Source organism: Dipteris shenzhenensis, chromosome 31 (genome assembly GCF_047967505.1).
Source record: "Dipteris shenzhenensis isolate YYH24624 ecotype China chromosome 31, Dip_SZ_1.0, whole genome shotgun sequence".
Taxonomy (NCBI): Eukaryota; Viridiplantae; Streptophyta; class Polypodiopsida; order Gleicheniales; family Dipteridaceae; genus Dipteris; species Dipteris shenzhenensis.
Window position 1 is genome coordinate 24,094,269 of NC_141626.1, and position 72,089 is coordinate 24,166,357.

The window sequence follows — 72,089 nt, forward strand, 5'->3', positions numbered from 1 at the left end:
TGAAAAAGTATTGTTGGAAATGGCTGAGAAAATACAAGAAGAAGAGCAAGGTTAAGAATGACAGGAAGAAGGAGAAGAAGCATGTTGAGCTTCAAGGCATGGATGCCAGGGTTTCCACTGATAGTAGCAGTGATGAAGGCATTCTTTTGTCTATGTCTGACACCTCCTTCTTGGCCACTGATGTACCCATTCTCGGTGATTGGATGTTAGATCCATGTGCTTCATGTCATATGACCCCTCAGGACCTAACTGCTAGATTGAAAAACTTCCATGATGGTACACCGGCAAGACACACACCAACTAGTTTATGCAAAACTTAAATCAAACTTCATAAGATGCGAAACCCTCACTGAAAAACCACATTACCATTCCACATCAGGTCACAAATATGGGACATCCACCTTGTTATGCCTAGTGGCTCTATTCTTGTTCTACAGAGGGTTAGACATATACCAGGACTTGCTACGAGCAAGATCAGTACTGGACAGTTGGTTGAGGCAGGTTATCATGTCTCTTTGGGTGATCATGCATGGAAGATTGCTAGAGGCAATCTGGTTATGGCTAGGGGATCACGGGTTGGATTCTCTTATGTATTGCATGTATCAGGTGTCCAAGATAAGATGCTTATGATTAGTAAGCAGCCATTAGTTAGTTTATGGTATGCCAGACTTGGACATATGTCTACTGCAGGTATGGAAGCCCTTACAACATTGAGATACATTCCTGTTATGGATGTCTCTCAAATTTTATGTCATGATTGTGATGATGATCAGCAGTCAAGATCCTCTTTTGTGAGGAAGATAGTCAGTGAGAGGTATGTTGAGCCATTGCAGTTGGTTCAATGCCTACCGTTTCACTGGGTGGTGCCTCTTACTTTGTGACATTTATTGACTCTACTACAAAGTACATATGGGTATATCCGATTCGGCAAAAGCATGATGTATATGATACATTTCAACGCTTCTTGGGTAATGCTGAAAATCAGTCAGGAAAGAAGCTATTGAGCTTGATGACTAATGGTGATGCAGAGTTTACCTCTTCTAGATTTCAGCATCTATGTGATACACTTGGTATCAAGAGGGTGTTGACCACTCATCTTTCTGCTCATGATGCCTTGGCAGAAGGCATAAATCGGATTCTATTGGACAGGATTAGTAGCATGCTACAATATGCAGGTCTTACCGAATGCTATTGGGCTGAGGCATGTAAGACAGTTGCATACTTGCTTAACAGGTCACCCAGGAGATCTCTGAATGGTAGAGTGCCATTTGACTTCTTGACAAGCAGGGCACCATGTTATGAGCATTTACGTGTGTTTGGCTGCGAGGCTTATGCTCATGGTTCCCGATCAAGGAGGTGTATCTTCCTTGGATATAGTGAGTCCAGTAGGGACTACAGGTTATGGGATTCTTCAACTAGGGAGTTGATACGTAGCCATAATGTCTATTTCAGAGAGGATGCTATGTTTAGACAGCCTAGGACTGTGGATAGCAAGAGAGTGGTGTTCCAGGAGGGTGTAAGTGCACTAATACCTCCAAATTCTTTGCAGGGGTAGCCCATATCCCTTGGAGTGGGAGGTTTTTCCCACGATGAGCAAGTTATAAAGTTGGGACAGCCACGATTACTTCCTGATTTTGGTCAGAGATGGTCAGATGTCTTGAGTATTCCACAGGTTTATACTCCTATGGAGATTGTTGATGCATCTTCTATGGACAGTTATAGTTTGCTCCCAGGATGCGAAGTGCCTCTTGTAGATGAGGATGAGGCTATGCATGGTGAGGAGGATACCTTGACTAATGATGCCCGGTATGATCCATTGGCTAGTTATGCCAAGATAGATCTGGTTTCTGTAGTTATTGACTCAGGTCATATTGCGCATGGGCAGGAATCATTGATATGTTTTCTGCATAAGTGCCTCCAAGGCCAGAAGCAATCCCCTCGAGCTTGGCTTCATAGGTTTGATACCGTTATGAGAGCTCAGGATGTGATACACATGCCTCATCAGTTATCACCGTTTGAGCGGCTAGCGGAGATGGTGTTGCCGTGGGCTTGACGGGTCATAGGGCTAGCCTTAGGCCTGGCCCAGGTGGTGTCGTCCATGTAGTTGCAAGTGTCGGCATTGGGATAGAAGTACTCATGCTTGTGTTCATTGGTGCAACTGGTATAAAAGGAAAGGGATGGACTCCCAGAGGTGGTGGGTCCTAGAGCATGGTGACATTGGTTCCATGCGGTGGGAGGTAGGGTGGAAACAATGGTGCCCCAAAGTTGACGAAGGTTGGTGGGGACAAGGCTGTTAGAGGGTCATAAGGCATTCCACCTTGGAAGTTCCTAGTATCCCCTAGACTCGAGCCCTGTCGGCGGAGTTCCCTCATCCATTTTCTCCCACTGGGGGGTTTGGCGTAAGCAGAGGAACCTGGATTGGTGAAAGTAGTTTCTATCTCGGTCTGTGGCTCGAGAACTATATGTTGCTGGCCTTCCCTTCCTGTAGACATGCCGGCAAAGGGGTTCTCCATGTCCGCTGACTCTATTCTTCCTAAGCAGCCAAACATGTTAGAGAACGTACCTCTAAGCCTGGATGCAACCGAAGGTGCAGGAGAGTTGGGAGAGGCTACACTCGTGAAGGGGGCTTCCGATGCCCTTGAACCCATGGGGTCTTGCATCACTCCTTCAAGACTCTGTGTTTTGTCTAAACTAGATGGAGTTTTTGGACGGGGTCCTACAAATGAGTGGAGGCTCGAAAGCGAGCTTCCGAACCCCCAACTAGGACGAAGGGTGGGCTGAGCGTAGCTCGAAGCGCTTTCTTCTGGCACTGGACTTTTTGGCAAAATCCTTCTGGACCTCAAGTGCATGTGGGGTTCCTCTGGCTGTGGGGACACCCAAGCTGAATTGAGGTTCTGGAATTTTCTGTTAATTCCTTAGCTACCCCAGAGGTATTGCACCGGTCGATGGAATAACTCTACAACACTAGTCGGTGGGCTATCGGTATAGCAACAAGCAGTGAAATATGGCTTTGGCGACGAGCAGTGGCGTAACCTTTCTGCGAGATGATTGGTGAAATAAGGAAATAGCACCGGTCGGTGTGATGGATGTATTGCGACGATTGGTGGGAAATTAATTGCCATGTTGTCGGTGCGATCGATCGAAAGGGATATCCCCATCCCACGGGCGTAGGGATACAGTATGACACCGGTCGACACGATAATGACTCGACAGGATAGTATAGCAACGATGGTGGGGTAAGTGAACAACACCGGATGGCGGGATTGCACAGCAATGGGTGGTGTGATGGAGTAACACGACGGCGGAGGGGAACGATTATGACTATGGATGAAGGGGTGGGTTCATGGCATCGGTGGCAGGATAGTAAAATAGCAATGGTCGACAGGGAACCACTACAGCACCGGTCAACGACTTGTCAAATCGGTGCGGAAGTAACTCTAACACGCATTAACTCAAGGCGACGGGGTAAAACCATAGTCAAAGGTTAGGTCAGCAAGGAAGCGTTACGGCACCAGGTCAATGTAGATCAACCAGCGGGATCCGACTAACACGTCGATCGACGAGGAAACTGCTCGGTGTGATGCACTACGGTGTCGACTCGACGGGATTCGACTAACGTGCCAGTCGACGGGGAAACTGCTTGGTGCGATACACTATGGTGCCAACTCAACGGGATAGTCACACAGAGTTTCGTTGACTGAGATTTGGTGATTTATGAGAATTTTGTAGTTTCTATTCCTGATTTTTTATGATGGGGGGGTGATACACTACCTATTCTACCTACTCCATGAAAAAAAATTAGAAAACAAACACTTTTTGAAAGTCAAAATGCAAAAACTCAAAAAAGGAAAGGTCTAGAACATGAAACTACTTCAAAACTTGACAAAAATCCTTAGTTTTGTTGATTTTGGAGGTGATTAGACCACACACACACCTTAGCAATCAAGACTACTAAGTTCCTATCAACTTGAAACACCAAAAAGCATCCAAAACAAGCTTCCCATGCTCACAAATGGCATTCCTACATGAAAAAATAGATTTCCGTCCTCTCTCTCTCTCTCTCTCTCTCTCTCTCTCTCTCTCTCTCTCTCCACCTCTCTTCTCTCCTCCAACTCCACTAACAAGCTCCACGGTAAGCTTGAAAACTTGTGCAATGGGAATATAATGAAGGGAGACAAGTGCAAATGCAAAAGCATACCTTTTCTCCTTGGCAGCGGTGCCAAAAATGTGGTGGGTCTCAATAGTGACTCACGTGTCCAATGGAGCTTCCACTCCCAACTACTCCTTGTGGGAGCGATGCATAGCATGAGCCGTCCGCAAGTGTCACTCAAGCGGCCTCCGAATTGTTGCAATATGTGGTTTCACAAGAGGAAGAGGGAAGAGGGAGAGGGGACAGGAAGAGGAGGGAGAAGGGAGGAGGAGGAAGGGAAGAAGGAGAATGGAGTGAAGGGGGATAGAGTGACAACCACAAAGGCACTACAATGGAAAAAAGAGAACACCCAAAACACTCTCTTGGAAGAGAAGAGGGAGCTTGTATTCAAACTTGTGCAAACAACAATGAAGACCAAAGTCAAACATTTGGCCTTTTATACAAGTCACCTTTTGAAGGGAGGGCCAACCCTTTTCCTTTTTAGCACTTTCCCTCACTTTACAACCATGGGCTCTTGGGCTCGTAGGGCACCAAGGCATATTGCTATTCTTACCAACTCTCCCTACTAGCAGAAAAAGCACTTGTGTTAACCATATTAATGCGCTTTGCGCTTGGGACAAACCTGGTATTAGGAGGTGGTCCTAACTGGTTCCCAGGTAGCGCTTGTGTTAACCTCACCACTCTCAGGCTTGGGTGATTTGGGACTCAAACTCCCTATGCACCCTCACATCTTCACGTGTTTGGGGTTCAAACCTCATGAACGCGGCTCAAAACCTGGAGTGACAAGGGTAGGCTTCCATGAGTTGGGGATCAAACTCCATGAGTTCGAGTTGTATTCCTTTCATGGCTATTTTCATTGGCGTCACTATTTCCTATAGATGTGGAGCTGAGAAGTGCAAGGCGCATGCACTCTTCGTGGCCCAAAAGTGTGCACCTCCTTGTTCCTGCACCTCCTTGTTCCGAGCAGGGGCAGCTGGAACATACAGCCTGTGCACGTTGCCTTGAATCTTTGGATCCTTGGACTTTGGAGCGGGCTTTGGGTATTTGGGGATCAAACTTGCTGAGTTTGAGCTATACTCCTTCCATGTGCACATTGCTTGATCATTGAACTTGGTGTATTTGGGTATCAAACTCCCTTGAGCTTGTCCTATTCAAGTAGATCATTCGGCTTGGCCACCTTTACTCATTGATTACCCTACATTTGGCTATTGTACTCTTTGGATGTTAACAGTTTAGATCCCTTGTAATCTTCTGGCAACATTGTTTGAGATCCTTTAAGGTAAATAGAGCGGGAAAAAATGGATAGATACAAATTGAACTCCAAATTATGGTAAAATTTACCATCAGTAAGCTTTTGATGTCATTACTAATCGAAACAAATGCTTGCTTGTGCTGATTTTCATAACTCTTGAAAGGCTAAAATCCAAGCTTTAGTTTCATTCAAAAGGAAGGACATTTAAAGGCTATAAATCCAAGATTTAATGTCATTTAAAGGAGGTACATGGAGATGGGAAGTCTCTTAGTAGTACTAAGATTGAAGAGAGGAAGGCTTTGGGTCCATCTTTGGCTTGGAAACACACTATTGGAAGTGGATTCTTTGAGTTGAAAGTTAGTGATTGCTTGGTATGTTTTTATTACATGATTTTTTTTTGTCTTCCTCATTTTTGGTCTAAAAAGCCCCTCTAACTAGAGATTTTATATAGTTTTGGGTTTTGAGCAGGAGTTATGATATCAATGGATTTGTGATTGAAAACTATCCCTTAAATGAAATGTATGTTAGCCATCACAAGTGCCCATTTCTCACAATGCTAGTCCTAGCACTTGAAGTATCAATACTTTGCAGCTCAAATGATTGAAATGGATTTACAAAAGCTTCTTAGTTTATGTCATTTTCAATCATCATTATCTTTCATTGTATGTTCTTTCTTGTAATTTTTGCAAACTTGCGTGCTTGCCTTGTATGTTGTCATTGTTTTGATTCTTTGCTCTTGAGTCCTAATTTATCTTTCTTATTGTTGATCTTTCCCTACTTTACAATGTGCATTTGGAGAACTACACTCTTCCCCGAGGTGTTCACTATCTAAAATCCCTAGCTATAGATTTTTATAACTTATAACCACCCCTTCTATAGATTTTGAGAAGATAAAAATGGCCATTTTTATGGAAGTTTTCACTTTTTGAATTAAACCCCTTTTCTTTGACGTCTATAACCCCCTAAGAAAATAAAGCCCCTACTATTGAATGCACATGCTATCTTATGTATTTCCTAGCGCTCATGAGGTGCTCTTCTACTAGGCCTAGTTCTATTCTTATGTAATTTGGGAGCTCATTTCCTTGGCACCTCTAGCTTTGCACACACATTTTCTTACAAGAGGGAGAGAAGGCTCATGGAAGAGGCTTAAGGAGACTAGAGCTACAGCAACATGAGGCCTAATGGTGGAAGAGATGATGAACAATGTCCATGTTTATGTGCCCTTGTTGTTGTTGTGTTGTTGTTCTTCGACTCCTCCTTTTACTTTAAACTAATTCTCCCTCATGCATTCACCAAGGTAAACTACCAATTCTATGACCACATCAATTTTATATGTAATCAACTCTCGATCCTTATGATAAAGATATGAAATCTTCTAGCATAGTCTACTACTGATTGTTGCTTAATCATGTATAGTTTTGGCAATAGTTGTACTTTTGTCTTCTTTACTTCCAAAAAGTGTTTTAAGAAGGCATCTTTCAAAACATCCCATTTAGTGAATTGCGTAGTTCCATACTACCCAAACCAATTCATGAATGGACCTTTTAGGCGACAAGGAACAAGTTGCTCCAAGATTTGTCATCCATCACATTGTTGCCTGTGCAAATGAATTCAAACTCTAGAATATAACTATTTGGCTCCTCATGCCTCTTTGCCCTTGAATTGGGGCAAGGCAACCTTTTAGTGCAAATCCTTGGACATCACAAAAAATGAGGCAAGTGAATCTAGTTTTGGATTGTAGTTCTCATGTAGTAGACCTTCCAAATCATTCAAATAGTAGAGCTTTTGATAACAAAAATACTCCCATTTAGATAAACTTGGAACGTTATGTTCTTCAAGCTCTTCACATCCATGCTCTTCATCCGATGCTGCAAGAGTGGTAAGACATACCCCTCATTTGCAAACTCATCCACACCAAGACCTTCATATGGTGCAATGACTCTTCCCTAGAGCAAGGTCACCAAAAAAGTGTGGGGCATAAAACACTCTCCGTAGATTCTAGTTGAAGAATACTTGGGCCTTGAAATGATATTGGTCACATTAATGTTTTGGTAAGAAACTATTTCATCAGTGAATTCCTTTGACTGGCTGGATGGATAGATGTTGAGGAATAATTTTTTAGACCATCTTATCCTTTCATACTTAGATATGCTTGGCAACTTGTTCTCTCAAAAGGGATACCCTTTATGTATACAACTTTATACTTATTATATGGGATACCCTTGATGTATACAACTTATAATATGCATGGCCTTATCATTATGTCTTTTAGTTTAAAAAGTAAAGAATGCAATTACATCAAGGAGAGGAGGTCTTGAATAGGTGAAGGTGTGAATTTTATTAGTCTTATAAGTCATTGTGTGCGGGATTTGTAGCTTGTTCATAGCAAATAGGATGCAACAATTACAACCCTTTCATAAAATAGCTACTCAATGTCCTTGGGTCCTACCTAGTGGATATGTGAATTTAAGTTAGTTATTACATTTAGTAGTGAATTGTAGAGCTTTAGTTTGCTACTACCTTGGCTTGATATGCAAAAATGGTTTGGAAAATAGATGGAGTGAAATTTTTTAGAAAACACAGTGTGGAAACTTCTTGAGTGGCTTTTTCTAGCAAAGAATCGAACGCACTACCTGTAAAACTCAAAACATCCATCAAAGATAATTTACTTATTTGAAGAAAGGCAAATACATTATAGTTCACTCTTGTTAGCTTGAGGCTTGCTATTTCACAATCACAACAAGCTTTAAAATCATAGATTGTATTTGCAACTACTTGACCAAGGTATTGTTGATTCATCCATAGCATAAATGCCACTTGAGGTAGTGTAGCCATAACATGGATGTGTATATGGGTATATTAGAGAACTGGGGGGGGGGGTGGAGAAAGTATTAGGCCATTAAGTTTATATCAAGTTTTTAAAGCATTGGGCCATTAAGTTTATATCAAGTCATTGTTTCATGTGTCATGCTACACAAATGGGATACAACTAGAAGGTAGAATTCTGGATTGATTTTTATGGATTGGAGGCATGCATGCGTGTTTATTTCTTCCCTTGCTTCTTGACCTAGGTTAACTCGACTTGGCCCATCATTACGGGGCAGGCATCTGCATGAGATGCTTGAGATGGTATGAGCAAAATCCACGCTATTACGCATGGTGATGGAATGGGTGGCGATCATGGGGTCTTGCATTTTTATTAAATACCTACAAAGCTAAGCGAGCCATGGATGAAGACCCCATCAAGGAACCCATTCTATCCCATTTGGATGCTTATGTCTTCCAAAAGGCCAATAAGCATAATGCGTGTAGTCCAAAGACACAATCTTTTGCATGACAAATGAGCATGACAAATGGTTTAAGAACCAAACATGACCCCATCTTAAGTAGATATTCCATGTTCTTTAATGAGGCTGAGGTGTATTCTATGAGATGTGAAGGGTACAAGCAGTCCATTGAGCTTTGTTATTGTATCCATGACTCTAACACAAAACTTTGTATGCATGTACTAGCATCAACAACTAGTTGACCTATCGGAGACAAATCATGTGTGAGCATAAACAACATGCTAGTGGCGGCTATATAAGGAACTAGTTGGCTCCAAAATTTTATCAGATTGATGAACTTTGTGTTTGGCATGATGTTGCTCTAATATGGTGTTGCACTATAATGACTTTGTCTACTAGAGTGCTAGAGTGTGCATGTAAAAGTGAATTTAATCACGCTTGGAATGCACACAATGCACTTTAGAGGCCCATTTTTGGGTGCAAAGTTAGGGTGGGTTTAGACGAGGTGATAGCCACAACTTCCAAATTGCAAGAAAGATCAATGGCCGTTAGGTGTGTTGTTCACACACCTGGCCATCATACTCTATATAACATGTTGCATGCCATCCTCTTACTTGACCTCTACACTTTGCCCAAGTTTTATTGCAAAATTGTGCTTCTGTAGGCACTTAATTGATCCAATCTAGGACGTCAACCCTTCGCATAGTATTTTTGAAAGATGGCTGCCCCATTTAGGGGCTAGAATGGCTTGTGATCTGGCATCAATTGCTCAATGAAAAGAGTTGGTGGTGTGTGGTTATTGTTGCCCATCCCCTCGAGGAGAGGCTATCTTGGCCCTCCTTGCTATGCGTCATTGTTCATTGCTAAGATCATTTTAGTGATGTGACATGCCACAATGTTGCAGAGTTGAGGGTTTGCATTGGGGTGGTGATGGAAATCCCCTTGTAGGCACTGTGCAAGAAACAACCTTGTGTAAGGAGTGAATCTCATGATGTGAGTAGGGTGAAGGATGGAAGGGTGGTGTAATGTGAGCACCAACATACTATATAGCATGATCCCCTATGTGGCAGCTAGCATTGGTACATCGTAGAAGTAAATGCTCTCTTTCAGCTTGGCCTAGAATCTCGAAGACTTGGAAGGTGGCTTTTTTAGATGTGTTAGTGCATCAAGGCTGAGCCAGGGTAGCTTCTTTGGCTTGGAGTTGCTTAGGGCAACCGTGGGGATGGTCATTGTCATTGCTAGTAGTGCTCTATTGGTACTACTCGTTGGTGCGGGGAGGCTCTCTAAGGGCTTGTTTCTTGCAAGGGAGAAATGTGGGAATTCATGCATGTTGGAAAAATGGGATGGTGGTGCATTTCAAAAAATGGTGGAGCTTTGTTGGCCACCTGGGTGTTGCGTTATGTGATTATGATACCCAACCAATCGTGGCGTTGGTAGTTAGGTGTTTGTCTCCTTGCTTGTGTCATATTTGCATTTTAGTCTTCACATTTGCTCGCTCTTGAGTCAGCCTCCATGCTGTGTGTGGCTTGAATGCTCTTGAAACAGTTCGTGCCACATGTGTGCAAATGTGCAATGCATGTCCTTATATGTGGAAATGTTTCCTAAATGGGTCATCCATTTGATTGGAAGCCTTCAAAGCATAGAGAGAGAGAGAGAGAGAGAGAGAGAGAGAGAGAGAGAGAGAGAGACTAGTGTTACAAATATGCCAGCCCTCCTAGCATGTAGGAGCATCCCTTGCCAATCTCTGCCTGTGTTGTAAAACGTCTAGCCCATTGGTGGAGTCACCGTTGCTTGCAAATCTGGCGTTGTACCAATCATAGGTTAGAAGGAGGGCGAGTCGTGATTTGCCTAGGTGGAGAGGAGAAATCTTCGTCTCGAGTGGGGACACTGTAAATGGGATCTATTTCCTTTGAGCTCACATACCTAGAAAGAAAAAAGTGCACCATATAGCTGTGGGAACAAATCAGGCTCTGGCACAATTGCATTAATTAGTGCATCCTCCCCTTAACATATTGTTATTAGTTTGATTAACCATATACACCTCCCTTAATCGTCTCCTCTGTCGCCGCCCTCTCCCTCCCCGCCCTGCCTCTCTGCTCAAAAAGTAGTTTCAGGCTTTCCCTTTGTCTCTCCCGCCCTTCTCTCTCTCAAGGTTGAAGAAGCACGCTTGCTTGATGTGCCTCAGCTCCCTTGATTGACCTTCCTGTCCTTCTCCTTCTCCCTCCCCCGCCTCTCCTACTTCCTCTCCACCCGCACCTCTCCCTCTTCCTTGGCTCCTCCCCTCACCCCTCCCCTCTCCCTCTCCCTCCACTCAGCCCTCCCCTCTCCCTCCCCCTCTCTATTCAGTCCTCCCCCCTCTCTGCCCCCCCCCCCCCCCCCCTCTGCCTCTCTATTCAGTCCTCACTCTCCCGCCGCCCCCTTCCCCCTCAAAGTTCTCGATGCTTCTCCACGCTTATTCGATTGCGGGGCGCATCAACGCTTCTTGGGCTGCATAATTGCTCAGGTTAATGGGGGGCAGGGGGGTCATAGGGGGCTATCTATAATTAAGGCCGTTGGCAAAACAAGGGGAATTTGCCTGGTTTGCCATATATATATAAAGCGGGGTAGGGGAGGGCGGTTTGGGGGGGGAGGGGGGTGATAATGTTAAGCGGATGGGATTAAGGAAAGTTAATGATGAGGCTTGGGGAGGGGGGGGGGGGTTCTTCAAGGCGTGTGAGATGGGGCTAAGAGACTGTTGTTGATTGTTGTCTCCCCCATTTGGTTACGGGGGAAGAGCAACCCTGCAACTCAGGGGACCTTCCCCTTCTTCTTCTTCTTCTTCTTCTTCGTCTTCTTCCGCCATAGCCAGACCTCCGAACACCATCGCCATAGCCATAGCTTCGAACTCCATCTCCATAGCTTCCTTCCCCCCCCCCCGCATTGCCTCCCCCTTCCCATTTCCTTCCTGCATTTCCCTCATCTCCATCGCCCGCCCTGGCTCCCCTCCTCCTCCCCTGCCATGGCCCGTGCCCCTAGCTCCTCCAAGTTCGTCTCCGTTAACCTCAACAAATCCTACGGTCAGCCCCCCCCCTCCCTCCCTCCCTCCCCCTCCCCTTCCCCCTCTTCCGCTTACCGATCGCGCTTGCCCAGCACCAACAGTAGCCATGGCGCAGGTATGGTCCTGCTTTCCCGCCCCTCCCGCCCCCCCCCGCCCTCTTCTGCATCTTCTTCTTCCTCCTCCTCCTCCTCCGCTGTTGCCGCCTCCAAACTCTCCAAGCTTGCAGTCCCTCGCCCTGTAAATCTGCCATCTTTGCGTAAGGAGCATGCAGGCAACGATCCCTCCGTGGCTCTTGTCGGAAGCTCCGGATCGTCTGGTTGGAGCAAGCAGCAAATATCTCCTCTTCCGATCGATGATCAGCTTACCCCGGCATCTGTCGTGGATTCGGCCACTGGTCAGGGAAGATCCCCGGCACTCACCGCAGAATCGACATGGGGTGCTCCTGTATCTCAAGGTAGGGGGTTTCCTGTCCTCGATGCTGCCAATCAGGATGTAGATGGGCGACCACCGCCATATCAGGCACCTTCTGGGAGACCGGCCGTGTATACTCCTCCCGGTGCTCGCAATGCCAGAGCAAATGGTAGTCCGCTTCCGACACATATCCCATCTCCGTCAGGCGAGAAAGCCGTTGTGCTAAGAGGAGAAGACTTCCCTTCCCTACAGGCCTCCATCCCTTCCCCTTCTGTGAATCCTCAGCAACGACAAAAAGACTTGCAACAGAAACAACGAGAGAAGCAGTACGAGTTGAAAGAGCAGCAAAAGAAGCTGCATCAACTATCTCAGCAGCAGCATTCACAGCCGACTAGAGAAGATGTCACATCAATTCAAGATCACTCAAGCCCACAGCTCCAGCCTGCGCAACTTATGCGGCCTCAAGTGAACTTTAGACAGCCCTCAAACCTTTCCAAGGAGGACGTACCGTCTCCGGATCATCACGACACTGTTGTGCACTCAAAAGATAGATTTGGCAGGGTTGGCGGCTCATCGTACGGACCTTCTCCGCTGATAAGGTTGAGCCACACATCAAACTGGGCGGACGATGAGAGAGAGACCTTGCAGAATACTAGTCCTCGGGGTATTGCTCATTCAGATTGGGTCGAATCTGGGAGATCTCGAAATGGCTTTCGTGCCATGGATGATTGGGTCGAGCAGAGTGCTGACGGTGGCTTTGGACGACCTATATCTAGAAATGGGTCTTTGTCAGGTTTAGGCAGGGACGGGCAGGAATTACAGGGGAACTATCCTGTTAGAAATGGTGGGCTTAGATTTGAAGGTGGATATGGTAAAGATGGGGACTTTAGGAATGGCTTAAACAAAGATATACATAGTGAAAGGCTTGTTTTGGATCCCAGAGATGATATGGGCAAATGGGATGGGGGTTTTGGAAGGGGTGATTCTTTCAAGCGAGTTCGGGGTCCATCTGTGAAAGATTCTGATTTCAACAGGGATGCAATTTTCAGAAACTCCAATAGGCCATCTAGCTTCAACAGAGATGGTTTTATAAACAGGGACAATGGACCTGAGAGAGACATGAATGGCCGACTTTCCCGAGATGTAGGCAATGGTAGAGATACCGGTTACAAAGGAGATGTCCATGGCTGGGATATGAATAGTCGAAATGGTCACCCTCGAGATGCAGGACCGCGGCGTGAGGGCGGGTTTGGGAAAGATGCCTTTTTTGGCAAGCGAGGCGCTGTTGGAAGCAATGTGGATGGAGGTCGTGGCTGGCAAGGGGATAGGACTGGAAGGAGCAATGGATATAAATTCAGTGGACCTGCTGCCTATGGTGATAGTAACCATGGCAGTGCTAGAGGTAGACAAGAGGTACATGGGTTGGATCATGGAAGGGACAAGAGATCAAATGTTTCCTACGGGCAGCTCCATGTTGACGATCCCTTTTTGGGAGGTTTAATGGATCCCAGGCCCAATTCGGTTTTGGGATTAGAACCTCTGGTGGGTGCTTTTGCTGCTGAATTTAAGACTTCAAGAAAAAAAAAGGAAGATGCATCCAATTTTCGGGATCTAGCAAGGGAGTCTTTTGAAGCCGAGTTGGAGAGGGTTCAGAAGCTGCAGGAACAGGAGCGTCAGAGAATGATCGAGGAACAGGAAAAGGCCATTGAGCTTGCGAGGAAGGAGCAGGAAGAGCAGGAAAGGCTTGCGAGGGAGGAGGAGGAGTTGCGTCTCAGACTTGAGGAAGAGGCAAGAGAGGCTGCTGCTAGAGCACAGAGAGAGGCAGAAGAGGCAGCCAGGAAAATAGAAGAAGCACGCAGGGCCAGGGAGGATGAAAAGCAGAGGGCATTTTTGGAAGAAGAACGAAGAAAAGAAGCTGCGAGGAGGAAGCTTCTGGAACTTGAGGAGCGAATGGCAAAGCGACAAGCTGAGAAAAGACGAGAGGAAGCATTGCAGGAGGAGGATAGAGGTTATTCAACGAGGCCACCGAAAGAAGAGGAGGTTCAGTTCAGAGAGAACTCCAGAAGGATTGAAGAAAGGGACTTGGAAGACCAGGAGAGGTCCCTACCAAGCTTTAGTAAGGCCGAGCAAGATGATGATGAGCGTGCTCCTTTCAGGGCTGTTCAGCCCCTTCAGTCCCCTCCCTCAGAAAATGGGCTTGTTGAAGGGCCATTTTCCCAGGGGAGGCTTTCAGGCACTAGTTTGCGGTCAGCAGATATGAAGGGAGGGTATGCTGGCTCGGTGGAAAGAACGAAGACCACACAGGTATGGAAAAGGGAGACCCTTGACAACGGGCATGCCCTGCCTTTAGCACCAATGAAGTCATCTCCTCGGGATGGCCTTTTTCCCCATCGGCAGCGTGAGCAGCAGCAAAGAGGCCTCTCATCGAGGGATTCTAGCCAAGGAACATCAAGGAGCTCCCCTTCTTCATATCCACAAGGCAGGTTGCATTCTGACCCCTCCGTGAAAAATGATCGTGCTTCAAGAGTTCAGGAGCACCGGTGGACATCAGATGAGGATATGGGGGTTTCTTATAGGTATTCCTCTGTTGATGGTGATTCTGGATATGTAGACAATGCCAATGAAAGAGATTTAGACGATTGGTGGGGTAGGGAGGATCGCCGCAAATTACGAGAAGCACAGCGGTTGACATCACCTCCACTATCATCCTACCTTCATGGTGCTGAGGCTCCTGACTACCCATCATTTGGCCGTCTCCGGCAATCTTTACCAAAGCAACCTCGGGTACCTCCACCTCCCGGGCGGACAACCTTAAATAGGCAGGTTTCTAAATCTGAGGATGCACAGTCGATAACTGCTTCCCTCAGTGATGGGTTTGGAATTGCAAGCAAGGAAAGTGAAAATTTTCGTGAGAAAGCACATGCTGATGATGGACAGCTGGACGAAGTGGATAAAGTAGATGCGTTCCAGAATGATGTACAGCTCTCAAAGCTGCCAGAGGCTGCTACACCTGACAAGATTGTTGTGCAATTGAGTGCCACGTCACAAGTCTTGGATGGGTTAGTTGAGGAGGTCTCAAGTTGTCAAATCCAAGGCCATGATGAGGATGCATTTGAGGAGGTGGTGTCAGAGCCTTCTGATTCTGAAATGGAGAACTCAACTGTGCCTGCAGAAAGACTAGAAGAGTTTGAAACTGATGTGCAATCAGCAAAGGCAGAAGAACTTATAGATGATGAGGAAGACTGGATTGTACAAGCAGGAGAATATGACATGGGTGAAGAAAAGGGTATGGGTGATTGTGGTCAGATATTGGATCAAGGAGTGCAGGAGAAATTGGAGGATTCTGTGCCTGGGAGATCAGAGGTGACTATTTCTCAAGAGGATGGTGGAGATCATACAAGTAAAGACGAGGGAGGAGAATCGGAAGAAGTCACCACAGAAAAGCAGACGCTTAGGGAGGGCCAGAAAGATGTCAGAGAGAAGATTGATTCGCATTTGGAGGATGCACCTGAATCCATACATGAAGTTGGCCAAGGAGCCGAAATTGCAGCTTCACAGAAAGCAGAACAGGAGCCCGTTGTTGAGCCTGCCCTTCAACAACCTCCATTTATGTCTGTAAGTGTGTCAGAATCTGTGGAAGTGAGGCAGCCAGAAGATTTCAATTCTATACAGTCTTTAGTACAGCAGTTTCAGCAACCTTTCTCCTTCATGGCAGTACCACTTCCACAATCAAGCACTCCACAATCAAGCACTGCAAACACTGTTATGCCACGTCCATCTATGTTAGCTCCCATGCACGGTCTACAAAGCCAGCAGGAGATGCCCTTTCACCTGCAGTTGGGTCTACTTCCTGGTGCACCTCTGATGCCTAACGCAATCCAAATTGGCTCAATACAGATGCCACTTCATCTGCACCCTCAAATGCCTCAACTTGCTCATTTACCACAGCCTCCTATGTTCCAGTTTGGGCAGATTTGTCCGTCAGCTCCATTAAGCCAGCCTTTATCCATTGTGCAACCAGCCATGCAGATACAGCATTCAATGGGGCAGCCTTTGATATCTCATCACCATACGCAACACACTGAGGCTTCTAGTGAAGTAGACATGTCAAATGGTTTGGCAAAAAATGACCAGCTTTTCAAAGCAGGAGATGAAGATGCTGGTCTTACATTGCCAGATCACAATTCTTCTTTGGATGGATATGGCCTCTTTGAGCATGCCCCCTTGGAAAGTGGGATGGGTTCTGTACTTAAATTAGAGAGAAAAGATGAAGCTCCTCTTGTAGGTCGAAAAGGAAAAGAATTTGATGTGCCAGTCCCATCATCAAAGGAGCAAAATTCAACACTTACCTTTTCTATTGTTCAGACTGGTCATGAAGCTGTGCCAGGAAAAGTCAATACTCCAACAAATGTAACAGATCTGGAAAAAATGCGGGGTGATCAGAGTTTTCCGGCTAGGTCCAGTGGAATGACACCTGGTGGGAGGAAGAGGAGTAATGGTATTTTTAGCTATGGTGTCATGGGACAAAGTCGAGGAAGGTTTTATGGGGCAAAGCAAAAAGGCTTTGAAGCTCCTCACTCTGCAGCGGAAAGGACTTGGTCAGAACTGGGAGCTGGAGGGGGGATGCGGAACAGGATGTTTCGGAGGAATTTTCGGCGAGCTGAATATAAAGTAAGGGATACTTTGTCATCTTTGGATAGGGAATCTGGTGCAACTTCCAATCAAGGAAAGCTTCGAGAAACATCTCAAGCTTCAGGTTTTGAGGTGTCTAATGGGCTTGGGAAGAGGGAAAGTGGGATGAACAGAGATAGTCAGAGAGAGGCAGTGACCTCTGTGTACAACAGGGCTCTCTATAGGGAGGCTGGACAGAATGTTGGAGCTACTGAGAGTTCACGTTCCTTTCAGGGTGGAGCAAAAGGTGAGCGCTTGAATAGTCAAAAAGTGCCTGTGAAGAGTGGGTCGATGAGCGATCCTCGTTCCAAAGGGATCCTCAAAAAATATAGATCGGATAGTGCTGGGGATGCACCTTTGCAGTCGGGGGTGGTTCGTGTCTTTGAGCAGCCTGGAATAGAACCACCAAATGATGAAGATGACTTCATTGAGGTCAGGTCAAAGCGTCAAGTGCTCCGAGAACAGCGGGAACAGCGAGAAAAAGAGAATAAGGCAAAATCAAAGGACTTTAAGGTACGCTTCTTGCCTTTTCCTTTTGGTTTGAAGTCTCAGTATTGCTTTGGGCAGAAGGGAGTTGGCCGTGGAGTAGGTTTTGTTTTTGTATTCGGTCATCCAGGTGATTTTGTTGACATGAGCATCTAACAACTATGATTCACCAACTGCAAGGCGAAAGAGCAGGCTGCAAGGAAGCAGCAGAGATTGTCTGCCAAGGCTGGGCAACCCAGTGAGGTTCCAGGGATCATTTCAGGTAAGAATGGTTCGGAAAGGCTTTCTGGGCCCAGTGCTGAGACCGACCGCAAGGAGATGAGGCTTGCTATGCAAGGCCTTCCCGGTACTACTCTGCCACAGTCCTCTGCCACCACCTCTTCAGCTCTTGTCCTCCCACCAATCGGCACACCAGCTAATGCCTTGTCAGATGGGACATTCGAAAAGGTTTACAAGTCCTCAAAGTGAGTGGTCTTGTCCCCTTTGATTTTGATGCATGCCCTTGATGAAAAGATCACAATTTGAGTAAGACAATTGCTATTTGGGAGTCTAGATAATTTTATTGTTTTTTTTTTTTCTGTGTTTGTAAAGGCCTGGGCAGGCTATTTCAACTTTAGGTGTTACCCATAAAGAATCTGCTAAAGGTGCTGGTTTCACACAAGACAATCACTACAGTGCTCCAGATAGCATGGCAAATACAATAACAGCTTGGGGTGGGCAAGGGTCTTCCCATAAAGTAAGAACAACTTTGAAGTACAAAGTTTTATTTGTAGTCCCGATCATTGATCTTGTTATTAGCAGCTCTTTTCAATGACTACATTATTCAATGACCGCTCACAATTTTGCTCTATGCTGTAAGCAGGTTGTTAGCTTGACACAGATTCAGCTTGAAGAAGCCATGAAACCTATTCGATTTGAAGGGCCACTTGCACAGAAGGTACCTCTTTCCGAGAGGGTTAGTATGGTTTTGGAACCAGGGATAGCACAAGAAAAAACACCCGCTCCGCTCAAAGCTGCTGTTTCAGTTTCAGGGCCGATAAGTTCACTTTTGGCTGGAGAAAAAATCCAGTTTGGTGCGTCTCATTTTTTTCCCCACTTTTGTGTGTGTGTGTGTTTTAAATGATCAGTCTGTGTATGCGACCTCTCTCTCTCTCTCTCTATACATACATACGTACATACATATATTTATTTATTTACATTTATGTACGTACGTACATACATATATGCATGTTGTGTATGCGACCTCTCTCTCTCTATACATACATACGTACGTACATACATACATACATATATTTATTTATTTATTTATACGTATGTACGTATGTACATACATACATACATATGCATGCATGCATGCATACATATGTATGTATGTATACATACATACATATGTATGTATGTATACATACATACACACATACATATATGTATGTATGTATGTATACATACATACATACACACATACATACATATATGTATGTGTGTGTATGTATACATACATACATATGTATGTATGTATACATACATACATACACACACATACATACATACATACATGTATGCATGTATATGTGTATGTATGTATATTTGTATTTTCTGGGTGTCTTTTAAATAATCGGTCTGTGTATGGGACCTTCTGGTGTGTTGTTAAAAACTGTTTCTTTGTGAGATGAGATTTCTAGAATTTGCGCATATGATTTGCAGGCGCTGTCACGTCCCCGACTTTCATCTCTTCCAGCGGTTGTTCTCTATCGCCCTCTCTTCTTGCAGGACTAGATTCAGTGGGATCCAGATCAGACGTATCTCACAATTCTAGTCTTCAAAATGATGTGAGACACTCATCAGCTGGGAATGGGGTGGTCACTTTTGCACCCAGAGGCAAACGTGCAAGAGAAGGAGATGACATACATGGAGAGGTTGTTGATCCTGAGGCAGAAGCAGAGGCTGCGGCATCCGCTGTGGCAGTAGCTGCCATCAGTAGTGATGATTCAGTTGGAAATGCACACTGTTCTGATGCACGTAACGTTGTTCTAGGAGGGGGAGCAATAATAGTTACTGGAAGCAGCTTTGAGAATATCAATGTCATTGCTGGATCCTCCGGTAAGCAATCTGTTATAGTTGTTGATGGTGCTTGCGCTCTTTGGACAGAGTGTTGTATGTGGTCCTGCTTATGCACAGTAAAGTTAGGATGCATTGCAGAAGCTATTCTCAAGCTTAATATGAAGGTGGGAGGGAAAAATATTCAATGTCTGAAATGTATTTTCTGGATTCTGTTCAGAAGTCACAACTACAAGACCAGTAATTATGCAAACTCCAATAAAAGCTCCAGTGATTGAAGATTCTATGACGGTGGCTCTTCCTGCTGATCTATCAGTTGAAACTCCTTCACCCTTATTGCAAGGCTCTTCCTCCAGTGGTCTGGCATCTGTACCGATGCTACAATCTTTTCCAGGTGGTGCTTCACCTTACCCTTGTTTGGAGATGGGGACCATGCTGGGAGGGCCGATTTTCGCCTTTGGTCCATGTGAAGATCCCTCGTCTCTTTCACAAGGATCCAGGCCTGGGGCTTTGGAGCCAGGACTTGCAGCAATAGGAGCAGGTAGTGTTGGGGGATGGCAGCAGAGACATTCAGGTACTGCTGACTCTTTTTATGGTGCTGCACCTTCGGGTTTTACAGGGCCTTTTATCAGTCCAGCTGGGGGAATTCCAAGCATCCAGGGCCCTCCTCACATGCTGGTGTACACTAACCCTTTTGCACCAATTGGGCAGTTTGGGCAGCTCGGTGTAAGCTTCATGGGAACCACATATCTTCCATCCGGAAAACAACCTGATTGGAAGCACACACCCATGGGAACTTCATCTTCAGGAGCTTTAGGTCTGAATGACAGGGATATAAGTGCTGGCTTAACTGGGATGATGGCTTCTCAGCACAGCAGTGGTGTTTCTAATTCTCTTCAGCGGATTCCACCGGCAGGGTCGTCAGTGATGCCAGTTGCAGCTCCATTAAGCCTGTTTGATGTCAATTTGTCTGCTCCTTTTCAGGTATTATTTTTTTCATCCAATAGCTTTTTTGTATTTCTAAATGGAAGTTTAGGTTTAAAATCAAGCAGTGGGCATCAATTTAAATTTCTTAGCCTTATTTGCCTCCGAGTAATTCAAAATGTAGGTTGTTATTTAAGTGACCTGTGTAAAGTTCATGATTTTGTTTGTTTGCAAGCCAACTTATGAAGATCTCACTGTGTTGGAAGTTGTCGAGGCCTTTTCTGTGAGCCCCCTATATGAGGATGACATCAGGGGAAGTACATGCCCCTAATGGGGGCGGTGTACCATTTTTAGGAAGATAGTAAATGCCATCTAGACCTGGGCCTATTAGTTTATGTGGGTCCCAGTTAGGACAAGCAGTCCATGCACAGGACTGCCATTGTAGAAACCTCAGCTAACTTGCAAAAAAGCTGATCTCTATCTGCAAGCTACCTGCAAGTCTCAAGACCATCATAGTTAGAACAGAAACATAGGGACACACTTGATGCTGGCTAGTTCGTCACCACCCAACTGACTCCTCCTGATGCCTCTTCCTCTAGCACTCCTGCTGCTGCTCTTCCAACTCAAGAACAGTCAAGATGGGATGCAAGAGATGCAAATGCACATTCATGTATTGCTTTATCATGCAAGAGAATCATTATTCCACACATCCGGTGTTGCAGGACAGCAAAGGATGCTTGGGATAAATTGGCTTCTCTCTATCAGATTCACAATGAGGCACGTGTTGCATATTTGAGAAGGCAATTACAGGAAGTCAGCATGAATGAAGGTGACTCTATGGATGCATCCCTGACAAAGGTCAAGGACCTCATGGAACAGCTTGCCAACATTGATGAGGTGGTGCCAAATTCACAGCTTGTCAGTACCACATTGAATGGATTGCCAGATATATATCAAGGGTTTGCTACAACCCTTCGATTAGTGGCCATGGGTAATCCAGACCACTATTCTTTTGATCAGCTAGTTACTTTGCTTTTGCAGGAAGGGCAAAGTAGAGCTAATAGACAAGCCATTATTCCTGATCATGCATTTGCTTCACAGCAGACATGAAGAGGCAAGGCTTCCAAGCCTATGGGCAAGCCAAAATCTGCACATAGCCTAATAGACAAGCCATTATTCCTGATCATGCATTTGCTTCACAGCAGACATGAAGAGGCAAGGCTTCCAAGCCTATGGGCAAGCCAAAATCTGCACATAGCAGCTGCAATTCCTCCCATGCATCTAAAAATACAGCAGATAAGTCAAAGAAGAAAAGATGCAACTATTGTCGCAAGCCTGGACATGACATTTCAGGATGCAGGAAGCGCATTGCTTCGGAGAAAAAGAAAGCAGGATTGACAGTTAATGCCTCTCATGCTATTGAATCCCATGAGCCAGAAGATTCTTCACATGCACATGCTCTTTAGGATGATTGGGCATGGGCTGTCCATTGCTCATTTGATCCCTCCAAAGCTGATGCATTCTTTACTACTAATGATGCTCAGTCCTGGTACTTTGATAGTGGTGCTTCCAAACATGTCACATCTTGCAGACAGTTGTTTCATTCTTTAGCTGATGCACCTCGAGGGGGGACTGTCACATGTGCTAATAATGCTTCATATGCTGAAAAGGAATTGGAGATGTGCAGCTCACATCCATTTCAAGCCATCTTGTTACTCTGACAAATGTTATTTTTGTGCTTGGAATTGAAGTCAACTTGATTTCAATTTCAGCAATTGCCACTTCAGGTTTCAGAGTTATTTTTGATGGCTACAGATGCCTACTTTATGATCTTCGTGATGACAATGCCATAGTTCTCACTGGCACTTTGCAAAAGGGGCTTTATCACCTTGATCATCACTCAGTTGCACTTTCTATTGAAGCATTTGCAATTTCAGATTCACAGCTTGCTGAAACTCATCTTTAGCATGAGAGAATGGGTCATCTCAATTATAGAGCTCTTGCAAAGCTACATTCACAGCAGATGGCAAATGATGTAGCTCAAATTCACAGAGTTTCCAAACATGTGTGAGGGTTGTCTTTTGGGTAAGATGCATCGGTTTCCTTTTCAAAAGAATTGTCTAAAACTCTCACAAAGGAAATTGCAGCTAGTGCAGAGTGATGTCTGTGGCCCAATGAGGACAAATGCCATTGGAGGGTACAAATATCTAGACTCTCATTGATGATTTCGCAAGATATTGCTGGGTATATCCTTTAAAATTCAAATCTGAAGTTTTCTTATGCTTTTAGAGGTGGCTTGTAATGAAGGTGGGAAAAAGATGGATTTTAAGGGGGAAATAGATGGGAGAATAGTAGGGAAATGCGGGAACTGTGGGGGACTATATAAGTCAATCCAAAAGGATTGTAAGGGGCTATTGATTTGACGTCTAATCCACTTCTCCTTGCTTCCTTCATCACTTGTGTACTTCTAGTCTTGTTCTCTCTACTTCCCTCCCCTATTCCTTCTCTATCTCCCCTGCCTTCCGTGGCTTTCTCTCACTTCCCCATTCACCTTCACTACATTGGTATCAGAGCACGAATCTGGCACCTCTTGCTTCCATTCCGATTCATAAATCAGCTTGTTCGTCGTGCTAAAAGAGGTCGTCGCTAGTTTTTTGTGACTGGCGGCAACCAGCTTCTACACTATAGTATCGTTCACTTGTGGGCGGACATCTTGATGGAAGGATGGATTCCTTCGCCTTGGTTCACGAACGCCTAAGCAATGCTACCTGTCAGAGCTGGCTACCACAATGGGAGCATAGAACTGTCCGACCAAAGCAATTCCACGTTGACTGATATCCGGATGCTCCTACGTCTGGTTTTAGACTACGTCGCTTGGCAGCTTCCGACCTGCTCAGGACACGGTACCTTTCCTAACACCCTTTTGTGCAGACATGCAACCTAGGACGTGCAGACGTGCTCGAAGCCCACGCCATGAGCTAGCCGTTGCGACAGTCCCCCGTTGCCTTCAATGATCCTGTCCTTGACGTCTATCCATCTGTCTCCGTCGATCGATTGGTTGTCCTCCTTCTCCTCCCGAGATTTTTTTCATCTGTCCATGTGCCTCCATCGACAACTGACCCGTCGTCCTCCTCCCATGACTTGTCGCCGCGCCGCATTTTTGCTCAGCCCGTTAGGTCGCTGCCTCGTCGCTGCTGCCCGCCTTTCTTTTCCTTATCTACCTTAGACCTTAGTCTAAGGTCTTAATTAGGGTTAGTCCAGGTCACGTTAGGTTAGTAGGTATGGTTAGCTAAGGTTTAGTTAGTTTGGGTCTAGGTTAGGTTAGTGCTAACTAAGGTTAAAGGTTGGGTTAGGTTGGCCTAAGACACTGTCCTAACAGTCCTAAAGGTCTTGAGCTGTACCAAAAAAAAAAAAAACCTCTTTTAGGGTATTCCTACAGCCCTATTCTGGGCCTTTCTTAGCCACCTTCGTGGCTCATTTTGAGCCCCGTTTCCAGCCTCTTCACCGAGCTTTCTTCGAACCTCTTCAACGACTGCTACTGACACCTCTCCAGCCTCTACATCGAGCCTTCGACACTTGGCACATTTTTCTCGTGTCACTCATGGCACCCAGGCGTGCACCCCGGTCGGATGAGTCATCTCAGCACGGTGACGATGTTGCTCAGCAGGAGCAGATGCCGGTCACAGAGGGTGCATCTCCTTCACAGCCAGTTTCTGCTATGCCTACCGACACACAGTTTCTAGATGCATTGGCCTCGATGCTTCAGGGGGCTTTTCAGTAGATGGGTCAGCAGTTGGGGCAGCAGCTCACCACTGCTATGGCTATGCACGATACAGCTATCACCCAGATGGGTAAGAACATTGGGCAACAGATCACTACCGCCATCAGTATGCACAATAAGGGTAAGCAGCCCGCACCCCAGCACGAGGATCAGTCGGATAGCCAGGGTGATTTTCCTGACCCACACAGGGGATTTATGGCTGATGGCCGTCGCACTTATGATGTTGGTTCTATGCATGCACCCCAGCATGGGGATTATGTTGATTCTGGTGATGCCTTGCCCGTGCCGCCGAGCACTTCTCTTATTGATTCCAGGCCTCCATTTGGCTCGCATATTTCATTGGCTGAGCCGTCCATTTTGGGCCGGCCCATTGGCACATTTTTGCCAACGGCGAGCATGCCTGGATTGGGTGTTGGGTTTCAGGGCAGTTGGGAGAGGGGCCAGTCCTCTTCTCAACCTTTTTCTATGCCACCCACCCACCGAGATGTTTATGGCAGGCAGACTCAGCAGGGATTGCATGCTTTGATGACACCTCCTGTTAATACATTCAGTCAGACTCAGCCTGCGTATCAGGGAGCTAATGCTTTCAGTCAGATGCACTTTATGCATCAGGGGAGTGGTTCTCCTAACCAGCATGATGCTGGAAGTGGGCAGCATGCAAACATGGATGATATGCTTTCAGATGCCTTACGTTCATATAGGGCTTTGCCTCAGGATGTTCGTGATGAGATGCCCTTTTCACAGTATGTGAGCTTCAAGCGTGAGTATGCTGGTAGTCACTATAGGAATAACGCAGCCAAAGATGTGAAAGATAAAATCTCTGTGCATAAGTTTAAGGGTGACACTCGCACTCCCAATGAGTTGGAGGAGTGGCTCACGAAGCTGGAAGATTATTTCCGCTTCTACCCTAAGAATGATGAGGAGAGGATCATTTTTGCTGGCATGCATTTACAGGATTATGCACATACATGGTGGCGTTACATGCGAGGGTCACCTCAGAAGCCTACCACCTGGAAACAGTTCAAGGAGCTTATGGTCACGACCTTCATCTCGGCCTTGATCCTTGAACAGTACCTTGCTGAATTCTATGCACTGTCACAGACAGGTACGGTCCAGGAGTACTTGCAGCGTTTTTGGAGGCTTTCTTTGTTTGTATAGGATATTTCTGAGAAAGGGAAGTTGCTGCGTTTTATACAAGGCTTAGATCCCTCTCTAGCTGCTGATGTGAGAGCTCACAATCCTCTAACCATTGAGCGAGCAGCCCAGCTTGCTGAGGTGTTTGAGCCAAAATATGCTGGCAAGTACAAGCATGTGTCACATAGCTTCTATGGTACTGCTTATGATGCTGACAGGAAGACGAATTCTGCTGATTGGATTGATAAGAAACCAGCAGCTGCTTCCTTCCCACGATATCCAATGGTTTCTGGAAGTAAGATGCCATATGCAAAGCCATATAGGCCCATGGATGCAAAGATAGGTGTCAAACCCAGGGCTGGTTTTGGCAAATCAGAAGTTAAACAACATTCCAGAGCCATAATGGACAGTAGGAAGAAGGCAAATTTATGCTTTAGGTGTGGAGAGAAATGGACACCTGAGCACCGAGATGTGTGCAAAATGAAGAATGTCAGCTCAGCCAAACTCAGCATGATAATTGAATTATCTGATGATGATGAAGTGGCTGATGTAGCAGACCCCCATGATGTCTCTCATGAGGAATTGACAGGAGCTTATGATGCAGATGAGTCTCCTGACACAGATGCCACAAAGGAGACTGCTTTTCCTTTTGATCCGGGTGGGGCTATTGAGCAAACCACTCATGTGATGCATGAGATTGATATTCAGCCTACATGTAGCAGGAAAGGCCGTAAGCCAACACTCTCTGTGTTGGAGCATCAACCTACAATGCCTTTTCATGTCAGAGGTGATGCTAATGGTAATGTTCCTGTGGATGATGAACAGATTTATTGGGATGCCCAGTCTACACTGTATACCATCTCACTACATGCCTTGATGGGTGCCAAAAGTGCTGACACAATCAGGTTGAAGGGAATGATTAATGGCAGATCTGTCCATGTATTGGTAGACAGTGGTAGCACTCACAGTTTCATTAATTGTAGAACATTGCAAAGATTAGGATTAGTTGCTACAGAGATAGACCATGGTCTGAAAGTGGAGATCGCGAATGGACAGCACATGATCAGCAGACATTGTTGCTAGGATGCCAGGATCAAGTTTTCTGATCATTATGAGTTTGCAGGTGATCTTTTGGCATTGGATATGGGACCCATAGATGCTGTCCTGGGTTGTGATTGGCTGAAATCCTTGGGGAAAATTAGTATAGATTTGAATGCTTTATCTCTTGAGTTTTGCCACAAGGGTAGAACTGTTACATTGCAGGGCATTGTGAATCAGAAATTGCAGGTCATTTCAGCAAGGCAGCTAGCTAGGGAGCTCAAGAACGAAAGTGCCATTTATGCATTGAATGTCTCTGTACCTTAGGAGGGTGGTATTCCCCATGTGGATAATTGTGAAATGCAGAAATTGCTCTTAGAATTTGGGGATGTGTTTGCTGATATGCCATCTCAGTTGCCCCCAAAAAGAGATGTTGATCATGCCATAGTCCTGGAACATGGTAGTAAACCAATAAACAAGGCCCCGTACCGACTCTCTAAGGTTGAACGGGAAGAAGTGGCAACACAGGTGCGAGATTTGCTTGAGCAAAACTTCATTGCTCATAGCACCTCGCCATTTGCATCTCTAGTACTCCTGGTGAAGAAGAAGGATGGCTCTTTTCGTATGTGCATGATTACAGAGAATTGAATAAGACCACCATTAAGAACAGGTTTCCTATTCCCAGGATTGATGACCTGCTGGATGAACTCAAGGGTGCTCAGTATTTCACGAAGATTGATTTGAGGTCAGGTTACCATCAGATCAGGATGAAAGAGGGTGATGAGCATAAGACTGCCTTTCGTACAGAAAGAGGATTATATGAGTTCAAGGTGATGCCTTTTGGTTTGACTAATGCACCAGCCATCTTCCAGGCACTCATGAACAAGATCTTACACCACCTTCTTTTCAAATGTGTGCTGGTATTTTTCGATGACATTCTCATTTATAGTAAGGATGCACAGGAACACATTGACCATGTCCGACAAGTGCTAGAAATCTTGAGGATGCATCAGCTTTATGCCCAAGGCCAGCAAGTGCACATTTATGGTAGAGGAGGTTGAATATCTTGTGATAGAGTGTGAGGGAGATAGAGTAGGGAGTAGAGAGACTCACTGCACACACACAATAGTGGGGATAATCACAATGAGTGAGTGGTACCTCCCCAAGTACACACATATATATTATGGATAAGGTAGTAACCCTTAAGTACATCTAAGTACAAATGTGTACTTAGTGTACTTAAGTGTCCTACACTAAAGTACAACATAAAGTACTATTTACATAGGGTGGCCAGTGCCTTTACCCCAACAACCTCCCACTTAAAGGCAGTGTGCCCTCAAGGAGAGAAAGAATATTGGCCTCAACCAATACCCATAAGAGATCTGCAGTGTGCAAACCTCTCTGCAGCTAACCCTTTGGTTAACAGATCTGCCGGATTGTCATCTGTATGCACCTTAACAAGCTTAATTTGCTTGTTTTCAAGCACCTCCCTGATAAAGTGATATTTCACATCTATGTGCTTCGTCTTTGCATGAAAGACAGGATTACGTGCCAACTGTATGGCACTCTGACTGTCACAATGCAACAATGGAATCTCCAATGGATAACCCAAATCTGCCACTAACCGAGATAGCCATATAGCCTCCTTGCATGCCTCAGTGGTTGCAATGTATTCTGCTTCTGTGGTAGACAATGCAACGCATTGCTGCATTCTAGATACCCACGACACTGCACCTCCAGTGAAAGTGAAAACGTATCCGGTAGTAGACTTCCGGGTATCAGGGTGACCGGCATAATCAGAGTCTGTATAACCTTGCACTTTTGCATCTTGACTGCCGAAACATATACACAAGTCCTGTGTACCCTTCAGGTATCTCATGACACCTTTTACTGCATTCCAATGCTTTTTGCCAGGTTTAGCCATGTATCTGCTAACCACTCCCACTGCAAACGCAATATCGGGCCTGGTTGCAACCATAGCATACATGAGACTGCCACATGCTGATGCATACGGAATCTTTGACATCTCAGCTTTTTCAACATCTGTCTGAGGGCTGTCCAAAGCACTGATTTTCACATAAGGAGGCAATGGAGTACCAATACTCTTCCCCCCCTCCATGTGAAATCTCTGCACTCCACTTCCACTCCCTCTCTCCCTATCCTACCCCTTCCGTACGGACCGATCCGTACGGCCGTACGACGTCCGTACAACCGTACGGACGGATCGCGAAGGGCGGCTGTAAGCGCGGGTCGTACGGACGGATCGCGAAGGGCGGCTGCAAGCGCGGGTCGTACGGACGGAACGCGAACAACGGCTGCAATGGCTGCAACGACGGACGCAACGCGCAAGGCGCGGCTGCAAGGCGCAGGCCACGGCTGCATCGGCGTGGCCAGGACTGTAGGTCGCAGGCCACAGCTGCAAGGCGCGGCTGCATCGGCGTGGCCAGGGCTGCAAGGCGCGACTGCATCGGCGTGGCCAGGGCTGCAAGGCGCGGCTGCATCGGCGTGGCCAGGGCTGTAGGGCTCCTCCTCTACGTGGAATCCAGCATCGAAATCGAATGTGCTGAAGATATCTTGCAACAGCTGCGTGCACTCCAATCAAAGCAGGAACAAGTGCTCTGATACCAGTTGATAGAGTGTGAGGGAGATAGAGTAGGGAGTAGAGAGACTCACTGCACACACACAATAGTGGGGATAATCACAATGAGTGAGTGGTACCTCCCCAAGTACACACATATATATTATGGATAAGGTAGTAACCCTTAAGTACATCTAAGTACAAATGTGTACTTAGTGTACTTAAGTGTCCTACACTAAAGTACAACATAAAGTACTATTTACATAGGGTGGCCAGTGCCTTTACCCCAACATCTTGGTCATGTTGTAAGCAGGCACGGAATCGGGGTAGACCCAGCTAAGGTGAAATGCATTAAGGAGTGGCCGCAGCCACAAAATACCACGCAGCTCAGAGGTTTCTTGGGTCTTGCTTCTTTTTACAGGAGATTCATTAGGCACTTCACCAAAAGGGCTGCCCCTCTCACTGATTTGCTGAAAAGGATGCCTTCCAATGGTCAGAAGCTGCACAACTCAGCTTTGATAACCTCAAGGATGCCCTTAGCAATGCACCTGTATTGGTGTGCCCTGATTTCTCACGGTCTTTCATTATTGAGATGGATGCCAGTGGCAAAGGTTTAGGGGCTGTCCTAAGACAAGAGCATGGTGTGATTGCTTTTGAGAGCAGGAAGTTTAATGCCAGGGAAATGAATTATCATGTTTATGATCAAGAGATGCTGGCAATCTTGCATGCTTTTGCAAAATGGCACCACTACCTGTACGGTAGCAAGATTAAGGTCAAAACGGATCACAGGACACTCAAGTACTTCTTAACGTAGCCTAATTTATCCATGAAGCAGAAGAGATGGCTGGCTGCAGTTCAGTCCTATGATTTTGACATTGAATATAGAAAGGGGAAAGAGAATGTGGTTGCTGATGCCTTGTCCAGGATGTGGTCATGCAAACTGTCTGCCATTTCCACGCTTCATTAGGAGTGGATACTTGGGATTCAGGAGGAATACATGCAAAATTCTGATGCAGCCCCTATTTTTGTGGAGTTACAGAGTCCGTCCAGCCAAGGACATGTTCGATTTCAGCTCCGCAACGGACTATTATGGTGCAGGGACAGAATTTATCTTGTGCCAGACTCCAAGTACAGGTTGATGGTATTACAGGAAATGCACTCATCCCCTATGTCAGGGCATATGGGTATCACAAAAACATATGAAAAAGTCAAGGAGAGCTTTATTTGGGATGGTTTGTGGCGAGATGTGGTTAAGTTTGTCAGTGAATGTTTGCCCTGCTAACAAAATAAAGTGGACAGCTGGTTACCCGCAGGCCTTCTGCAACCGCTACCCATTCCTGAAGGCAAATGGACTCACATTGCCATGGACTTCATTACAGGCTTGCCTTCTACAGATAAGGGTTGGGATAGCATATTTGTGGTGGTTGACAGGATGACTAAGCAGGCCCATTTCATACCGACTAGGACTCGGTACTCCGCTTCACAGGTTGCCTGGCAATTCATTGAGTATGTGTTCAAGCACCATGGTTTTCCTCAGGAGATTGTCAGTGACAGGGATGCTAATTTTATGGGTCACTTTTGGCAGCAGGAGTTATTCACTGCAGTTGGTACTTCCCTTGCGCCTAGTACTGCTTATCATCCACAGACGGATGGACAATCAGAGAGGGTGAACAAGTGGTTGGAGGAGTATCTAAGGCATTACTGTCATGACACGCAGAAGTCTTGGGACAAATGGTTACCATTGGCTGAATTTTGCTACAACAGCACCAAACACCTCTCTATTGGCATGAGTCCATTCGAGGCTATGTATGGATGCAAAGTGGGAATGCCTTCCAGGGTTGCAGACTTGGCTGTGAAAAATCAGCAAGCAAGGAATGATTTGGAGAGTATGAATGCCCTTCTGCAGTTGGCTAAGAGGAATATGCAAGATGCCCAAGCCAAGCAGAAGAAGTATGCGGATGAACAAAGGAGGTGCTTATCTTTTGAAGAAGGGGATTATGTGCATTTACGTCTCCATAAGAATTGATATTCCTCGCTCAAAGGTAATACCAACACAAAGCTTGCCCACAGGTATTATGGCCCCTACAAAATCATCCGCAAAGTTGGGCAGGTAGCATATCAGTTGGAACTACCCAGTACCTCCAAGATCCATAATGTTTTCCATGTATCCTTGCTGAAACCACATGTCGGACAGCATGTCCAGGTGCTTCTTGAGTTGCCTCCTATGGATGAAGAGGGCCACATAATCTATGTGCCGAAGCAAATCAAGGGCTTCAGAGATCATGTACTCAGGAACAAAGCCTACACAGAATACCTCATCAAATGGAAAGGTTTAACGGAAGATGAGAATTCTTGGCAACCCGAGAGCATTGTGCAGGACTACCCCTATCTCCTACAGAGCTGATCAGTTTCTATTGTATCCTTTCATCCAGGGCAGCCTCTTGGAAATTTTGAGGGCAAAATTCTTTGGGAAGGGATGGCTGTAATGAAGGTGGGAAAAAGATGGATTTTGAGGGGGAAATAGATGGGAGAATAGTAGGGAAATGTGGGAATTGCAGGGGACTATATAAGTCAACCCAAAAGGATTGTAAGGGGCTATTGATTTGACGTCTAATCCACTTCTCCTTGCTTCCTTCATCACTTGTGTACTTCCAGTCTTGTTCTCTCTACTTCCCTCCCCTATTCCTTCTCTATCTCCCCCTGCCTTCCGTGGCTTTCTCTCACTTCCCCATTCACCTTCACTACATGGCTGAATATGGTTGAGAATGAATCAGGGTGCAAGCTTGTCACCCTCAACACAGATAGGGGGGGAGAGTATATGTCTAAGGAGTTTGATGCATTTTAGTCTTCACGGGGCATTATTCACTCATGCACCACTCCTTACACTCCCCAGTAGAATCCTGTTCTGAAAGGAAAAACAGGTCCACAATGGAGATGGCCAGATGCATGCTTAAGGCCAAGTCTTTGCCCAATAAATTTTTGCTTGATGCAGTGATGTGTGCCAACTATGTGCTGAATAGATCACCTACACGGGCATTGCAGACTGTTACACGTTATGAAGCATGGAAAGGCAGGAAGCTTTCACTTTCACACATGAGAGTTTTTGGGTCTCTTGCATATGTTCATGTACCATCTCAGCTGAGACATAAGCTTGATGACAAGGCAATCGAATGCATATTTATTGGTTACAGCCATGAGAGTTGAGGGTAACGGTTATATCAACTAAATACTGGGAAGATTATTGTCAATAGAGATGTAATCTTTGCTGAACATTAAGCTTCTCCTCTTGTGGACTGCAAAGCTAAGCCAGATGTTGACATGTTTGATGCCTTTGAATCTTGGTTACCTCTGCCATCCTCAGAAGAGGAATGACAGAACACAGCAAGACAGCAAAGAATTTGACAAATTAAAGGATGCAGTAGTGCAAGATTTGCAAGCGGCTCAGTATTCTCAGGATGAGGCATTACAAGCGGTATATAATCAGTCCTTGGTAGATACACTCTTGGACACGCCACTGGCAAAGGAGGAGATGCCCCCTCAGCAAGCAGAACAGAAATCCGTCAAAAAAATGAAGATCAATCAACGAGCTAAAGCACAAAAGCCAAAGGAAACATGGTTGAAGCTCGAGGACGACGTGGCGCATTTGTTCCTCAATTCACCCCCAAGTCCCAATTTGAAAATTTGTCTCCAATCCGCAAGCTCAACTTGTAGGAAACTCCCGTGAAGGACAAACAAGCATTCTCAGCAAAAGCAAGCACAGAGGTGTCAAGCATGCAAGCTGGCAATGCCCTGCCCGTACTCCAACATTATTTTGAACACCAACAGAATGAACAAGCTAAGCTGCAGCAACAGGTCCAATAGTTCTAGAAAGAAAAAGAGGTTGATTTGCAAGTTTCTCTTCCGGCACAAAATGATCCCACTATTCATGATGCAGTCATTGAAGAAACAGCTGTCAATAGACAGCAAAGGCAAGTTCCCAGATGGCTTCTTGATACATTGAGGGACAGCAAACAAGATCAGCCTTTTGCTGCCCGGACAAGATCAGGGAATAGACAGCATGGTCACTTTCTTGAGTTTTCACTCCTTGCTACAGCTTGCAATGAAGAGCCTCTGTGCCATAAAGATGCTTTTGACAGCAAAGAGTGGATGGATGCAATGAGAGCTGAGCTACATTCCATTGCTAAAAATGACACAAGGGAATTAGTAATCTCCCTCCCGGAAAGCATGCCATTGGAACCCGGTGGGTCTACAAATTAAAAAGGAAATCTGATGGCAGCATAGATCGATACAAAGCCCGTCTTGTTGCAAAAGGGTATGCCCAACAACAAGGCATTGACTTTGAGGAGACATTTGCTCCCACATCCAGGATTACTACCATTAGATGTGTCATTGCCATTGCAGCCCATCATTGGCAAGTGCACCAACTTGACATCAAGACTGCCTTTCTTCATGGAAATCTGCAGGAAGAAGTATATGTCACACAACCTCCTAGCTTTGAGGTTGTTAATTCTGAAAATAAGGTATGCCGGCTTAGAAAAGCCCTTTATGGTTTGAAGCAGGCACCCTGGGCATGGTATGCTAAAATTCATGCACACTTACTATCCCTTGGTTTTCAGAATAGTCCCACAGAACCCACTCTTTATGTCCGTGGGAGTGGATCTGATTTTTTAGTGCTGATTTTATATGTGGATGATATGCTCATCACGGGCCCAGATACTTAGCAAATTGCGGCTTTCAAGGCTGATTTGCAGCAGATTTTTGAAATGTCAGACATGGGACAGCTCCACTATTATTTGGACATTCAGTTTGCTCATGTTGAGGGGGGTATCATGATGTCTCAGTCCAAGTATATTGGACAGCTCCTTGATTGTTTTCAGTTTGAGGATTGCAAGCCAATTTCTACTCCAGTGGACCTTGGCTTCAAATTCTTAGCTCATGATGGGAGCCCACCATGTGATATTACTCTTTATCAGCAAGCTGTTGGATGCCTTATTTATTTATGTCACACCAGACCTGACTTACAGTATGCAGTATCTCAGCTCAGCAGATTAATGCACATGCCCAGTTCACAGCATTGGCAGGCAGTGAAGAGAGTCTTCAGATATCTCAGAGGCACTCATGATATAGCCCTCTTCTATGGTGATCAGGGTTCACTTACCATGCATGCTTACATGGATAGTGACTGGGCAGGATGTTCCGACACCAAAGTGTCACATACTGGCAATTGTTTTTTGCTTGGCAATTCATGTATCTCTTGGCTCAGCAAGAAGCAACCAACAGTTGCCACATCTAGTTGTGAGGCATAGTACAAGGCAGCTTTCACCGCTAGAGTAGAGTGTGTTTGGCTTAGACAGTTACTTATAGATCTTGGTATTCGCCAGACATCCTCCACTATTGTCTACACTGACAGCCAGAGTGCTTTGGCCATTGCGCGTAACCCAGTGTTTCATGCACGTACCAAGCATATTGAAGTTCATTATCATTATGTTCGGGAGCGGTTGTCAGCAGGAGACATAGAGTTGTCCTATCTTCCCACAGAGGACAACATAGCAGATATGTTTACAGAGGCACTTCCTCGTCCCAAGTTCGAAGTCTTTCGATAGGCTTTACACTTGGTTCCCTTTGTTACATGATTTGACATCCCTTGTACATTCATAGGTGGCTATATCCTTTTGGATGAACATGTGCCACCATGACCAGAAAATACCAAGTATTCTGAGACGTTTCCATAGTACTTCAGCCCATCCCATGAAGGGGGGTTTGTAGGTCATCTCTTGGTGGTTCTAGTGATGTCCTATAGGCCATGGTATGTGCCTTGCAGGCAGGCATAAATAAAGACATTGGTAGGCCACCTAGGACACTTAGTCCTATGTGACTCCTAGGACACTTAGTCCTAGGTCTAGGTACTTGTACCTTGTACTTCTCTTTTTCCTATTATCCTAGTTTTGACGTGACTGCTAATCTATCGACTCTTTTGCAACCTGCATTCTCTCTCTTTCATTCGATCCTACAGTTGTTTTGGGGCAGAGGGGGGGGGGGGGAGTTCAAACCTCACTTTTGGTACATTTTTTCTCAAAGCCTGTTTCAAAGTTTCTGGTAACTATGGATGCTTTTTCTTGATCTCATTGGTGTAATAGTGTGCATGTGCGGTGTGCGCTTGCATTTATGCCAGTGTTGTGGACACAATAACTGCCAGTTTCTTTTGCTTTTCCCCTTGTGTGCATGTGTGTGTGTCACGTGTGAGAGAGAGAGAGAGAGTTTATTTTAGCTCGTCTTGATACTTGGAATGTTTGACAGATCTCAAATGCTGATGTTTCTGTACAGTCACCCTGGTCCAAGGTTACTCTTCCACCTCTCCACAGTGTGCCAATTACAGGGCAGGCAGTGGGTCTCAACCTGCAATCCCAGCATTCAAGCGCTCTTCCCAGCCAGCTAAGACATTTACCCCACTTAGTTGATGGAAGACCTGGCTTTCATCAGCTGCCCGTATCCAAGCCCGTAGCAAGCAACTCTTTCTCATCTGTTGATGCTGCTGCACAATTTCCAGATGAACTGGGACTGGGTGATTCTACCTCATCCAACAATTCTCTCCTGAGTGGGGGACAGCAGTCTTCCAGTAGGGGACATGCTAGCAACTCAGCTGTACCAGCAGCAGCTGGAGCTTCGGGGATCAGATCACAGCGAGGTCGCCGCCCATCCCGGAACACTCGTGGAGGTAATAATGGTTCAACTGGTAGCAATAATGGTAATCCATTGCTTGGCACAAGCTCACAACACCCAAATCGAAGCCAATCGGGATCTTCTCATCTTCAATTTGAGAACCTTGGGCAACAAGGATCATTGGTTCATCATCCTAATTCTTTGGTATTTGCAGATCAAAGATCCTCTCAGCAGGGTCTGACTAGGGCTAGTTTGGGGACTGACTGGTCTGGGAGCGACCAGAAAAGAGGCGCACCTGGACGGACCTCAACGGCCGACAGGGGGTCATTGGCAGAGAGAGGATTTACGTCGTCCACAAAGTTTAAACAGGTTTACGTTGCCAAGCCAGCTGCCACTCCAAGAAAGGTGGGTGGTGCTGCAGCTGAGTCTGGCTCAGGCATATTCAGTGGTCAAGAGGTAGCATAAGATGTGGGGGTTGTTGCTGTCAGACTAATGAAAAGTGAGATATTCCATGCCATCTCATTGTGCATCTTGATGACCATCTCACTGCTTACTGTATCAATTTATTGATGGCCATGCATTTGGATGCAATGTCTGAAGCTTAATATTGCTACTCTTTATCTGTACCTGAGTATTCTTTTGCTGTACATGGAATCTGTAGACTGCATGGACTCGTATAGGGACTTACATCTGTTGGATTCTGGCACAGACCAGCATCTTGTGGGCTTTGCTGTGGCATCATCATTTTCTTTGAAGAATTACAGGGAACTTCTTTTGATTCTGCAGCTTTTTGGTTGTGATCATTGTAATCTTGGGGGGTTGTGCTTTGTGGTTTCATGTAGTAAAGGGCCGGATCTAGCTCTATTGTAATAGGAAGCCTTCGTGTAGTCTGTAAGTGAGAAGAAGGGCACCCTCTTTAGTGGGCATGATGCGGATTTTTGTAACAGTTTCAGAAGCGAGGATGTATTTTAGTGACCTTCTGGATACAGAATTTGTGGGACCAGAAATGTAGATGCATTGGGGTTTGTTGATTCCCAGCAAAGTCAAGCGAGGCAACTGGGTGACAACCCCTGATTACAGGGATGGTCGAATGATCTCAGGTCCAGATTTTAGCCTGTTTTAACTTCTTACGTGGTTCAAGTGACAATAATGTTGCAACCATCTAACAGCTCGCATATGCACACAGCACACAGCACACAGCACGAGTCAGAAATAACATATTTTATTTTTGGACACTGCCAGTGGGCCATCTCTATTTCCATTGGATGTAGTCTTTTTTTTGGAGTTCTTCCCAGTTAAATTGGATTGGCTCCCTCTTTTGGTGTCAAAGAGGAGTCCTTTGTTTTATGTATGACAATATATTGCAATTCACTTTCAATCACTGGATCACACTCCCCATTCGTTACCAATTATTTACGCGCTGTCGATGGAGATGGATGTTGGAGTTATGAAAAGCCAAGGTGGATACTTTTCAATCAGAGTATTCTTTTTGTATGACATGTTGCAATCCAGCCAAGGTGGATACTCTTGGATCAGTTCCTCTTTGTATGCCGGGGAAAAATGCTGTCCATCTATTCCGAATATTGATCTTCTGAGTTCCATTTGTTATAAAACAAATAATATAGTTATTTGCAGTACTATGTAAAAGTGGAAAAGAAAGGTCTGTGGATGGCTATATAATAGGTCTCTCACTCGTTCTTGAGGGTGCACCGTGAAAGGTCTTCTAGATGGAAGGTGGGAAGATTTGATAACTCCAATCTGTTCAACTAGGTAGGTGCACCTATGTTGAACGAGCTTGCCAATACTTACACTCGTGGCAGGGCCATCCCCATGAGGTGATTTTGGTGTGTGGCTTTGTCATTGACAAGAGGAGAAAGCCATGATATCTTGCAGGGTACAGCCTCATAGCCAAGGTTGCAGAGCCATTTTCATGAAGGTGGCTCCAAGAGGGGTATTAGCCTCTCTCGTGTGAAATCACCGTGGACGGGGGTTACAAAATTGCCAGCTGTTTCAAGGTTTCACCATGAATAAACTCCTTTCAACATACATGGGTTTGAGCTTTGAGCATTGTGTACTTCCCCACCCACATCTCACTGTTTAAAGACCCCTTTCTAGTGACATTGCCTAAAAACTTGACAGATATCACGTGTTTGCTCAATAGAAGCCGAGTTGAATTTTATTGCAGATTTGATGAGTGACAAATGGAGCACAAGAAGATTGTACATGTGCTTGGATCGACAAAATTGGCACAGGGAACACTTTGTTGCTGTGTATATTGGATGGCTTGGATAATGGAAGTTTCAATGTTGTGGTTGTGAATGTTAGTGCAAGGAATCAATGCATTCGTTTGCAAATTGTTGGTATGATGTGCTAGCACTCCAGCACCCCTATGTTAGAAGGCAAAGTATGGTGCTTTGGAAAATATGGCAAGAGAACAAGGGAGCATCATCATGTTTTTGATCTATTTTTTTCTATAAGAAGAAACTTGATTTCTTAGGACATTTTTGAAGATGTGAATTGGCTTGTTCTTTCAAAATCCATCTTTTTTCTTGAATGCTAGAAGGGTTCATCCATATAAGTAATGAAGCTACAAGCTACATGCCCTCTTTCATTTAGTATGTTCTCCATTAGATGGTCCTTCATAGTTGGCGTTAATGCTTTTTGACTCCAACCAAGACAAGCGTAGTGATGCTAGTACTTGCTATGTGTTATGGTTTTCAACCTTGTTAGTGACTTTCATGATATTGAAACTGCACTATGTTGTGTTTTTAGAGGATGAGTTTGGGCATGTTCCTAGACTCATCTAGGTATATGCTTCTGTCGTATTAGTGGACATGCAAATTTCACCTTGTGAAGTTTTTGTCCATGTTGTGGGCAACTGGTTTTGCGATAACTCTATCTTAAGTGGTGCGTTGCCCTATCAACTAGATTTAGATGCTCGTCTAGGAGAGACTCAAATGAAATTGTTTAGTCTTCGCAAGTAGTTGTAATGTAACTTGAATGAATAGATTTTGGACTACCTTTTGATTAGCCTTCTCCTTTAGTGCTAGCCTTCGTCATGGTTGACTTTGTCCACCTCGAGAGAAACCAGTATGAAGACTTTGTATAAATGGATGCTCAAGTATGTGTGGATGTGGATTTGTATGTGAGAGCATATGTTTACGCTATGGTCTACACCCACTATTAGGCTATGATGGCGACAGTGGGGTTGTCATAGTAGTTGGTCTTTGATATGCATGATGGAGTTTATCGTTTTCAATCTTATGAGTGACTATCATGAGATTGAAACTGCACTATGTTGTGTTTTTAGAGGATGAGTTTGGGCATGTTCTTGGACTCATTTAGGTATATGCTTCTGCCTTTTTAGAGGATGAGTTTGGGCATGTTCTTGGACTCATCTAGGTATACGTTGTAGTGATGCTTAAGGTGGAGGTGAGTTATTTGCTTTAAAGATTACTTTAGTCCATAATGTACCTCTCCTAGTTTTGGACTTGTTAGTAGTTTGGTGAACATTGAATTTGAAATCCATGTTTGACCTCACACAACTAGTTTCTAAACATGTTCCCAACATGCCATAAATTCCTAGAGAAGCGCTCTCTCATAGAGCCTTTACGGAGAAATTGCATCCCCACAATGATATTGGACATAAAGAAATTCGTTCATGCAACAAGATGACCACTACAAATACTCGTGAAGTGGTTCATTATATAGCCAAGCCTTTGGTTTAGCATCCAAGGATTCCAAAGGCCTTATATAATCCTGATCATTTCATATTCAAGGAATTTTCAAAGGTTTGCATATCAAAATCCATTTTCTTCTCGTGCTTGGGAAGATTATTGGGATACCTTCCATTCCACACCCCTTTCTTGTTGAATGCACCACTTGTGTGATTGGGTAACAAACCTAGCTACTATGTGCTTCCCTCTTTTTTAGTTATTCCAATGTTTTACCAGGAATGATACTTGTGTGTGTGTGTGTGGTGTGTGTGTGGGTGTACTTCAAGGTTGAACAATATTGGGTGGTGTATGTCTGTGTGTACCGTGAGGATCTAATACAGCTACACACATTCCGGACTTGATGGTCACAAGAAGAAACTGTAAAGTGAAGAAACTCTCATCCATATTAATAAATGATGTTCTATTTGGGATTGAAGAGTATCTTGATAGTTGCAATTTTTATAACACAATTGATGCTAGTAAGTGATTAACAAAAAGAAAGTATATTCCAATTGTCTTTGGAACTGCAAAAAGAAAGTATATTCCAATTGTCTTTGGAACTAAGATTTTTTGAAATCTCTTTGGAAATGAGATTTCTTTTATGATTTATCAATATCAAATGTGGTGTTCTTTCTTCTTTAAGCTAATGGCAGTAACCATGAGCTTCCCATAGGAGCTACACACATTTTTTGGGTGAAAAGGAGCTATGCCTCACACACACACATGTATTTTTATCTATAATCTTTATTTGCATTGTAATACACATTTTATTTCTAGACCACATGTTATTCTCTTATTTTTAGGATGGCATGCAATATCTTGCATTACCTTTCCTATAATAGGGACCATCTAATGCTAGTGTATTGTCCCATATTTTTGAAATGACTTTAGTATGTTTGCCTTGGTAAATAGAAATTGCTTCACTTGTTCACATTCTTGTGATATTTCTTTTTGCACTTCATTTTCAAGTGAAAATCATTTGCAAAATGTCTCCAACCGTAAAAGGCGGCTCCTCTTGGTCATGTGTGTATGACTTTACGAGTAACAAGTTTAGCATGGGGAAGCTTACATGGAACAACATCATAGGATCATCAAAATTTATCTTTAACTTTCAACAATCAATACCAACAACTTTTGAAACATGGTGAATTATCCAAATGACAATTATGGAAGCTCTTTGTATATCTATATAGAATTACTACAATATAATAATTTCTTAATCCCACAATCTTGTATAGGTCCAATTTTTGTTATTGTTATTGTTCAACATCTTTACCATCCCCATACTTGTATGACATTGAGAAAATAACAAATGCAAAACTTCAATTTTAGAATTTGTTGCTTATGTTGTGGGTAACAATAAAATATTAATTTGTGGCTATTTTAGAAATCTCTATTGTCTACCCATACCTTAAGGTTGTATTTCTAAAAAATATGAAAGCTTAGGTATTAATGATGCAATGTCTATTTTCTTCTCGTGTTAGAAGATATGAATTTAACTAGCATAAACATAATCAAAATTATATTTAAAGCCATAAATGTATATGGTGCTTATTTTTTTTCTCAAAGTTGAAACTTTTATTTCTCGTTGTTGTCATTGATATTTCACCTTGCTTTGATGATATATTTTTGATCATATAATTTTTCTTTTCAATCCTTCTTTGAAGTACATTCCCACTATAACAACACTTTTGTAATGCATCAAGGTTAGAAATATCTTAAAGAAGCTCTATTTTCATTGGTATGACTATCAAATGTGTCATATTAGTATATATCGATGTATTGGTTTACCAATGGTGATATTGATGCTAGTAATAGTAAAAAAATACTACCAGCAGTCTAAGCATTAAAAGACTAAAGAACATGTTTTAATGCTTATTGTCAATAATTTTTCCTACCACTCACCTTGGATCTCCAAAGGTCACTAGGAGAACGAGTAGGGAGGCTACCAATTAATGCAAGGCCCTCGAACCAAACAAGACAAATAGGTTTAGACTCGACAATATTCAATGATGAGGTTTCCAAATAGGTCAAAGTAAGTTGATCTAAAGCATACCTTGATGAATTATTGACTCTTCCAAGAATTTAATCATAACGATAACTCAATAGACATAATCTAGGAGATGACAGAACAAAAACACACACACTCTAGATTCGAGTGCTTGAAGAATGAAACATGAGAGGACCAACATAGACAATTAAATACAAATATGAGACATTGTAGAAAGAAAAGAAAATACATTATATCAAATGATGAATTCTATTTTTTCTTACTGACAGAAGGGTGAAATCCCTTCACACAATCCAAAGGGAAACTCAAAGAGCCTACGATTCTCATTCCTTGCTACACTTAATCTAGAAAATCCTAGATTAGATGATTATCACATGGTCGCTATTTACAATATGCATTGGAGTGCTTATCTTTATCTTTCTTTTGCAAAAAAAAAAGAAAATTATAATATCAAAAGTTACATATGTCCAGCCTTTGTTTTTCATATATCTTTGTACATGTGTCTATGTGTATCGCTCCACCTACGTAAGTCTTTGGAGGGTTTCCACATGTGACACCGCTTGGATTATAATAATTCATATCTATTTCAAAATAATCCTTAAAGTTCAAGTCCCTTGATACAGTGGAGGATGGGAATCAATACCCCCTCATTGAACCCCAAAACTAGAGCTTTGGGTATTCAACTATGGCCAAAGGAGAGCTCGTAGACCAAAGGACTAAGTGCTAAGGTAGAGCTCTTGGTAGAAGAGAGAATGGAGCAAGGGATTGAAGGGTTTGGCATAAGCCAGGAGTGCCTTGAACTTGCCTGTCAACATTTTGTTCAAGATGGCCAATCCATAAGTAGCACTAGAAGACAAGGGAGGCAATGCTACATGATAAAGCAAGGCAACAAAGGACCCCGAGAGTTAGAGGTTCACAAAAGGCATAGCAGATGAGGAAGAGGGTAAGCTAAGGTGATCCGATGATGAGTCTGATACACCATCGATGGCTTTGCATGAAAGCAAAGTTTGTTAGTCAGGACGAATAGAAAGTAATGGCACCTTCCTTTTTTGACAAAAAGGCGTGAACCATTGTATATGTGATGGGTAGAATGCATAGTGTATGTCAGTAGGAAAGTCATGTATATAAGGTTATAGAGTCCTAGAAATTAGGGTTGTTTTGTAGCCTAGGTAACTCGTGTGTGTGGAGTGCAGTGAAGGAGTATTTGTATTTGATGTCATTTTGGACTAAGTAATAGAAGAGCACTTTGCCATTGCAATCTCAATCTGGACGTTAAGGTTTGGTGGTACTACTAGGGAATACAAAGTCATTTGCATTAGAGAAGCTAGTGGAGTGTGAGTGAATTGACTTGCAGTAAATGATGGAGCTAATGAACACAAGAACAAGACATCAGCTCGGATACTAATAATAAAGAAAAGATCAGATCACTAGACTTGAAGCCAAGACAACAAGAAGGATGAAGGAAATTTTGATCAACAAGATATTGCGGGTACTAAGTAAGCCGACGAGTTTTCCATCATGGATGTTGAATGAAGAGAGGAAGAAGGGAGTGGCCCAAAGAACCCCATCTCTAATGAATCGGGCAAGTTTTGGCAAGGACAATCACAAGGTAGAAGAATGAATCAACAATAGTAACCAAAGATGGATAGAGATAGAGATGACAAGGACAGAGACAAGACATCCTGCTAGTAACTCCACTAGCCCACACTGAGGAGTCGATAGAGCAAGAGGACTGAAGATATGAATAATGCTTGAAGAATTCAATGGACACGAGGGAGAGAGTTCCCAATATCACTTGTGGATTTTTATAAGAGTGGATGAAATCTTACAAGTCACTCATGAGGAAGAGTATGTGATGTACGTCCCCACCACTTTGGCAACTAAGCCATCAAATGGTACAAATGTCCCAATGGAAACCTAGCATGATTACAACAAGGAAGATGTATTGTTGAAGCTCAATTTCCTTAATCAAAACAAAGGCAAATCAATGTATTCCTTCATAGCATAAATGAGGGTGCTAACCAATTAACTCGACAATGTGTTGTGGTCCTAGTTGATGAGTGAAGGAGTAGAGCTATGCAACGTGGAAGTTATGTATCCAACGAGGATGTATGATGAATTGCTAAATAGAGTGATTGCATTAGAAAAGGAAAACATGGAACCACAAAAGAAAAAGAAGGTAATGGCCTGATGAAGATAATGAAGAAGAAGTACTGACCAAAAAGAACACCAAAATTGAAAAGAAAGCGTTCAAGAACCTTCTACACGATGTGGGCAAAGAAGCAACTTAAAAAATGGAGAGACCTAATGCCACAAATGCAAGACCAATGACCATGTAATGAATGAGTGTCCATTGGGTAGATATTGCATTGTATGCAATTGCCCAAGCCACATGATCAAAGACTACTAGTTTAACAAGTACAAATGAATGGTAGACATCCACTATGTGGAGCACGAGGCAAAGAAAACCGATTAAGGTGAAAGAACAAAGAGAAACAACATAGTGTGCTACTTCTGCAAGAAAGATAGAAACTAGAAGAGAAAAAGACGGTTGTGGAAAAAGCGACTTGACATGCTACAAAAGGCATGCGACCAAAATGACCACTGTTATGGATAAATTTGACCAAAGTAAAAAGGCATAAATATGAGTGTGTGCTTGTATGTGTGGCAATAGTATAATAAAATATGGAGTGCATGGGGCCCAGGGTTGAGGTGGCAGGGCATGATCATGTGCCACCCTTCCACGTAAGAGGACCCATAAGGTGTGTTGTACATAATCCATGGTAGTAATATTATAAAATGTTAAGGTGGCATGGCTCCTCCATGTGCCACCCCTCCACCTAGGCAGTCCCATGCCTGCATTTAGTGAGATATGGCCCAAAGTCCATGGGAGAAGTAATATAAAATAGGTGGAGATGGATATTATATTGGGTTATTCCCTCCATATAGGATAGGCCCATGTGGGGGAGGTATAGAAGATCCAAGAGTGCAAATTAAATAATGGGGAAAGTAGGATGAGGTGGCAAGATTCCTTGTGCCAACCCTCCACTTTTCCTCCTAGATCTTTGAACGTATTATAAAATTGGGAAGAGACCAAGGGAGTATCATAGACTTGGGATATGGGAGTTGATAAATGAGGCCAAGTGTTATCGCACACAATTGAGAGTGCATAACCACCTAGCCCACATGGGAGACTCTTCCACACACACCATGCATGCGGGAGGATGCATTTATTGGGAGAGACCCCCTCTCTTGGCTATAAAAGGAGAGGGCTATCCCTTGATGAGACACGCTCATTGTTGTAAAGCCCACCTAGCTAGTACTTTGATATTTCCCCCATCATTCCTTTCAAATAAAGCATGAACCTCTTCCCTTGATGTCTCCATCTCTACATTCCTCCTCCACCCATGTACATACTCCTCTTTCCCCTCTCCCTCTCCCCTTGTGCCATAGTCTCCCTCTTCTTTTCCTCCCCTCTTAATCTCTTTTCCCCACCCATGTTAACACTCCTCCCCTCACATTCCCTATTCCTCTATGGCCCTCGAGCGTCGCCATACCTATCCTCTAGCCTCTTGTCTTGATTTCTTTTCTGGCTAATAGAAATGGTGTGGCTGCTGGGATCGAAATCTCCACGAGTAGTGGTGTAAAATCTGATTCCTATGACTGGGTGCAGCTCTGCGGCCTCTTTCGTGTGCAGTTCTCTACTTTTGCACCTCCAAACTGTGTGCCTTCCCTAACTCTACGACTGCAAAACGTCCTTGCTTCTGCGCAAAACGTCCCTGCTTCTGCGCAAAACGTCCCTGCTTCTGCTTCTGCCTACTTTCTGCTCATGGTTCCTACGTGTATTCTAGCTGGCGAATCTTCTGCTCTATAGAACTGTAACATCCGTGCTTGTGTAAGTGATGCTAGCTACTACACCAATGTGTGTAAAATACCGACATCTGTCAATAGAGCATGATGTTGCAGATGATCATGGTGCAGATAGATGCTTACTTGAGAGAGAGTGGAATGTGGGAAAAGGCAATTTGCCATCCCATGCCTATTTGAAGAACCGGTTTTGCGCACCGGTTCTATCGTATGGTTAGTTGACTGAGGCAAAGTCCACTTCACGATCAAGCACAAACTTTGCATATAGCACCTTTGCAAAGTTTTTGGGAATTTTAGAGCAAAATTTCCTAACAAAAATCATCTCCCAGATGCATTGTGCATTCTCTTTCATGGCTTCATTATAACACCACATAAGGGACCATCGCCCGTGTTTAGGAGCATTTTTGCTACAATCCCATAGTCTCTAAATCATCATCCGAGACTAGGAGATTTATAGCCGAGTACTTCATGCCATTAGAGTTGTGGAAAATGTTAGATATCAATGCTCCACTCTCATGTAACTACGCAGGAACCAGCTTACTCTACTTGTAAGCCCCCCATATGAGGAGAAGGCATTTGAGGAGCTCGGTTATCCGGTAGGTCCTGGTTTGGACATCAGATGGGGGCCATGTGTGGCCTGATGGCTATGGCTTCAGATAGAGTTGGCACATCGCCAACTAGGCTACATGCAAGTGCGGGAAGGCATCCCTTAACTGACTGCACTGAGGGTAGACAGAGCATTTCCTGGGGCAACCCACTCTCAAGTTGCAGGGCCCATTTGGAGCCTCAGATGATCTCGGATGGCTCTGGGCCGATTCTATCGAATGGTCGGTGGCCTATTTCGGGACCAACCCCCAATCGACCGTTTTGGGTGGATTGGGTCGGTCACCCAATTGAGCCTAACCAACTACGATTGATGGCTATATAAGAGCAAGCCCATGAAGCCCATTTCATCACTGGCTATAGCAACCCTGATTCCTTAGCACCCAACCTCCGTCTTCTACTATTTCCAGCTCACCATCGAAGCTTCTTTCACAGGAGCGCACGGTTGGGAGGCAGCGCCATCTATTATATCAGTTCTATAGTAATCAAATTTTTGATTCTCCATACTATCTTGTTTTCTCTCTTGCGTACGAGATCCTGTTATCTGTTGAGCACAGACATTGTATTATTTTCTAACTATAGGTAGTGTTTTGGCTTTAGCTGCCCAGGGAAGTTGGCCTGTGTTTCATATGGATGTGAAATCCGCCTTTCCGAATGGAGATCTCAAGGAGGAGGTATACGTGGAACAACCACCAGGTTTTGAGATCCCCGGTTCAAAAGGTAAACTCTGCAAACTGAAGAAGGTACTTTACGGGCTAAAACAGGCCCCATGAGCGTGGTACCAGTGAATTGATGCCTACTTTCTACAAAACGGGTTTAGTAAGAGCCCATCTGATGCAAATTTGTATATCTTCAGAGAAGGACACAGGTGTATGATCATGGTCCTTTATGTGGATGACCTTGTCATAACACGGAACCATGAAGAGAAGATCTTGTAGATGAAGCATTTGCTAGGAAGAGAGTTTAAAATGACAGACCTCAGACTGATGCATTTCTGTTTGGGGATTGAAGTTTGGCAGGAGCCGAAACAGATTTTCATTTCACAGCTAAAGTATGCTAGAGAGATATTGAAGGCATTTAGCATGGCTAAGTGCAAGACAGTTGGTACCCCTATGGAGGTTGACGCGAAGCTCTCACTAGTGGACAAAGCGAAGTATAGAAGGCTTGTGGGCAGCTTGATTTACCTGTGCAACACACGGTCGGACATCAGTTTTGCGACTGTGTACTAAGCAGGTTTTACAATAAGCCCCAGGGGAACCATTGGATGACAGGGATGCGGGTGTTGAAATACATCAAAGGCACACTTGATTATGGCATCACCTCTAACAAGGGCAACATCTTGACCGGATTCTGTGACTCGGATTGGGCAGGAGACGTGGACAGCAGGAGATCAGTGACAGGGTACTATTTCTCACTTGGATCTGGAGTTGTGTCATGGGTTAGCAAGAAGCAACCCACAGTTGCTCTTTCTTCTACTGAGGCTGAGTACAAATCTACATGCTTTGCTTCTTGCGAGGCAGTGTGGTTGAGGAGGATTTTGGGGGACATGGGTGCAGTAGTGCAGAACAAGCCTACACAGTTATCATGTGACAATCAGAGCTGCATGGTGATTGCAAAGAACCCGGTGTTCCACGCTCGCACAAAATACATTGAGATTCAATATCACTTTATACTCGAGCTCATCATGGATGGAGAGGTCGACTTAGTGTACCATTCGACTACAGAGAATGCTGCGGACATCTTCTCGAAGGCTCTTGGAAGAGACTTACTAGAGAGGCATCTTCATCGACTTGGCATTGGGCTGAAAAAGTAAGTTCACTTGCGGGTGGACATTGAGGGGGGGTGTTAGATATCAATGCTCCACTCTTGTATAACTACGTGGGAACCAGCTAACTCTACTTCTAAGCCTCCGATATGAGGAGAAGGCATTTGAGTAGCTCGATTATCTGGTAGGTCCTAGTTTGGACACCAGATGGGGGCCATGTGTGGCCTGATGGCTGGAGGCTTCAGATAGAGTTGGCACACCACCAACTAGGCTACATGCAATTGTGGGAAGGCATCCCTTGATTGGCCGCACTAAGGGTAGACGGAGCATTTCTCAGGGCAGAGCCCACTCTCGGGTTGCAGGGCCCGTGTTTGGAGCCTCAGATGATCCCGGATAGCTCTGGGCCAAACAATGTTCGTAGGTCAGTTGCTCTGTTTTGCGCACCAGTTCTATCGTATGGTCAGTGGCCTTCCCCAATCAATAATGCTCACCTGCACACATTTCCCATCTAGTGTGAAATCCATCACATAGTTTCCGACATTCAAATTAGTGTGTCTGAACCCCCTCTTGTGCACTGCTTTCATTGCACTAGCAATAGCTATGCAAATCGCAAGAGCATTCTTACAGAATAGGCATGTTCTCATCTGACTCCGTGTATCATGCCATGCATTGTGCGAGGGTTGCCTCGCCTTGCCCAATTTGCATAATCATGATACATGGAAGGTAGGCTCATGATCATGTCATGAATACTACCTCCATTGAAGTATGGACTGATTAACCAAAGATCGCTAATGTGTGTGTAACCAATTGCACAACACACGGCCCTATGCATTACAGTCATTGCCAGCTTTGTCTTCAATGATCTATGTGCATGTGTAGTATCGTGCCTCAACTTCTTGCCACCATAAGATAGGGTTCCAGCTTGAAACTTGGCACACCCTCTATCTTAACCCAGTACACTTTTCCTTCCACCCCCTTGCCTAATTCCTCAAGAATTGTCAATGCAACTAGTGGGAAGTGTACCATTGCAAAGCACATGTCGGCAAACTTCATGTGCAAGTCTATTTGTGCCTTGCCGTTTTGACTTCTTGTGTCTATTCTTTTTGATGATCCACTAGCAACTTGGGTATAATATTGCATGGCGACATTGGATAGTCTACTGGCCACACCTTTTTTCTTTCAAATTTTCCTATGAATGGCAACGCGGGATTCCTTCCATTCTATGAGCCACCTATCCAATTTCGACCTTGATGCATCTGTCAAGGGCTCTGGCTGCTTTACCATTTCCCATTGTACAACTATATAACCTGGCACTCTAGGTAGGAAATTTAGTACAGCCTCTTTCTCCTCTATCTGCTCCACCTCTCTGCCCCTCATCCAGCTACAGTCAAATTGAGCAAGTATGTGCTGATGCATTTCATCCAGCTTAGACTTGGTATGCTGAATGTCTCTTATTTGCTCCTCACTCAATGTTATAATATATCGAATGCACACCCTATGGACAAGTTGTTGCAACTCAATTCTCTAAGTGTCTCTCTCTCTCTTTGAAGGGGTGGCTACCGTGAGGAAGGTAGAGGTATAGATCTAATTCACAAAACAATCATTACATAAGCACTCGTGAGGTTCTACTACCACGATGAGTCATGACGTGTACATACAAAAACCAATGCATAGCAATTCAGTAATTGAGACATCTAGGTCCAATCATAATGCATTACGTTAACACTCAATAGTCATTACAAAAATAAATGCGAGAAAATCAAGAAATAAAATTGAAATCTATGCACATGCTAACATGAATTTTTAATAGATAATTATAACGTGGATCCTACAAGCAATACCATGCCTTGTACAAATTCCTCCAAGAAATCCTATCAGGCTATCGAAGAAGGATAAGTTATAAAAGATGAATAGGAAAACATATAACAACGATCACAATGTAATGAACCAAGATGATCTAGATCAACATTGTGTGATCACACATCTTGAGCTCGTTGGGAAGGTCGTCATACACATGAATCCAACTAGCCAAAGCGAGCTATCATCTAGACAATAACCGGCTCTATTGACACCTACGTACAATATATATGAATATATGATAGTAGACCAAAGCAAGGTGAATCCATCCAGCCGAAGTAGGCCATCACCCGGCCTTGATCATGATACTACATAATAGAACATCACTCGAGGCGAGATGAATCCAATCAGCCAAAGTGAGTCATCATCTGGCCCTAAGTGATAAACATCACACATTCAAACACATATAAGCAAGCATAAATAAGCATCACACATATTCCTCTCTCAATTGGGACGAGGTGAATCCAGCTGGCTGAAGCGACTAGCCGGCCGAGCCCCGAGTGAAACACATCATGCAAACACACACATAGAAGCAAGCAAGCACAAACATATGACATATTTCTCTCTCTTTTCTCTCAACTGAGGCGAGGTGAATCGAGTTGGCCAAAGTGAGCCATCACTTTGCCCTAATTGAGAACAATAGTGAGGTTAAAAGCTCACCAAAAGCTTGAAGGAGAAGTAGAAAATAGCGAAGATGCGGAAAACTCTGTTGAATTTCGGTGAACTGTGGAAAAAAATGACGTGAAGGCATCCTTTTATAGAATCCAACTTGACATACTGGCCGATATGTCCACACACTGGTTGGTTTTTGTGGCCAATGCATGCATGCCACATGTTCGATCCATGCACACCGATTGGTGTTACCAGTCAGTGTTGTGGTCCACCAGTCGGTATATAGCCGGTCAATCGGTGCACGTTGATCAGTTATAAAAAATGCATTTTTTGCGTTTTGAACATCCACATGCGTTTTTAATTCAAAAAACACATTCTTTTCTCAAAAAAAACATACTAAAAAAATCCCAAGATTCAACAAATCATGAGTAGGCATTTTATAGTTTCCAAATAAACATTAATACAAATCAAGCAGAAACAATTATCAAGCTAGAAGTGACTATTCACACAGCTATCAACTTTATTTTTAACCACCACTCTTTTTGAAAACTTGTCCAAACATGAGTTGGATCTATCAATAGGGATTTCTAGTAACAAAGCAAGTTTCCTAGCATTCTTTAATGACCCAAACTTATAAGCTAGATTATTGAGCTACTCAAAGGTTTTGCATGCCTTGGATCAGGATCCATGGGTAGGAATCCAAGAAGAGCTTTCCTTGAAAGGCCTTTTTGATACATTCAAGGGGTGGAGAAAGTCTAGGCTACTACATTAAGGTAGGCTCGGTGATGAACGAAAGTGTTAAGGGAGTGCAAATAGATTGAATCTTCTCTAGTGTTCCTTTGGATGCCCAATGAATAAGCACCATGCAAACATGCACAAAGTGCTAGTGACTGAGAAATTTTTGGTCAATAGGTGGTTATGAATTTATTTAAAATCAATTGAATGGCTAAATTGAATCAAACAATGGAACATGTATGGGTAAAGGTGAAGAGGACCTATTGTGAGCTTGTGTGCAACAATGGTGGTGACTACCAAAAGTGGTCATAAAGAATTGATAACAAAGTCATCGAATCAACTATGGCAAATATATTGCTGCAAGGTTGAAGCAAATATTAATGAGGTTCTTCAACATGCAATATTTCCCTAAAAGATAGAGCAATGAGATTGATAGATAGGATTTTCTTTAGAGATGCTTATTTGACAATAAACGATCTACAAAATATATAGTGAGTCGCTAAATGCCACTAGAGATGATGATAAAAGAATGAGCTCCCCTAGAATTGTTTTCACTTGGATAGCATAAACACCCAGTTATGCTACTAATGAGCTTGGAGGTAAGAGCAATGCTGGCTTGAATAACCATTGGATACTCAATTACACCACTAATGAGTCTAAGGGTAAAGGTATGTATAGTTATTGAATTCAAGATTGAACAATTACAATAAGTATTGGCACAAATTCTAAAATTTCTCGATGAATTTTGCAACTTTTGCACTTTTTGAAGGTTTTGTACCGTGCACATTGCTTTGGCTAGGAAGGAGAGATGAGAACTGAGCATGAATTATTATGGAGCATTGGCTAACTTGAGAACCTTTAACTAGTCAATACCTAGATTGATGAACTTGAAGCCAAAAATAGGTCCTTCTAGTCACTATGTTAATGGCTTGGTACAAATATTAGTAGCGGGGTTATTTGATCCATATAATTAATTATGTAGGCTTGAAATTTATACTGTGCTATTGAAAGGTCTCTACTCTTGGCATTGAACATGGTAGGTAGGTCAATGTGTCGATGGGGAATCACTAGAATTTTTGGCTAGACTACCAAATTTTTATTGGCATCTTTATCATCTTGAAAGATGATCATGAGGATTTTGTTTTTCTCATTTGAAATTGTCTGTTGAATTTGGTGATCAATCACCCATCCTTGTTCGTACATTGCAGCTCCATTGTTGACCACTTTGGAGTTTGTTTTTAGCTTGTCTTTGCTTACATTTGGGATTTTTCTTGCAATTACCACTTATTCAATCTTCAAATTACCTTGCCTATGGTGGGGGGAGATTTTGTGCCAACATCTAGCAAATCTTGGCTAGACAAAGCTAGCTCATGACCTTCAAAACCCAAAAATGCCTTAATCCCTCTAGCATAGACCAACTTATCTTCATTTGGTTTTTTACTTGAGAGGTACTTGCAAGGAAAAGCTAATGTATACATGTGAAATTAATGCATCCTATCAACGAATCACCATGAATTTGCAAATGAAAAATGTGCTTTCCTTTTTCTTAGTATGCACCCTATATTGTACATCTATCTTCATTGTGCAAGCAATGCAATATGGTGAAAGAAGATTTGTGGCTCACATGGAAATATTCAGTTTATAGGTACAACATGGGTGTGTTTATGTTTTGCAAAACTCTAGTAGTGGATTCCAATCATGCCATAATCAACATGTAACCAAATGACTATCATGGCATCATGGCCTCAAATAAATACTTTATTACTATGAATTTACCTTGGGGGGTTGCACTAGTAAGAAGTCTTATGTATAACACCCTTTCTCTATATAAATTTATGCATGAAGTCCCTGATCTAGAAATTGTGTTGGTTCAAGATCCTAGAGCCATTGTGTCCCAGTGTGACCAATTTATTAGTTGAAAGTAGGCAATATTGTTTACTAGTGGCTTAGTATATTAACAAGATAAGGCATGCATGCACATTTATGAGTGGATATGCTCACCAATGTTGAGACAAGGATTTAAACTAAGCCATGAGGGCCTCTCAATATAGGAAATAGGCAATAGAATAATTGATTAGAGCAAAAGTACTAGAGGTTAACATGGAATATTATGATAGTCAAATCAATGTTTTTGAAATATGATTTGAGGGATCTTCCATAAGAATACAAGGTACAAATAACTTAAATCAAAGAACCCTCAGGATTTGTAGGAAATCCTTATAGGAATCAAAGAGTAGGAATTGCAATGTGGAGGATCTCATCATGTGGCCGTAGAAGTCTTAAAGAGAGTGCTAATCGATGATGGCTATGTTGTCCCATTGAATGACAACAATAGCAACTTTGGTGTCAAAGTTGAAGGAAAAGTGCTAAAAATCAACTCAAGTATGCAATCATGGAGAATGCAGATATTGAGATCCAAATGACTAAGTTGAATGACGAATGTGACATAACAACATAGATTTGAACCAGTACATATAGGAATAGTTACCGAAGAGGTGGATGCCCTTCAAGTTCAATTGGCTACAGAGTTAGCTATGATGGTGTCCCATGAGGTACAAGTCAATGCAGCATGGGGGAAGTACTCATTTGAGAGTGCTCTCAACAAAAGATAAATGGAAGAGAGTGAAAGAGAAGGAGAGCCACAATCCATCCATAGATGCACTCGATAGATGCAAAAAATAGCAGGTGCATCTATAAGCACTGATAGACTTAACAAAATTATGGGTGCATCTATTAGCACGGTTACACATGCATCTAAAATTATGATTATACATGCATTTAATAGCACGTCTACACTGTATAATAGATGCACATTTAGACACATTTATAAACATGCAATAGAGTTTAAAGTTTACTGCAGGCTAATAAATGTGCATCATGGCTTGCCAAACATTGCCCATGATTACCAAAGCACCTAATTTAATAAGAATATCAATGCTATGCACATGTCACACACCATAATATGATTTTTTCCAAATGCACATATATAAAAGTTAAGTGAGGTGAGGAGAATGAGACAATATATAAAATAGTTTTGCCAATATGTAAAAATTTTGAATGATACAATGATGGGCTATAGTTCAATCTCATCCTCAATGAGATCAACCCTTGCCACACTATCTACTTCAATATCCAAAGCAATGTGGAGATCTACAAATACATTCAACCCACTACTACTTGCGCTACTGTGCTCATTGAAATCAGCATCACTAATGGCAGACTCATCCTCATAAGTAATGGCCTCGTATTACGATCATCATCACCTCCATGGCCATGATCATCCTCCATATGCTCCATATTTATAAGTGTACTATACATCACTTTGGAACATGTCATAATAGGTATGATGTTCCACCACCTATTTTTATCCACCATTGGTTGATAGGCAACCTATTCAGACATAGATTCAAACATGTTAATTTCCTTATGTTGAAGGTATCAAATATATATAAGTAAGCATTTTTATAAATGTGTAGAGTACATGTTCACATTGTTGCGGTAATACTAGTGTGTCCTTCTTGCTTTGTCAAAACTTTGTGGAGTCAATAGTTACAAAGCCACTTACATGGCATTTGATTGTTGCATTAGGGCCTCTTTCCACCACGTCCTTAAACCACTTGACATCCAAAACATACACAAAGAAGTGCCAAAAGTCAAGCTTAATAATATCTTGGATTGTGCCACAATAATCATCCATGGCTAAATTGACTCCCTCAAAGCTAGCAATGATGCCGCAATCTTGTGTGTTTCTGTTATCATCAATCCATTGTGTCCAAAAATGCTTGCCCTCACACCATATAGCATTAAACATCGTACACTACACCAAGACAAAATCAACTAAATAAGCAATCTAAATTGTTGAAAGCTCCTAACTTATGCAAAACATTCTACATATCGACTTTTGCATGCATCCTCTAGCATACTTCCATTCTTCCAGCCTCCCAAAATCATTAGAATATTCCCACCCAAAGGCCAGTGAATGAAGAGGATGTGGAAACCAAAGAACATAGAAAGGAAGTAGTGCAGCGACGAGTGGAGCAAAGGATGAAGCAAAATTAGCTGAACGAGAAACTCCATCATCATGAGGCAATAGAACAGAAGGGGAGGCAAGATCTGCAAGCCCATCCTCCATGCAAGGGGGGCACAACAACAAGCACCTTATCCATGCCCACCACGAGCACAACAGCCACGACTACACCCAAGCCAGAGACCTCCCTTGCTCATGGTCCTCCAAAAGTGAGAAAGCACAAATTCAAATTGGAAACTATGGAAATTTGGGAGATCTAAAAGTATTAGAAGCCTATCAATCTTCTTGTCCCAAAGGTGAGCTTTGCAAAAGTGGTGGATAAGGTCATGCAAAACATCAACCTTGGCTAGATGTCTCGGTGGTAAAGGTAGATTGGGATCGTAGAGCCCTCCCCTTATCATATATTGACAAATTCCCTACTTGCCCTATAGGACGTAGATAAGGGGTACTTGGTAGACCTCATGGATGACATCCAGATGGCTTCCATCCATGAAATCAAGATCACCATGACTGCAAAGGACATGCAGTTCATTGTATGCCTTAGGCAAAGCAAAGATACCGAGGTTTTGTTCTATGATATGCCTTGCATGATAGTCAGTTTGATGTGTGTATTATGCCTTTGGTGATCTTGATATTGTATTTGCCTCCTTTCAATAACATGAACTTACTTTTTCCCACATCATTTGCATGACTTTATCTTTGCAACTTTCAATTCACTTACATTTGGGAAAAAATTTATTATTATGCTCCCCTTATACTCGGTGGTCTTTCTTGGCATGAGCATCTTGTTTTCATAGTGGTTGCTCTTAACGGCTACCCGGTCTCGACCTTTTCACACTTAGCCTCTTGTAAAAGTTTCTTTCGAAGTAGTGTTTGAGTAGTTAACAATTCCACTTTGCCCATCTTGCTATTCTACAGCTTCACGGGCTTTTTGCTTGTGATATACACTAGCATCCTCACTACGAACTAGCATCTTCACTCTCAACTTGCTAGCCAATCTATTAGTTTATTGGGTGCTCGTGTTCACTTTCTTCTTGCCCATTGGCACTGGCTTTTTTGGAAGACAATACACAAAATGACATTAAATAGACAATATGCAACTTCATCGTGAGCTTTGGGAATGAGCTACTCAACTTGTTTTCCCGTTCCTTTTCTCACTGTTTGCCTCTTGCTTCCTGTAACTACTCTGATCCCTCTCAGGTCCTTATTGCTCATTGATAGTCAGCATAGTATGCTTTGTAGTCGCATTTCCTTGTGACAACATGAGAAACTTGGTTGTGGGTTTTGCATGTATTTGACACCTGTTTCGTTTCCCTTTCAAAGGTTATGTTGATTGGTCAACCCTTCTCTTAAGTAGTCAACCTTAGGGCTGACTAAGATTTTTATGCTTATTGTCCCTCTTCCTTTATTCATTCTTTTACACATTTATTGATTTCCCCCTAATGCCTTTTTTCCATCCTAATTTAATGTTTTTTCCTAATCGTTTATTGCCTTTTTATGAGTTTCTGATGGCCCTCATGATTTATTATCTAAGGGTCTATTCTCCCCCCCTTAACTAATATTTGTATTCTTTATTAAAGAAACATAAGGTTCCCTTAATTAACCTTATTGTCCCTTCCAAAACGTTTTTTGCAAGGATATCTATATATTTATGTAACCCTTAATTCTTTTTTTTGTTTCCCTTGTGTGTTCCTTTTGGCCCTCATTGTTTACATGTGGCTAGTTAACTTCTTTATTGTTAATTTCCCTTTCCTTCGTAAAGTTTTTTAGACTTAGACATTTTTTGTTAATTTTACTAGTGCTTTTTCTATAGTTGTTCCCTTCATTTAATTGTGGTTAATCTTTTAAGGGTGAGGATTGCCCTCCTTATAAAATGTTGATAATTTAATTTGCTTGATTCTCATTCCTAAATTTAAGGGTGTGGACTACCCCCCTCAATAATATTTTTTATAGTGGTTCCCATGGCTGGTTTCAGTTTTGCTCTTTTATCTCTATTAATTACGGTAAAATATCCTTTAGTTGTGGGAGGTTATTCATTTATTTACGAGAATTTGAAAGGTCTATTAATTATGGATATGGAATACCCCTCATGTGACATGTGATGCTACTTTTGCATTATACTCTTGTTGTATTTTCAAAATTTTACTTGTGAATCTAGACGATTGTCTATGTTCCTTGGTAAAGCAATAACATGCCAGGGGATACATGCATTACCTATCTACCCATTTGAAATGATGATATTCTAATACCTCATTTTTCTTGGATGGTGCAGGTAAGTAGACCCTGACCTTGGAGCTTGGACTACTTGATGGATTCGACACGTTTGTACTATTTCTTTGCTTAAATTTGCAACCTTAATATAATGTAAAATTATTTTGCCAATCCTATTACTCAGGTTAAATTTATGTCAATTTTTTTTCTTAAACTTTTTATTATTATCCAATTGATTGAATTAATTGTATGGTTCATTTATTGATGGGATTTGTAAATCATTTAGTGATGATGACAAAGGGGTAAAGCATTCACATAAAAAATTACCCCCCCTCCCCTATGTGTGTGCATGTGTGTGTGTGTGTGTGTGTGTGTGTGTGTGTGTATTAGACACACTCTCTATCTCATAGTGCACATATAATATTTCTCTCTCCATCATAGACCTGTGCTCTCTCTCTTCCTCACATGCATACATGCGAACACTCAAACATAAAAGATTCCCTCCTCCCATCTCTTTCTCATGTTCACTTGCACACATACATAGACACATTCTTGTTATATACTCTCTCTCCCTGTGTCCCCCTCTCCCTCTCTCTCTCTATTTCTTTGTTTCTCTATGTGTGTATGTGTGTGTGTGTGTGTGTGTGTGATATAGAAATGAATTCTCTCTCCATCACACCACCCTTAGCCACACTACACTCCCCTTCTCCTTCATATGTTCCTTCACAGTAGGTTGGTAGAGTCAAAGCTTCCTCCACAATCACTCACCCCACCCCCATGGCCGATTGGGAAGTACTTATCCATGGCCACGTTCATTGAGATTGCCATTTGCAGCCATCTTCCATCCAAATTACACTCGAACATCGTGTCCACGTCAAGCAATCTACGAAGGATTTATGTGTATCCCTCATCTCGTCATCACAACAAATGCCATCCTAGATGCACCCCTTGGATTGGATGCTGAAGCCATGGACTATAGCCAATTGTGTGTGTGTGTGTGTGTGTGTGTGTGTGTGTGTGTGTGTGAGATATAGAAATGACTTCTCTCTCCATCACACCACCCTTAGCCACACTACACTCCCCTTCTCCTTCATATGTTCCTTCACGGCATGTTGGTAGAGTCAAAGCTTCCTCCACAATCACTCACCCCACCCCATGGCCGATTGGGAAGTACTTATCCACGGCCACGTTCATCAAGATTGCCATTTGCAGCCATCTTCCATCCAAATTACACTCGAACATCGTGTCCAAGTCAAGCAATCTACCATGGACTACAGCCAATTGTGCATTGCCAAAGACTCAAAATCCTGCCTAAGACGTGTATATATCACACACAATGTCAAAACAAAAATCAAGCACCTATAGGTGTTCTACTTCAGGTTTTAGAATGGTTTCACCTGAAGCACTAATGTAGGTCGTAGAATTCTTTCACCTAGAGCAATGCAGATGACCAATCATTCCATATTCTGATTACTTGCATCACATAGAAGTCGTCATAACCAAGGTCAAGAATTGATGAGATCTTATGCTAAGATCAAAGGGTTGAATTGTTGCCATTGATTCCTCTACTATGGCTCCATTAAGATGCCTCGGCAAAATTGCTGATTGATTTTGCTACAGATTAGACCATGGCAAATGAATCGATTCTCTCACTGGACCAGGGAGAGGCATACATCATAAGAAGTAAGATAAGATAAGATAATCCTATTTAAAATAACTGTTGGTTAATATTATATATCTTAGTATAATATATAAATAATAATAATTATTAAATATAATGTATAGTGAAATAAATAATATATCTGTAAGAGAGAGAAATAATGAGATACATATTATATATCTTACTATAATATATAAATAATATAGTAATATAAATAAATATAAAATGATATAATAATAAATTTATATCTTTAGAAACTAATAATACATACATGCATACATACATACATATGTATGCATGCACATACATATGTACATACATACATACATCCATATATAAAATTTATATAGTAATACAAATATATAAATATACACATATATAAATATATAAATATATAAACATATAAATATATAAATAATATATACAATATTTACATATAATATAAAATATGTGTGTGTGTCTGTGTACCTCGAGGCTGACACAATGCACAGTTCCTGAAGCAGTCCATGTGGTGTGAGCTGGCAGATTATCTAGGGTCAATCCCCTCTAGTCTGCCCCCTGAGTCTGCCCCCTGACTACACTTTATGGCTGCCACATGTTCATTCCCCTCTAGTGTGCCCTTGCATCAATCTGCATGGCACCATGTGTTGTGACTCGTGAGCCCTCTCAAGTCCCTATCACCTTCTAAGTCTGCCCCTCTCAAGCATGATTTGCGCCACCTAAACTCCACGCCGCCACTCTGCACTTGCCAACCATCACGTGTGGGGGCTATTGTGCTATCTCTGTTGTGCATGCCAACTGCCACATGTCTACCCACTTAGTCTACAAGTTTGTTTGCTAAAACTGTGATGGCCACGTGTCGGCGTGCCCAACCTCCAACCTGAAGCCTTACTCAAACCTGTATGTCAAACCTCTCGCCTTGCTTCCCAAGCCTCCAAATGACTGCCAGGTTGATAGGTTTGGTGAAGTTCACCAAGTGGTAGCCTCTTGTGCCTCTCACCCTCCTTTATATATAGTAAGATAAGATAAGGTGATGCCGCTACGTCAAATTTTCCACATTCTCTGCTTGAAATACTTATTTCATTAATTTTGGACTCCAGAGTCTATATTTGAACTAATCCTAAAAATCCTTCTCAAATGGAAATTTTACTTCATGAAAATGTCATTCGAGAATCAAAGTTTACTTTCTGGCACACTAGCATTTCCACATATTGAACTTCACAATATCTCTCTACAATGTTGCACTAATAATGCAAAAACTACTATTAAATCCTAATTTTTTATTTCTTCATTTTAAGAATCCTATTCATGTTTAAAAAATTCCTTGGGTTATCATTTTAAATCCATGAAAAATCACTTACAACATAAAGAATTATTAAATTAATTTATTCCATGCAAATGCACTTAAAATACAATGCAAAAAACTTTAACACTCTTGAAGGTTCAAAAAATTAAAAGGTTTATATAGACAAGAGACATGGAAGACTCTTTTGTACTCTAAAAAATAGCAATAGCTATGCTTGCAATTTTACATTATCATAAGTTTACAAGAAAAATTGCTCTCGATGAGTCTTTGTACAAAGGAGTCTGTCACGGCCTTTTCAATAATTTAATTCTACCTTTACAATGAGTTGAGTACAAATGGTCAATCCTAACATTTGCTTGTTTGAATGTCCGATATGTCATCACTTGTCACTTGGGTGCCATCTTCATTCACTCTTATCTAACCACCGTCACCTTCAATCTTTATTGATGCTTGAATGGTGTTATTATGGGAATTCTTCATTTGCGCTATCTCCTTCTACTTCCTCCTTAGCAAGCATCTTTAAGAACTATGTAATGTGCAAAATGATTGGCTTTCGTATTTTTATTTTTTCTTCTACATCATACCCCATGTACTTCTTTGTTTTCTTCATCCTTGATTTCTTGGATACTATGACTGTCTCTGTGGAAAGCTTTGAAATTGCTTCATGGTTTGGGACATTCCTTTTTCAAACAACTAGTATACAATGTATTGTTATCCTGTTCTCCTTCCTACCTCGTGGCTCATACCATACCGCTATAGACGTTGTAGCTCTCCCCTGGTCGTCCATGCTCACGTCCACCACTTTTGCAACCCTTAAATTCATGTTCTCATGTTCATTGTTTGATGGTCAAACTGTAACAAAATAATGGATGTCTATGTGTATTTGTGGCACAAACTCTCTCTTCTTCAGTACATAATATGGACATGGTAGCAACTATTCAAACTCATCTTCAAAGAGACCACAAGCTGGGTGCAAGTCATTACCAACATTTGGCCAAAATAAAGGCTGTTTCTCTCTTAACACCATCTTCTCACATTTTCTCAAGGTCCTTTATTAATTGGTAGGTCTTCCTAATTACAACAACAGTGTGTTCCAAGAGGGCTTCCAATTAGAAAATCTCTTTAGCATTTCCTCCTTGCATGTAATAAAAGCTTTTAATCCTTCTATTTCACCTTTGGATTTCTCGCTGAATTCTTTTATAGGAGCCCATGTTGGATGCAATTCCTTCCTTGGAATTGAAGTTAAGAGACTGTAAGATTCTTCAGGTTCCCATGTTGTATCATGAGAATAGTGTCGCCACTGCATCACTAGTTTTTCATTCTTTAAGAAAAGCAAAATTGGTGTGGAGCGCTATGACCTATTAGGGCATCACCACATTTTTTTTGTATGAAACGTAGAATAAAGCTCTTCCAATCATACATCCTTTCAACCATGGAGCTTACTGTATCTTCCTTGTGACCAGCAACTTGCCTCCCACATTTTCTTATCAAGTCTGCATAGTCTCCATGTCCTTGTATTTTAGCTCTCCTGAGATTGTGCTAAATACCTAATCGATATCCTCGTGTGTGTGCCCAACTAACAAAAACACAACTTCAATTGCATTGAAGATTCGATGAGTGATTAGCATTGAGCAAAATGCAAAGAAGAGTATATTATTATTCTCTCATTCGTAATTGGCTACCTGTATTCTCAAATTTGCTGGTAGGTGACTTTTTTCTGCATATACACTGTGAATTACCTTCATAATGGATGTCACAACTTGATTGCTATCATGTAGATGCAAGCAAAAAACTTATATCCATGCACTAACACTCCACATAAATGTGTCTTCAAAAATTACTTTCCTTGTAGCTTAGGTGAAGTGTTAATGAATCTAGGTAATGTTGTTGTATTCTGATCCATACCATCTACAATAATGCACATGTACTCATTTGGATGAGAAATAGCTTGCTCCTTCCAAAATACATGTTTTATTCTAGAATGCCGAGCAGGTCCATGATGAAATTCTCTCTTTTTTTAGTATGCTTCTCTTTATTGTGGAGACGTTGCACTCTCAAGTGCTCAATTTAGATCATCACAATCACACTGCACTTTGACATTTTTTGCCTCTTTGGGATTTTAACATGTCCAAAGCTCTATTTCTAGAGTATATACAAATAGTGAAAAGATGTTAAAGCATGCCCTCTTTGCCTCTGTGTTTCTCCAATAGACTTAGTTACTTTTTTTTTTGGTCAAACCTATCGAAAGATGCATTTCACATAGATGGGGTTGAGTAAAGCATTTTCATGAATGTAGTAGCTAAAAATTGCTGTTTCTAAGAATGTTGAGGCTCTTGTTTTGGGCCTTCTTGTGTTTCCATGAATGTTAAATTTTACTCCATACTTTTCTTTATTAGTCCAACCCTAGTATGTGCCATGTGATAATCCTGTAGTAATGTGATATGCATTATTGCAAATACTTTTTCCATTTATAAGAGGCTTTATATGCTATCCGGAACTTTGGTTTTTCTTATCATTTACTAGAAAGCAAGAGAGCCTCGTGAGTAGGTGAACATTTCTTTTTCTCCCTCTCCTTTACCACACCTGTTCTCTACACCCATTGACATCATGTAAGTTAATGGAACACATACATCTGTGCTTGCAACATGTAGATCACATTGCTTTTAGCATAACATCTTCATTCATTACTCTTATTCTCTTTGGTTTCTTTTCTACATTTGCATGGACTTGCTTTCTTTCATGCATATGTATGTCCATTTTCCTTTCTTTTGTACATCCTTATTTGAATTTGTACACTTCTCCCCATTAAACTTATTTGTCACTTTGCTTTCATGGGATGTTGCATCCTTGATCTTATCACAGTCAAAGTCAAATACCAAATAGTCACTTGTTGATTTCATTCTTGTCTTTGAAGCAATCGTAAGACCATTTAAATCAATATCCATATCATCCATGTTTGATAAGCCAACACTTTTGAACTCTTTGCCCTTGTCAATGTGTGTAAATTCATCCACTCCAGATAAGACATCACTTTTGAAACCTTTTGCTTTCTCGGTACCAATGAACTCATCCGCTCTCGGTAAGATATCACTTCTATACTTAAGTGCATTGAAATCATCCAAGTTTGAGGAGATAACATTGTTGATATCTTTATCCTTCTCGACGTGCATGAATTCATCGACTCTAGATACGACATCACTTCTGAAACCTTTTGCCTTCTCAGTACCACTGAGCTCATCCATTTCTGATAAGATGTCACTTCCATAGATGATTTCATTGAAATCATCTAACTCTAAAGGGACAACACTTTTGATGTCTTTGCCTTTCTAAAAATGCATGAATTCATCCAATCCAGATAAGGTATTGCTTATGAATTCTTTATCTTTCTCAGTACCAATGAACTCATCCACTCCTGATAAGATGCCACTTCTATACTTAATTCCATTGAAATGATCCATGTCTGAAGGGAGAAAGCTTGGCTCATTGGCATATTATTTAAGTCCTTTGAAATTGTAGTATACCTTATCTTTATCATTGAAAATCACATGTCCTTTTTTAATCTTCAAAAATTGCATGCTCCATCTCAAATCTTTTCCTTCCTCATAGTAGGGACCATCCAATGACACTGCATTATCATCCATACCATCATTAGTAACTTTCACAATCCTCATCTGTGCAAATGATGAATGATCCACTTGTTCAAGCCCCAAAACTTGACCTTCCTCTTTGTTCTTATTTGCAAAATATCTCCCACATTGAAATCCAAAGAAATGCATTTTGTATTTGTGATGATATGTGTTGTGGATAAGTCTCATCTCTATCCCTTGCAATAAATGATTTGCTGAAAACATTATAAGGCATAACATTTCCAAGTATTTCCATATCTCCACACTTATGCTTTAGCTCAACATGTGCACAAAGAATCTTTGATACAATAACTGCCACCTTATCTTTGCCAAGTCTTTTCAAGTGACAAAGAGAATTCGGATCACTATCATGGATTGTAGAAAATGCAACTACTTCTCTTTTGCTACATAAAAGCACTTCCATCCCTTGGACAAAATCTATAGCCATCTCCTTTGTGGGAGTCCTTTGCAAGCAAGATGTAGGAGCAACAATTACATAAATATTAGTCTCTTTTCAATAATCTAATTATTAATTATAAATTTGTATCAATATTTTAGGGCGGATAAAGGGTTTAGGGTTTAGCATTTACGACATAGGATTTAGAAATAAAAATCAATAGCATAGGCTTTCTATATATGTTAGGCATTGATTGTCAAAACAAGATGAAACGTGGTAGGAATCTAAAACATCATGGCATAAAGATTTTGACTTGGTGTTATTGCATCTCAGTAAACTAACATGGGTACCCTTAATTTGGTGGATGGTGATTAGATGAAAGACATAGGATGGCTATAGTGGATGGTGGATGTACTTTGGTGGGCTCCAATTGGCTAATTTTGACTTTGGGGAGGATAGGTTGAGAAGTAGTAGGCACATTTTAAAGTGAACCCTTGATCTAAATCAAGATCAATGGCTAAGATAGAGGCACATAATGGAGGTTTAGGATGGAGGATGATAATTGAGGGTGGATATCAATCTCCTTAGATGGAGGTCTAGGATTATTGAGGTACAATAGGTGTCCTATCATACATAAAGTCTGTTTTTGTATCGATTAGTTATTGGGGGGAGGGGGGAGTGGTATATGATGGTAGAATATTTAGGGATAATGAGGGGTGGGGGAGCGCTTTACGTAAATAAAATATTTAGGATAAAGGGGGGAAGGAGGGCTTCAATTAAATAAGAAGGGGGGGAGAGTAGTATATGATGGCAAGATATTTAGTAGGGATAAAGGAGGGAGGGGAGAGGGATCAAATTAAATAAAAGTGGGAGGGGGCAGTGATATAAATATTTAGGGATAAAGGGGGGGGAGGATTAAATTAAATAAAGGGGGGGGGGGGGAGAGAGTGGTATATGATTGTAAAATATTTAGTGATAAATGAGGGAGGGGAGTGGTATAAATATTTAGGGATAAAGGGGGGAGAGAGGGATTCAATTAAATAAAGGATGGAGGGGGAAGTGGCATAAATAGTTAGGGCTAAAGGGGGGAGGGGTATGCCTTCAAGTAAGTAAAATATTTAGGGATAAAAAGGGGGGGGGAGGAGGGCTTGAATTAAATAAAAGGGCGGAGAGGGAGGAGTATTAAATGTGATCAATAGGTACCTTTTCCTTGAGCCACTAAATCAAGATCAATGGCTAATATGGAGGCGCATAATGGGGAGCTAGGAAGGAGGACCATAATGGATAGTGGAGATCAACCTTCATAGATTGAGGGCTAGGATTGAGAGGTGCCTACTACATGACAAAATATGAAGAGGGGAGAGGAGAAGAGTGGAGATGAGGAGAGAGGGCACAGCTAGAGAGCACACCACAAATGACTAACTGTACACTAGAATTAGTTGAAAAAATAGAATATATACAAACCCTTTTAGGGTTAGGGTTAGGGGATCTAACCCTTTCCTTTATAGCACTCTATAAGGTTAGTGCTATGCACATATGATCACGTGATGGTGCTATGCACACATGATCACATGATGTTGAGCGTGAACTCTCAACACCTTCCCTCAAGATCAACATCATGAAGTAGGCCTTCCCTCAAGATGATGATTCTGGGGAATAGAAGAAGGACTGAGCATTACATTCCATCACACCCCTTTAATGGGAATGTCCTTCCTCTGCATCAAACCAAGAGCTAGTCGGTGTTTCTCGAATAGCTCTTTACCGAGTGGTTTGGTAAAGATGTCTGCAACATTTTCTTTGCTATCACAATGCTGCAGTGTGATGTCACCAAGTAACACTCTTTCTCTGATGAAGTGCTCTCTGACATCAATGTGCTTTGTTCTGGAGTGATATACTGGATTTTTGGCCAATGCTTGAGCCGATTGATTATCACAGTATATTGTTGTTGGCTTTGACTCATCAAAGTAATCTGTTTCTGACAATAGTCTTCTGAGCCATATAGCCTCACATGCACCTGTAGTGAGTGCTCTATATTCTGCTTCAGTCGAAGACAAAGAAACAGTTGGCTGTTTGTTTGACAACCATGATATAGCACCTTGACCAAGGAAAAATGCATATCCCTGTGTCGATCTCCTGGTCTCATGATCTCCAGCATAGTCACTATCACAGTATCCATGCAACCGTGGATGACTTCCTCTGTATTCTATCCCAAATTGTCTTGTACCTCTGATGTATCTCAAGACTCTTTTGGCTGCATTCCAGTGAGACTGTTTTGGATTTGCCATAAACTGTGCTAGTGAGCTTACTGCATAACAAATATCTGGCCGTGTGATTGTCAGATATATAAGAGATCCAATGAGTTGCCTGTAGTATTTGTCATTGACTGTAGGCTTTTCTGAATCTTTAGTAAGTTTCAAACTCTGTTCCATGGGAGTGGCTGCAATCTTGCAATCTGCCATATGAAACTTCTTCAGGAGACTGTCAACATATTTGAGCTGACTCATGAATGTGCTATCTGAATCTCTCCAGAACTCAATTCCAAGACAATAGTGCATAAGTCCAAGATCTTTCATGTCGAACTCTGCAGATAAGTCTTGTTTTAATTTTCTGATGAAGCTATCCTTGCTTCCTGTCACAATCAGATCATCTACGTACAAAAGTGCAATAGTAATATCTTCCCCTTGAACTTTGTAGTAGAGAGTATGATCTGCATTGGACTTCATGTATCCCAGATTAGCAAAATACTTGTCAATTCTGCTGTACCAACTTCTGGGTGCTTGCTTTAAGCCATAGAGACTTTTCTTGAGATGGCAAACGTTGTTCTCCTGTCCTAGTTCAACATAACCGGCTGGTTGTTGCATGTAGACATCCTCGTCTAGATAACCATTGAGAAATGCATTCTTGACATCGAGCTGATACACATTCCATTTACTGAGTGTCGCGAGTGATATCAAGAACCGTATGGAATCCATCTTTGCTACTGGAGCATAAGTCTCATCATAATCTTGGCCATATTGTTGTGCAAATCCTTTTGCAACTAATCTGGCTTTGTATCTCTGAATACTGCCATCTGGATTGTACTTCACTTTGTATACCCATTTGTTGGCTATGGCCTTCTTTCTTGGTGGAAGGTCGCATAATTCCCAAGTGTTGTTTTTATACAAAGCATCCATTTCTTCATTCATAGCAGTTTGCCATTCTGGCTTATCTACTGCGTCTTCGAAGTACACTGGCTCTTCTGTAGCCATGATGGTAGTCATAAGAGCATAGTTGGTGGTTTCCACCTGAATTGCTTTGCCTTTCTGAGCATATGTCAATCTGGCTGGTGGTCTGCTTTCCCTAGTAGACCGTCTGAGCTGCTGTGGCACTGCTTGGGGTGTTGCTGGCAATTTTTGCTCTTCTTCATCAACCTGTTCTATAGATGACTGTGAAGTCGATGCTTCTATCTCCTGTGTAGGTGAGGTTTTCCATTCTGATTCCTCATCGAAGATTACATCTCTGGAGATAATGACTTTGTGGTTGATGGGATCATACAATTTGTATGCTTTACTTTCTTCACTGTAGCCAACCATGATGCATTTGCGTGACTTCGCATCCAATTTTCTGTGATGATCATCATGTATGTGGGCATATGCTATACAACTAAATATGCGGAGATGCCCAATGCGTGGTTTGTGTCCAGTGAATGCTTCATAAGGAGTCATACCTTGTATGCCCAATACTGATTCGGAAGATGCTTTTCACTAAGCATTGCTCTAGCACTGTCTGCTAAAGTCCCATTCTTCCTTTCAGCTATTGCATTTTGCTGAGGAGTATCTGCACATGTGAATTGTCTTCGAATGCCGTGAGTTTTGCAAAAGTTCATGAAGGCTGAAGACATGTATTCACCTCCTCTGTCTGATCTCATGACCTTGATCTTTCTGCCTGTCTGGTTTTCTACCATGGCTTTAAATTCTTGAAATCTGGCAAACACTTCAGATTTCTCTTTCAGAAAGTAGACCCAACAATATCTGCTGTAGTCGTCGATGAAGGTCAAGTAATAAAGTGAACCATTGATGCTGCGGGTCTGGGCATAACCCCATACATCTGTATGAATCAAATCAAGAATACCTCGTGCACGAGAGGTACTTCTGACAAAGTTGGTTCGCTTTTGTTTGCCGAAGCAGCATGCTTCACAAACCTTTCCAAGAAACTGTAGCTTCGGAATCCCAATTGCCATATTTTGATTCCTGAGATCTAACAAGTACTTGAAGTTGACATGACCATATCTCTTGTGCCATTTTGCAGATAGTGGCATCTGTTGCATTTGAGCTGACATGGCATGCTTATCTGGTACTGTAGCTAGCATCCTGTATAAGCGTCCTTCCTTGACACCTTTTGCTACTAGCTGACCTCTTTTGGATTCATTGACACCTTTTGCTACTAGCTGACCTCTTTTGGATTCCTTGACACCTTTTGCTACTAGCTGATAGTGCATTCATCACCGTCGAAGATGACTTTGTAGTTGTGGTCCGTCATTTGACCTACTGACAAAAGGTTCTTGCTGAGCTTCGGAACATAGAGCACATCTTTGACTAATCCTTTTGTACCAGTGAAATTGTTCATAGGGATAACACCTGTCCCTTGAACTGGATTCAATGTATTGTCTGCTGTATAGATGACATTCTTTTGACCTTCTAATGGCTTCATTTCTGTGAACCATTCCTGATGATTTGTCATATGAGATGATGCACCGCTGTCGATGTACCAAGGATCCTGTTCCACTTGGTCGACTTGATAGCTGAAATCCTCTTTGGGATTGAAATCAGTGTCTAGGTGCATTGTATCAGTCTGATGCAATTCCTCACTTGCAAGAAACATATTTCCATGTTCATTTGCAAAATGACTGTGACTAGAATGTCCACCACGATGATTTCCTCTTCCTCGGGAATTCCCTCGATTACTGCTTGATTGACCGCCTTGGTCATACTGCTTCTTGCGGCAATCTCTTTCATAGTGTCCAAACTTGTGACAATAGTTGCATTGAATGTTTGACACATTGGTGGATGCATTCCCTCGTCCTTGGAATCTTCCTCGGTTGGAATGATTTCCTCTTTGCTGATTTTGATGTTGCTGAGGATGCTGCTGATGCTGATGCTGATTCTGACTTTGATTTTGTTGATGATGATGACCACTTTTCTGATATGATCTACCTCTGTTTCTGCCTTTGCCTCTGCTTCTGTCTGAAGCTGTGAATGCCTGATCATTAGAATGACCTTTACGTGCTTGAATGGCCTGAGTCCTGAGTTCTTCACCAAGTAGAACTGACTGAAGTTCTTCCAGTGTTGGAATTTGCCATTGGATGGCAATACTCTGGACTAGATTCTCATATCCTTTTCCTAGTCCATTCAGGATTACTTGAACCATTTCTGTGGGATTCATAGTCTCTCCTGCTGCTGCAAGTTGATTGTTGTAGTCTTTGATGCAGAGTACATAAGCATGACCGGTTTCACTGCTATTGCGAAAACTCTGGTTGATCTGGTTTCTCAGGGTGAGAATCCTGGATGTGTTCTTGGACTCGTAGAGAGCTGCGAACATATCCCATGCTTCTTTTGATGTCTTGACTGTGTTGAGCTGTCCTAGCATGACATCTTGCACATTCTGCTTAATCAGGTGATAGGCATACTTGTCTTTCTTATCCCATTCTGCTTGAGCTCGGGCAATGGCAGGATCTGCTACTGGTGCAGAAACTGTTTGTGTAGATGTAGATCCCGATGTAGATCCCGTTGCTGGTGCTGTGACAACAGATGGAGTAGAGCTACTGGTGGCTGGATCGGCCAATGGTCTAGGTATGGATCCATCGACATACTCCCATTTGTCCTGAAGCACAAGAATGGTCTCCATTCGGTATTTCCATGTACCGTAATTGGAGTTGTCTAACTTAGTAGATGCCTCCAGATTGAGGTTGCTAGTCGAGATGGTGCAAACAATGTACTCAAAAGTGTCCTGAAAAACTCTGTATGAATCAACTGCAAATACACTGAAGATGCCAAGTGAAATCTCTGTACCGTCGGTGAAGATAGAACTGCTGTATATAAGATCTGATCTGTGTTACAAGGCTTGTGGCAATGATGCCGAGAATAGCCAAGAGGCTTTACAAGGCTGAAAAATGATGTGCACAATGCCGTGAGATAGCCAAATAGGCTTTACAATGGTGGCATGTGTGTGTGAAATCAAGTGCTATCTGCCCACTGAATCAATCTGCAATGCCTCTGAACTCTGAAGTCTGCTCACTGAACTGATGAACGTAAGGTTTCAGGTAATGTAATGATGTGAAATCGGATGTGAGCGTATGGACTGACTCCGAGTAGGTACTAGTCGGGAATTTCGGGCATGGCTTAGATTGGCAACTTGGGGAATTCAAAGCGTCCCCTCTATGGCGATCTAGTCTACTCTGATCTAGATCTAAACCAACCGTCGATCGATGAAAGAGCAGCAAATAATTCCTTTTCCTTTGTTCTTTTTAAGTGCTGGGTCAGATGCGTCGATGTAGAGGCAAATGTGCGTGAAGGAAGTGGTTTTGTCGGCGAGGCTCAAATGTGAGTGTAACTTGCACCGAAATGTGCGCATGATGTAACGAGCGCGTAGAGCACAAAAAATCGAGCGACTTTCCTTTTTGGAGCACCCTCAAATTCTTCCTGGATCAAGAGATATGACTTGATCTAGGTGGAGGGGCAAAAGGAGTGCAAATGGTGCTCAATGATGATGTGTCACTGTGAGTCACATGCAGTGATGATGTGGCACTGTGCTTAGCAAGAGGTGTGCCAGTGAAGCTCTGTGCTGAGGTGGCAGGAGTGTGCACATGCAGTGTGTGCACAGTGTGCCTGGCAAGGGACTGTGCCTGCAGGGGTCAGTGCTGACTGGACTGCTGAGGTGTCACTGATGACGTGGCTTGATGACGTGGCACTGATGACATGGCACAGGTGACATGGCACAGGTGACGTGGCCAGATGACATGGTAGATGACGTGGCACAGATGACGTGGCCTGATGATGTGGTAGCTGACGTGGCAGCTGACGTGGCAGTGCTGACGTGGCAGCTGACGTGGCAGATGATGATGTGGCAGCTGACTTTTAACCAGAGTAACGCTACCCAGATTACCTTGACCCAAGGTGGGTGTGGTTTGAAGAGTGCCACGTGGCCTTATCTGCCACGCGGCAGGTTCTCTCTCAGAGAAGAAGACTCTGGAGGTCGATGGTTGACGACGGTGATGACGGGATCGATGGAGATGGCGCCTTGCGATGAGGTTCGTTGCGGCGTTGAAGCTGTCGATGGGCTGCACAGATGAGACAGAGCTGTCGCTGGAGCCATCGGAGATGCAAGGTAGTCGCTGGCGGTAGATATTCTTCGTTGCCGCTCAGGAGTCCGTGGAAGGTGTTGCTGAAGCAGATCACGCTCTCACTGTTGAAGAGCTAATATTTAGCTAGGAGATAGAAGGCCATGGGTGCCCGTCTGACGGTCTGGAGATTGTTGCTATTGTTGGCGTCTTTGCGCACTGCCTTGTCGCCCGTGATCATTGAAGCATATGGAAGACTACTTTTGTCGTTGGAGACTACGAGGCTCGCTATGGTTGACCGTCGTTGGAAGCTGCAGTCGTTGTCTTGGGCCCTATGGCGAGCTTGGAGCGCTGCACGAAGGAGGTGAAGAATAGAGCCCGTTGTAGGTCGCGGGCGTGGAAGGAGCTGCTAGTTGCCAAGGTCGATCGAGGTCGACGCAGTCCCGTGGTCGTCGTTGCAGTCCCGTGTAGATTTGGCTCGTTGAACTCTTTCTCTTCTCTCTTCGAAGAGAGATCTCACTAAAGCTTTACTTGTTCTTTGCAGAGATAAGACTCCCTATCTTTCCTTTCTTACTCCAAGTACAAAGGAAGCAGAACACTCTCTCTCACCGTAGATCTCTCAATCTCTCAAGAATAGAATTCTCTCGCAGAAGAACAAAAAACTTTCACAAACTCTTGAAGGAGATGAACGGAAATATCTCACCAAATGGACGGAATTTTCTCTCAACGGAAGTGAAGGGAAGGATCTCACAATCACTCAAGAGAACTCTCAATCTCACAATCTCTCTCACACTCTCAAGAATCGCAATGTCTCAGCGGAAGACAAGGGAGCTCTGATACCATGACAAAATATGAAGAGGGGAGAGGAGAAGAGTGGAGATGAGGAGAGAGGGCACAGCTAGAGAGCACACCAC

The 72,089-nt window shown here is 42.8% G+C and overlaps 1 protein-coding gene and 1 pseudogene across 4 annotated transcripts; both read left to right on the forward strand.

Annotated features, from left to right (window-relative positions):
* Positions 1-11,450: 11,450 nt before the first annotated feature.
* LOC147881231 (uncharacterized) lies at positions 11,451-36,872 on the forward strand. 4 transcript variants are annotated; one of them, XM_087402281.1, is made up of 8 exons: positions 11,451-17,321; positions 17,475-17,758; positions 17,886-18,030; positions 18,157-18,367; positions 18,999-19,394; positions 19,573-20,336; positions 35,105-35,522; positions 35,682-36,872. In XM_087402281.1, exons 1-8 carry the CDS (start codon positions 11,688-11,690, stop codon positions 35,930-35,932), a joined length of 8,103 nt encoding a protein of 2,700 aa, XP_087258407.1. In that variant the 5' UTR covers positions 11,451-11,687; the 3' UTR covers positions 35,933-36,872. The 4 variants fall into 4 exon arrangements, with proteins under 4 accessions (XP_087258407.1, XP_087258402.1, XP_087258404.1 ...); XM_087402276.1 differs by having other exon boundaries at positions 35,105-36,872; XM_087402278.1 differs by having other exon boundaries at positions 35,132-36,872.
* On the forward strand, positions 25,672-26,706 carry LOC147881232 (uncharacterized; annotated as a pseudogene).
* Positions 36,873-72,089: the final 35,217 nt, after the last annotated feature.

Bases quoted from the DNA above. Each gene is read 5' to 3' on its own strand.
- LOC147881231 (XM_087402276.1), top strand. From the start codon at position 11,688: ATGGCCCGTGCCCCTAGCTCCTCCAAGTTCGTCTCCGTTAACCTCAAC. The intron at 17,322-17,474 runs GTACGCTTCTTG...ACCAACTGCAAG, and splicing joins CAAAATCAAAGGACTTTAAG to GCGAAAGAGCAGGCTGCAAG. The intron at 18,031-18,156 runs GTAAGAACAACT...TGCTGTAAGCAG, and splicing joins GGCAAGGGTCTTCCCATAAA to GTTGTTAGCTTGACACAGAT.